The 72,089-nt window shown below is 44.7% G+C and overlaps 1 long non-coding RNA gene across 1 annotated transcript; it reads left to right on the top strand.

The window, feature by feature from the left end:
- The first annotated feature begins 26,213 nt into the window (after positions 1-26,213).
- On the top strand, positions 26,214-60,759 carry LOC116570997. Its single transcript, XR_004277639.1, has 5 exons — positions 26,214-26,387; positions 28,779-28,883; positions 49,997-50,038; positions 60,050-60,112; positions 60,327-60,759. It is a non-coding gene; the product is annotated as an uncharacterized LOC116570997 (long non-coding RNA).
- The last annotated feature ends 11,330 nt before the right edge of the window (positions 60,760-72,089 follow it).

The following is a 72,089-nucleotide window of genomic DNA, read 5'->3' as shown; positions in this document are numbered from 1 at the left end:
CGCATCTCCCCTGATAGACCTAGAGCCCCAAGAGGATGCTCAGTGATGCGCTGGTGACTCAGGGAGGGAGGGAGGGAAGGTGTGTGGATGTAGATGTGAGCGCAGACAGTAGGAACGTCAACCAGTAGGTACGTGTATAGACATTCTTACCCTGTGACTTCGCAGTGTGTGTAGACTTTTGTAATTAATAGTCATCATCAATAATGCCTACGGGTGGACTTACCCTCAGTAAGTGCAGTTGGCATTGACTATGTTTTCTGTGATCCAGGCACCTTGCACATGTCATGTCATTTTTGCCTTCACAACTTGGAGGAGCATGGAGACTCTATGGAGGGGACTGAGAGATGTCAGAGAAGGCGCACAAGGGGACATGGCTGAAGACAGACGGAGCTAGCCCACCAGCAGTCCTGTTAATGAGGATTCTAACTGACCCTAATGCTAGCTGGGCTCCAGACCTGGCTGACTCAGCTGGGAAGGGAAGGGCAGAGAGACGTCTGTTGGCCATGCCGCCATCAAGGCTGGCTAATGGGAGAGGTCTTCGGGTCTCCCCATCATTAATTTCAGGCCGCTCTGTGGCCATTAATGTGGACTAAATCCAGACACAAGCAAGTGACCTGCCTGCAAGGTTGCCAGACAGGGTTTCTCTCTGGCCGCAGCAAGGTCAGACTGAAGATGTTTTGGCTCCAGAAACCTCTCTCTGTGTGGAGACGAAGGGTTCCAAAGGGGCACATGGATTGCTGCCAAGTGAGCGTGTTCAAGGAAGATGGACTTCAACCCAAATTCCTCTGGCTCCCTGTGTTGAGCCGGGGCATAAGCTCAACGAGCACTCACAGCCACTGGCCCTGAGGAGCTCCGAGTAGCAAGATAGTGTGGGGCCGAGAGGGGTCCCCACAGACAGTGAAACCCCTGAGGGGGATAATGCAGGATGTAGGGCCACAGGTCAGGAATGGAGGGGAGAGGCTGAGCTGTGTGGAATGGAGGGTGGGGACTGGAAAGGGGGGCCTTTGTGCTCCATGTTGCATGGTCTCGGGGAGTCTCACATTTCTCGTCTTAACCCCGGTGGTAGTAAGGGTAGAGGGCCTGGGTTCCACACCGTCAGGACGCCAGGTTTTGCACAAAAGGGCAATGTTGGGCTTGAAGCAGGCATCTAACAGTTAGGACAGGGCATTGGAGAAGGGCTTCAGGCTGCAGGGCCCAGGCAGGGATCAGGGCTGACCCGGGGGGCAAGGCTCCTTCTGTCCTGCTGGTGAGGTGAGTGGTCTGGGCCAAGGCTGCTGGGGAGCGTCAGGAAGGGCCCGAGGCAGGCTGGGGAGGCAGTGTTCACCCTGCCCTCTCCCTGATGGCAGCAGGGCCACCAGCAAAGATGGGGTTTCCAGCATGACTGGGAGGGAGAGATCAGTAAGAGCAGCGGGAACTCAAGAGTGACTGCTTCATGGGTTTGGGTTTGGGGCTTTATTTTGGAGTGATGAAAATGTTCGGCAGCTAGATACAGTTCGTGGTTGGTGGTTGAAGAACACTGTGGATGTACTAAACGCCACTAAATCATACACTTTTCAGTGGTGAATTTTATGTTATGTAGATTTCAGTTAGAGAAAGGAACTGAGAGAGAGAGAGAGAGAGAGAGAGAGAGATGGGCACTTAGCTCTATACTCCTGCTCTTGAATCCCAGCTCTGTCACTCACCAGCCAGGTGACCTTGGAAATGTGTTTATAACCTCTGAGTTTCACCGTCTTCATCTGTAAAATGGGATAATATTAGTACTTACCTAATTTATTATTCTGGATAAAATGACAAGATGGATTTGAGTGCCTAGAATATAGCAGGAACTCTGACGGTTTGTAAAATAAGCCAAAGTACTTTCTAGATGTGCCTTTAAGTCTCCTATCATCCCAAGTCAGACAAAAAAGGAGAGGGAATTTCAGTAGTGCTTGGGACCAGGGCTCTTATTCAAAAATCTGCCAGCCCAGGGGCAAGATTTTCAGTAGCCAGTCCAGGAACCCCCTCCCACCCCTGCATTATTCTCTCACATCCAAATTAAGACCTCTCTGAAGAGCTGCTTGTGCCACCCCCAGCGGATTGAGGAGCTTGAGGAAACAGAACCAGGAGAGGAGGGGTGCATCTTGGGAATTATAGTTGTTCATTGATTGTTTCCTACCAGGAAATAACTACAGAGCATTCAGTGTCCAGGAATATTGTGTTCCTTATAACCTGGCAGTTCCACTAGGACATTCCTTATCAAGTCACCACATCCATGCTAGATGATCAAACTGAGAAACAGATGCCTCAGAACGATGCCTGAGGCCTGTTCATAGGGAACAGCCTTCCTGGGTGAGGTAGGAGCAGAAGCAAAGAGGAGCCTCCAGCATGTTCTGTGGTAAAGAGTAAAGACGAGTAACCGGGGAAGGTGGGGGCAGCATTGGTTGTAAAAAGACTCTGTGAAATGTACACTGTCTGGGAAGAACAAATATTTAGAGAAATTTTGCCGCAGGAAACCAAAGTAAATTTTAGAAAGTATTTGCTTTGTTCTCTCAATAAAAGTCAGGAAAGCAAGAGCATTAGAAAAACAGAATATGATAAGACCAAGGATAAAGTTGAAAAGCGATTGAGGTTAGCAGAAATAAAAACAAGAGTGGCATCTGATCTAGAACTATAAACAGAAGTAAAAATAAAATCACATAGTTAAAAATCAACATTCTTAGAAACAATGATTTTAAAATCCTCACTGCAGAAAACCGAATCTGTCTTGTAGAAGAAAACTTGACAAGCTCTTTTGAAAGCCAAGGGGAGGAAAAGAGATTTTTCAAAATGATTGATAGAAATGACAAAGAAGAGGGAGACCCAATTAATTAATAATCAATAAGTATTTAATAAATATTGCTACATTAATATCCTTGAATAAGAAAAGAAAATGAACCAGATATATAATTAAAGATATAGGGGAAGAATACTTCAAAAATGAAGAAATTAGTAAACTCACAGATTAAAATGTACAAATTAGTTTTAAGAGATATATGCATAGACATGTTTAATTATAAGAATAAAGCCACATAGAGATATAGGCAGACGAAAAAGTTGTCTCTGAAGAAGCAAAATTTGACTTGCCCAGACTTGTCTAAACCAGTGAGTACTAGACAACAATGAGGCAAGTTATGAAGGAAAGATTTTGTGACTTAAGCATTTTATGCCTTTGTTGTCTGGCGTGAAAGCAGTTGATATCAGGCTATACCCCTAGGCTCATCCTGCAAAAAAAAACACTTTAAGAAATTTTCCAGCTCAGTTCTTACTAACCTTTTTTGTGTGATGGCACAAAAATAGTTTGTCACATACACTGGTTTAAGAAAGTCTGCTCTCAGGGGCATCTGGGTGGCTCAGTTGGTTAAGCACCTGCCTTTGGCTTGGGTCATGATTCCAGGGTCCTGGGATCGAGCCCCGCATCAGGCTCCCTGCTCTGAGGAGCATCTGCTTCTCTCTCTCCCTCTTCCTGTTGCTCTGCTTACTTGTGTTCTCTCTCTGTCTCTCTGTCAAATTAATAAATAAAACCTTAAAAAAAGGAAAGTCTGCTCTCACAGGATCTGTGAGGATGAGATTTGGACTTCGGGAGGATCATCCTGGAGGTTTAAAGGAGGATGGATTGACGGAGCTAGGTGGGAACAAGAGCAGTTGCGAGGATGTTCAGTAAAAAAGGTGAACGGCTGTGAGGCAGAGGAAAACCAGGAGCGTGCGCTATTCTGGAAGCCAAGAGAAGGAAGTGTTTCCAGGAGGCTGAGCTACTGTGACAAATGCTGCTGGGATGCCAGGAAAAGTGGGGGACCAAGAGCTGACCCCCAGAATTAGCAGCATGGAAGTAGCTGATGGGTTGGATGCCAGTGGCTTCCAAGGGATGGTAGGTTTAGGGGAACGTAAGGAAGAAAAGTCGAGAAAATTGATATAAATGATAACATTTTTGAGGATTTTGCTGCAAAAGGGAGTTGAGAAATAGGGCCGTAGTTGAAAGGCAGATGGAATCCAAAGTTGTTTTTTGTAAGGGAGAAATGTGAGCACGTTCAAAGTTCCTTCCCATTGGGAGAGAACTTTGGTGACAGAGGAGAGAGGGGGAGAATTACTGGGCAGTGCCCTTGTGTGACAAGAAAGGCAGAACCTCATGCTCAAGTGGAGGGTTGAAGTGATGGTCTAGAGTGACAGGAAGGAAGCCAGAGAGTACATGGGTCCATGTGCTGGTGGGTAGAGGTGTGCAGTGATGGATTCCTGTGGAGAGGATGGCAGGTGAGGTGCCAGAGGGAAAAGCCAAGCAGAGAAGATTTTGCAAGGGTCTACAGGGTGGGAGAAGGAATGCATGGGGGAAATGCAGAACAGTTGCTGGGCCACATCAAGGCCATGGAGACTCCTGGTCATAATTTTAAAGTGAGAGCAGTCGTATGCTTTTCTCCATGTCTCACGGTTGCATGCTTTTCTCCAGTTCCATTGAGCTGATTGGAAGCAGGGAAGAAATTGGATTGAACTTGGCAGTGGTTTTGCCACATGTGTATCCCAATGTGAGAGAGGAATAAGATGAGGGTGAAGACAAGAAAGAATTTAATGACTGGCTGTGAACTTGAAGCTGAGTAAGGAGGAGAGCAGGTAGGAACAGTGAAAAGGGGATACCAGTGCTTGTAAATCTCTTCGGGGGCAAAGGATAGTTGAGAATGAGGCACTAGAGAAGGCGTGGGCTGGAGAGAGAGGTGATGTTTGGAGAGTAGGGTGGAAATTATGGCGGTGATCGGGGGTAGGCTGCTGGTAACACAGAAGTCTGGAGTGTGATCATAGGGTACAGTGCCTGAGGTAGAGCGGAAGGGGTCTTAGGAGGAAAAGAATTTGGACACTGAGAGCCCAGAAGGTTAGAAGGATCATCTGGGAGGATATTGAAACCATCAAAGATGAGAATGGGAAGTGGCATGGTATCTGTAGATTGCAGTAACAGTCTGGGGCAGAGAGTAGATTCGTGGGATGACTTGAGATTCAAAACAGGGATTTTTTAGGGATGAGACAGTGAGGGAGATCGATTGTAGCCCCAGTTTTTCCACCTTCCTGTATCTACATCCTCTGTGACAATTGTGGCAATTTAAAAAGAAAGACCCTTTCTTTTCCTTGAACTCTCCTGGTCCCCCCTTCCCCCTGATGCATGACTTTGCAGAAACTCCTATCAAGAGGGCAAGTCTGTTTGTCACCCTTGAATGTGGGCTGGGCTTTTGACTTGCTTTAGCCAACAGAAGGCAGCAGAAACAGTGGTGTGCTGGTTGCTCAAGAGGCCTGGCAGCTCCTGCTCTGTCTCAGAACCGAGTCCAGCGGTTGTAGGAACAAATGTGCTGGCCTCCTGGAGGCTGAAAGAGGCCATGATGTGAAACCTGGTTATCTCAGCTTGGGCCATCCGACATGGGTCTACAAACTGCCGACCCCAAAGCTTAGAAGAGAGCCCAGCTCGGGTCTGCAGAGCTGCCTCCCCAACCCACAGCTGGCTAGGGACCACTGAGTGAGCCCAGCTAAAACTGGAAGAACCATCCAGCAGACCTGAATACGGATGAACCAAACAAATGCTTATGGCTGTAAGCTGTCTTGCTTTCCTATTGCCGTGTAACCCGTCACCACGGACTTAGTTGCTTACAACATTGCCCGTGTGTTTGCTCACAGTTCCTTCGGTGAGACATCTGGGTGGATCCAGTTGGGTTCTCTGCTCAAGTTCTCGCAGTCAGGTTTGGCCCTCGCTGCAGAGCCAGGGAGTGTACTATGTATACTTGTATTTCCTTTCTCAGGCAACTGGCAGGAGATAGCTGCTGAGCTGCTTTTTGTTTTTGTTTTTGTTTTTATTTGCTTAGAGTTTTATGTCATTGTCACTATTCAAAAGATCTGAGACCTGTTGGACATTCTTTTTCACATGGGTGGACACAGCAGGTGTTCTGCCAGCTCTTTGTGTTGGAATTCCTGTGTTTGGGGGCCCACTCTTCAGCTGGAGTTCCTTGGCCTCTCTGTTCTCAGACCCTGGGACTCCCTCCTTCCCTACTGCATTTCAGTAGGCAGGGGACCAGGAGAGTTCAAGGAAAAGAAAGGGTCTCGAGGAGCAGAAAGTGACCAGTTGGCCTGAAAGTGACCAGAAAGTGACCCACAGGCCTCCCTCAGGAACTCCCTGAAAATGATGTACGAGAAGACTGCCCCCTTCTGAATGTGCTCCATCCCTCTCACAGTTACTCTCTCTTTGGGCTGCATCTTGACTTCCGGATTAAAAATCTTCTTCTCTCAGAACTATGACCACATTGACTCCATTGTCTTCCGGTTTCACTGTTACTGTTGAGAACTTTGGCGCCATTCTTTGTGTGTGACTGGTTTCTTTCCCTTTTTGGAAGTTTGGATTGATTTTCTGGGGCCTCATGCTCTGAAATGTTGCAGTGTTGGGGGTGGGGCTTTTTCAGTCACTGCCCCGCATCCTCAGGGGGTCTTTCAGTTTGGGAACTCACATCCTGAATTCCAAGAACTTGTCTTCTGTTGTTTCTTTGATAATTTCCTCCCCACTGTGTGCTCTGTTTTCCTTTCTTAGAGCTCCTGTTAGTGAGATGTTGAATTTCCTCAACAGATCCTCAAGTTTTGAATCTTTTTTCCCTTCTTTTTTTTACGCTCTGCCTCTTAGGGGAGAGGAGTGCCTACCTGGGACATTTCTTCAATGTTTTCTTTGAATTCTTCTATTTAATTTTTACATTTGTTATCGTGTTTTCAATTCTGCATGTGGCAGAGCTTTGTCTTTTCCTTTATTTCTCTTGCAGGTATATAATTCATGGCTGCAATATCTTCTCTCATCCATCTGAGGAGTTTAATGATTGTTTTTCTAAGTTTCCTTCTACTTCCTGCATTGCCTTGATTCCTCTGTTTCTATTATTTTGGGCCTCTGTGTTTCAAGGACTGTCTACCGTATTAAGTACCAGAAGGTGATGTTTGGTGCCTTTTAATCTTTCATATTTAAGAGTAGGGCTTTGGGGTGCCTGGGTGGCTCAGTGGGTTGGGCCTCTGCCTTCGGCTTGGGTCGTGATCTCAGGGTCCTGGGATTAAGTCCCGCATTGGGCTCTCTGCTCAGCGGGGAGCCTGCTTCCTCCTCTCTCTCTGCCTGCTTGTGATCTCTCTCTCTCTCTCTCTCTCTGTCAAATAAATAAATAAAATCTTAAAAAAAAAAAAAAAGTAGGGCTTTAAAAAGCAGTTGAGAAGGCCTGTGTGCATAGATGTAATCTGTCAACTGGTCAGTTTCACCAGGCGGTGGCCAGATGGGGCTTTGGCCATTTAACTGACCCCACTCCCAAATGTCAGTATCCATAAATCTTTTCTTTAAGACCTTACCACTTTGGGGCACCTAAGTGGCTCAGCACTTAAGCATTTACCTTCGGCTCAGGTCATGATCCCAGGGTCCTGGGATCGAGCCCCACATTGGGCTCTCTGCTCAGCGGGGAGCCTGCTCTCCCTCTCCCACTCCCCCTGCTTTGTTCCTGCTCTCGCTGTCTGTCAAATAAATAAGTAAAATGTTAAAAAAAAAAAAAAAAGACCTTACCAATTCTCAGAAGCAAAAAAAAAAGGTAAACCAAAACCAAACCCAAACAAACTAAAAAAAAATGTTCCGCTCTTCCTTTTGGGTTGGACTCTGGCTGTTAGAGCTCTTGGAGGTAAGCGGCGGAAGGAGCTGAATGGGTGCAGGCCCTCACACCTGTTGCACAAGCTTTGGTTTTACCTGACTGCAGCCTGGGCCCTCTCTCTCACCCACCTCTAGGCTAGCGCATACTGGCAGTGTGGCCAGCTAAACTGAGATGTATTTTTTTTTTTAAGATTTTATTTATTTATTTGCCAGAGACAGAGGGAGAGAGCGAGCGAGCACAGGCAGACAAAGAGGCAGGCAGAGGCAGAGGAAGAAGCAGGCTCCCTGCTGAGCAAGGAGCCCGATGTGGGACTCGATCCCAGGACCCTGGGATCATGACCTGAGCCGAAGGCAGCTGCTTAACCAACTGAGCCACCCAGGCGTCCCTAAACTGAGATGTATTTTAAAGGTAAAATATACAACAGATTTCAAAGACTCCATTTGAAAAAGAATACAAAATATCTCATTTAGTAATTTGTATATTGATTATATGTGGAAGTGATAATATTTTCTATCTATTGCTTAGATAAAAATCTATTAAGAAAATTAATCTCACCCGTTTCTTTCTCCTTTTTTACTTGTGGCTACTAAGAAGTTTAAAATTACGTCTGTAGCTTTGCATTCTGCCCGTATTGGGCAGGGCTGGTCTGAATGCGTGCTCTAGTTGCTCTCCCTTGAACTCGCTTTCATATGGCCTCCACCTCGGCCTTTCCCCTGAAATGACTCTCTTCAAGTTCACTGACAACCACCACGTGGCTAACCCTCCGTTCGCAGACCTGCTGTCATGGGACGTTTCAGCAGCCACAGTTGCCACAATTGGTCGCTTTCTGCTCCCTGAGACCCTTTCTTTTCCTTGAACTCTCCTGGTCCCCTTTCTGGTCCCCCCCCTTCCCCCTGATGCCCCTTCCCAGTCCCCTTTGCTGGTCCCTCCTTCTCTGCCCCACCTCTGACCAGTGCCGCACTTCAGAGCTGAGGCCTGGGACTTGCCTGATACTGGTGCTCCGGCCCTTATATCCTTCTGGAATGCTGTGCTCTGCTGGTTCTGTGCTCATGAGGCTCATCCTTTCCAGCTTTTCTCAACTCCTCATCCTCTTCCACTTCCCAGAAACGTACTGATGCCTCTCATCTCCTCCCATGTTCACTTGGTCCTCGTGGGTCTGTGTCATTTTCATTCCTTCTAGTAGCGTGGCAGGAGGAAGCGGAAATAAAAACGTTTCCTCAACCTACCACATTTAGCCAGAAGTCCCAACATAAATACTTCAGGAACACCTTTTTACTCTTGATTGTATAAGGGGTGTGTGTGTGTGTGTGTGTGTGTTTTCATTATAATTGGCTGCATGGGATTTTGCTTTGTAGATAGACCATAACTTATTACAGTAATTCCCAATGCTGGACTATTAAAGTTGTTTCTAATTTTTTGTTATGATAAAACACTACAGTTCACATTGTTATATCTTCTTCTATCTCTGTGATTATTTAAATTCTAAGGAATGGATTTTCAGAGGGCAAAGGCATGCATATTTCTAAGCCTTCTGGTACATATTGCTCAATTACCCTTCCAGAAAGGGTTCCAATTTACACTCCTGCCAGCAAGAATTGTTGGAGAGAGCCTGTTTCTACATGCAGACACTAGCAGTGGGTATTATTCCTTGAAATCTTTAACAGTGTGATGGGTGAAAATTTATCTCTTCTTTTTTGTATCTTCCTTAATTTGTATCTTCCTTAATTACTATGAGGTTGAGCATCTTTTCTTATTTATTAGCCTTTTATATTTCTTCATCTGTTCATGACATATTGTAAAAGATAAAAGCAGGTTACAAAACATTATGTATAATACAATCCTGAGTTTGGAAAATTAAAGTTTATCTCTGCATCAAAAAAGAAGACTGGCAGGAAATCAGACAAATAAGGACCGTGCTTACATCTGGGCAGCAAGATAATGAATGAGCTCTTCTTTTTTCAAACTTTTGCCTATCTTTCAAATTTTATACAATGAACGTGCAATGTTTTTTGTTACCAAAAATATGATTTTAAAAGCAGCTGTTATAATACTAAAATAGCCCAAAGTTTTAAGAACAGAGTAGCTGCCACAGCCCACGGGATCTTAAAAGAAAAGCCCACTCCAACCAAAGCCCCAAGGACATCAAAGACCAGCTTCCTAACAACTGCACAAAACCCACATGTGATATATTCTGCCTCTGGAAAGGGCAAAGGTGGGCTCCTGGGGGCGGGGCAGCAGACCCGGGATGTGGCCAGCGGGTACCAGGCACTCACAGGCATCAGTGGGTAATTACATCTCCTTTTAACGCATGCAAATTGTATCAGTATTATTTATATATTCAAAGCCACGGATGAATAATATATGCATTTATGCAGAGGTAATTGCCTTAGCCAGGTTCTTCCTGGGATTTTTATTGTCTCCCCAGATACTGAATATTCAGCTCCCCTCTCCGATGTGGGATGTGGAGCCGGGGGTGCGGGGACAGTGTCTTGCAGCCTGGACCTCTTTCATGGGAGGGAAAGAGCCGGGGAAGGAGGCCGATGCGGCCGATGCGGTATGTGTGGGGGGGGGGGGGGCGATGCTTGGGGGCCAGGGCCTTGGGACTTACAGCTCCAGCTGATTCCTCCATGGCACATTTTGGAATGGGGACTCTGGGGCTCAGGGACAAGTCTTGGTTCTGAATCCTTGAGCCTGGCCCAGGGGTGACACTCAGCTTCTTCCTTGGGTGCAGATGGACGTTCCTGCGTGTGTCTCAGTTAAAGCCGGACGTTCAGCCCCATCCGTGCCGCTGGCACCTTGTAAAAGGCCTCTACCTCCTTTGTCTCACGACAGCCTTCTTTCTGAACCTCTCACCTTGACCAGTGCCTTTTTTCAGTCTACAGCAGCTAGACCCAGCCAGGTTTCGGCTGTGACTCTGTGACCGTGGTGGGCTTCTGGTCTCTGTGGGGGCATCCTGGGTAGACACCCGCCCTGTCTTGTCCAGCAGTGTGTCCCTCCATTTCTGGCCATTTCTGGAAGGGGTTCAAAGGAGGGAGCAAGGAGGGATCCGAAATCAAAGTCAGATTGCAGAAGGCGAAGGACCCAGCAGAGTGCCAGGACCCACGATTGAGGGAGCAGATCCCTAAGTCGGACATCACCCTTTGGCACTTTTTCTAAGCCTGTCCTACCTGTCAAAGTGCCACTTGGTGAGAATGTGCTCAGAGGCAGTGCCCGCACCCCCGGCCTCCCTCCCCCGCCTGCTCCTGACCAGGTGGTAAGCCCATGAGGGTATCAGATGTAGGCTATTTTAAGAAAACTGGCAGAAAAAGGAAATTGAGAGCTTTGATGGAAAGAAAAATATGCTCAAGGGAAAATTTTTGAAGATGGTACAGACTTCAGCCTACTGTTTAATGATGGGGTATGCCAGTGAGTGGGGGAGGGGGAGGGGACACCAGGAAAGGAGGTTTGTCGGCAGAGGGGGGCCTCTGGGGAGCCGAGTTGGAATAGGGTCTGGATGGAGGCACCACCTGGGCAGGACAGAGCTGTGTCTTTTGCGGTCTTGAGAGGGGACCAAGCGCGGAGGATGTGAGTACAAGTGACGGGGTGTGTTTGGGAGAGGGAAGCTTCTTTCCATTAATTGCGAGACCACATGGATACCCAAGAGCAAGGGGAGGGATGAGGAGGAAGGAGTGTGGGACGGCGGTAAACAGCTGGAATGAGTGAGGGGGTCATGGGGGGAGGAGCCCGACATCCTCTCTCACGCCCCCTCTTACCAGGCTCTCACTCCACCATGTCCCCAGAGCAGCTGTGCCCTCTGTGTTGCCCAGTCCAGGGTCAGTTCTCAATGCCCTCAGATGCTTTCCTCCTTAAAACACTGTCTTCTTGTGGCTTCCAAGGTGTGCTTGGCTCTTCTACCTCCCTGACTGCTCGTCCTTAGCTTCTTTTGCTGATTCCTCTTCTTCTCATCCTAAAACATTTGTATGCTTAGGGCTTGGGCCTAGGACATCTTCTCTAGGGACACTCACTCCTCAACACGTGACCTCTTCTGGTCTTACAGCCTTAAATCCCATCATTCCGTGGGTTCCCTGAAACGTCTCCAGCCCTGAGCGCTCCCGGCACTGTGTTGCAACAGCTCCATGTGGTTGCAGGTCTGGCCCCATCAACCAGACATACCCACAATCACAGCCCTCTGTAGCTTCCTTGAACCCGCTTCCCCCGGGCCCCTCCATGGACTGGGTTACTCAGGCTGAAACCCGTGGAGTCATTCTTAACACCTGCTTTTCTTCTCCAACGCACCTCCAATCCATAAGGAAACTTGTCAACAATGCTTTCAAAAGCTCTCGGGGACTGGACTACTTTTGACCACTTCACCACCACCAGAGACATCATCTCTGACTGCCCTCTCCCTGCTTGCTCTGCCCAGCCATCCTGCCTGTCCCTGCTCTGGGCTGGCCTGGGGCCCTGCTTTGGGTTGTGGGTGGCAGCTGTTGTAGTTCAATCATCTTAAAACTCATTTGAGGTGATGTGGAAACCCACCTGCCAACACCACACCACGAGATGTCTGGATACAGCCAACTGCACAGCCAGGTCATGCTCCCACCAGGTCAGCGTCTGCTCTGTGATGCACAGGCCACAGGGGATGGGGGCAGCCACTGGGGACGCTGCAGATGGTGTAGGGGCTGTCATTAGCCAGAGAGCAGCAGGGCCCAGGGCCCTGGTGTGGGGAAGATGATGGAGGAGGGTGTTTGCCTCACTGGAGAGGGTGAATTTTTAAAATTTTTATCCTAAAAAATTGCAAACAAAACATTCAAAATCACAAAGTCTGGTGAACACTCTGTACCTATCACCCGGTTTCAATAAGTATCAACTCATGACCCATTTTGATTTCCTCTCTATGACCATTCACTCACCCTCAATCATTTTTGAAGCAATTCTCATACTTAATAATATCTTAACCTTAAATACCTTAACCTTAAATATCTTACATATGAGGTTTGCATTTTCATCCAGAGCTGCCTCCATGGGCTGGGGCTGGACTCTTATTCCTTTACTCTCAGAACCAGATGAGCTCTAAGCTCCAGATTCCGGGCTCTGAGTCCAGGCTCCAGACTGGGCTTGGGGTTCTGAGACTTTGGACACTGTAGTCTTCACCCTGTGGACTGGGTTTCCTGTGAAGGACAGTGTCTTGAGCGGAGTGCTGATCTTTCAGTATACGATTTTAGTGGAGAGCGGCTGCTCAGTGGCAGAGACTTTCAGAGTTCCATGTCTGTTCCCTGGGCCAAACTGGCAGGGTAGGGCACAGAAGTCAGGGAGCCTCCCAAGACCCTTCCCAGAGTGACTTAACAGAAAAACTCAGATCCCAGTGCCATTCCCAACAGGCTTTTTCTAGTAGATATTGACAAGTGGATTCTAAAATATTTATTGCAAAGTAAAGAACCTACAATAGCCAGAACAATCTTATAAAAGGAAAATAAAGTTGGAGGTTTATTCTACCTGGTTTCTAAACTTACTGTAAAAGTATAGTTATCAAGACAGGGAGATCTGGCATAAGAGATCAAATGGATCAACAAATCAGTTAGAAACAGACCTACAAATACAGAGTCCATTGATTTTGTTGTTGTTTGACAAAGGCAGCAAAGATATTCAATGTGAATAGGAAAAATATTTTCAACAAATAGTGATGGAACAACTGGAGAAATGTATGGGGGTAAAAACCCCTCAACCCCTACCTCACACCACATAGATTTAATCCAAAATAGATTTAAAAAGCTATAGCTACAAAGAAAATATGGGGAAAACACATTGATGACTTTAGGATAGGCAAAGATTTATTAGAGGACACAAAAAGCATGAAAAAGTTGACAAATTAGACATCAGAATTTAAAATGATCAAATCAATAGGTAAAGCAGATTGGAAGACAATATAAATAATACATATATCTAGCAGAGGACATGTAGTCCTAATACATGAATATTCTATAAATTAAAAACCGAAAGGCAAACAACCTAAATGGAACTGAGCAAAATACTTAAACCCTTCACAAAGGAAAATACATAAATGGCCAATAATCACTTGAAAAGGTGACCAATAGCATTAGTCACAAGGAAATGCATATTAAAATGAGATACTACTCCACTGCACAGAATGGTGAGAATTAAGACTGACAATACTGGGAAGTCTGGGTGGCTCAGTCAGTTAAGTGTCCCACTCAGTCTTGGCTCAGGTCTTGATAGGGTCATGAGTTCGAGCCCCGCATTGGGCTCCATGCTGGGCATGGGGCCTACTTAAAATAAAAAGATGACTGTTAATATCAAATATTGACAAGGATGTGGAGCAACGAGAAATCTCTAACTTTGCTGGAGGGGTGTAAAATGGTATCACTTTTTGGAAGACAATTTGAAAGTTTACCTAAAAAGGTAAACGTACAGGGTGCCTGGCTGGCTTAGGTGAGGAGTGTGCAACTCTTGATCTTAGGGTTGTAGGTTCAAGCCCCAAGTTGAGTGTAGAGATTACTTAAAAAATGAATTCTGTGAACATACACATATTCTGCTTAGCAGTTTGACTCCTAAGTATTAAGAGACATTTTTACATGTCTATAATTTGTATTTCTGCAAAAAGATTTGTAGATAAATGTTGAAAGAAGCTATTATTCATAAGAGTCAGATATTGGAAACAATGCAAATGATCATCAACAGGGGGCTGAGCCAAAAAACCATGGCATAGTCATATGGTATTTGAGTATTTGCTATAAAAAGGCAGGAACTACTGACACAGATCCCAAGAGTGTGTACTATATGATCTTGTTGATACAAAGTTCAAGAACAAACATAACTCACTTATGGCAAAAGACATAAAACACTGGTTACCTTTAGGAGTAGGGGAGGGAGTGGACTGCAAAGGGGTAAGAAAAAATTTTAGGTGGTAATGGAGCTGTTCTGTATCTCGGGGTGGTGATTTCATTGGTATATTACATTTATCAATATTTAAGGATTGGATACTGAAAGATGTGTGCATTGCATTGTATGTAATCTCTTCTCCCTAACCCCCCAAAATATCTGGGAAATATTTGGGTCATTCACTCCAACCTTTAGTTTTAGAGGGATTCCTGAGGCCCAGAGAAGGCAAGGGATCTAATTAAGGTCACACAGCAAGTTGGGACCGGACTGGAGTAAGGAATGGAGTTCTCCCCCAGTCTTTCCAACGGTTCTACCTTCGGAAGTCCCCGACCTGGGAAAGAGAAGAGGGACGGAAGCCGAGAGAATGGATGGAATAAAAGAGGGAACCCTAGGCCCACTCGTGTGGCTGTCCACAAAGCTGTAGAACACTCTCTGCGCGCAGGACTGGGCAGCTCGGGCCTTCCCCTAGCTTTAAAGAGAGTCACATGTTACCACGGTCCAGTGGGGCCCCGAGGGCGTTGGGTCGCAGCCCTCCCCACCGAAGCACGCACCAGGCTGGAGAATGTGCCTGCGCAGTGCTGATGGGGACGGAGGGGGAGAGCGGGAGGGAGAGAGGGGGCACTGGGTGGGAGTGTGGAAGTGGGGGGCGGGAGAGGGGGAAGGCGGCAGAGCTGGAGCCTCCGCGGACCTGCTTGCCCCTAAATCACGAGGCCGCATGAATAATAAATAAGGACCGCTCGGATCCTTAATAGTAGTCGCATGTCTTATTAAACTAATATTTCACAAACTTTTATTCTCCCTGTGGTTGGAGGTCGGGGACAAAGCCCCCCTTCTCACCCCAGCCTGCAGGCGGGAACGGGCCTGGGGGGGGGGTGGACTCCGGGTAGGAGCTCAGCCCACCCCCTCCAAAAGGGCCTGGAGGGGGACTGCTCCATCGGTCCATCACTTTTGCTCATGCATTTAGCACAGGTTGACAGGTTCCTTCTCTGTGCCAGGCCCTGTATACTGGGACCGGAGCTGAGTGGGACTCCGTTCTGGCCCCAAGGGGCCCCTGGGCACAGAAAAGGAAGACAGACCCTAAACAAACCACTGTCCTTGGGAGTGACTAGTGCAGGGACAAAGTAATGCACAAAGGGCTGAACTGCTAGGAGGAGGGGACGAGGACGTTGACTGGGCAGGAAGGCTTCACGGCAGGGGAGACCTCATCTCCCCGGGATGAGCAAGAAACCCTTCCAGGTAGAAAGAACTGCAGACGTAGGGAAGCCGCAGGGTGATTCAGCTGGGGTAAACCCTGCCTCTGCCACCAGCCACGTGACCTTGATGCGGTCTCTGCATCCAGGGAGGATGAGGGACAAGCCCTGAGAGTAGTTCCCACACTTGCTGTGCAAGAAACCCGGAGCAGGGCTCCTTTAGGAGCGGAAGGGGGGGACCCTGCTGAACCAGAGGCCCAGGGTAGGGGTCTAACTGTGTCCATGCTTTTTTCTCACCCAGGGATTTGTTTTTATCAAGGCTCTGGGTTCAAAGTCTGACCCCACCACTGATCTTTACAAGCAGAGTGGAGGGTGTCCACAGGTCTCCAGCAACTTGTAGGGCTGTTAAGGGAACGATCTGAGATCAAGACACACAGTGGGTGCCTGCCTGATCATTATCCATTCCCATCACTTCCCCTTGGAGCCACAGCCTTCTCCGCAGCCCTGCCACTCCTCTACAGGCTCCAGTAGGTGGCCTCTGGGAACAAAATCCCACCCCCATTGCACGGCGGGCACCGCTGTCGCTCCTCCTCAGCTCCATTGCTGCATCCTCCTAACGTCCCCAGGGGCTGACCCCACCTGGTGCTGGGTTCTGTGCTGAGCACCAGGGCTCTGGTCTGGGTGGAGACCAGGATCGCTGCCCTGAGGAGCCCCCAGTCTCCCTAGTCTGGTGGAGGAGGCAGCCACAAAGGCCCAGCTTCACCTTGCAGGGGACACAGGCAGAGCTGGGCAGGCACCTGCCCGGCCAGCATCCAATTCCCTCCAGCAGCTCCAACTACCAGCCCTGTGCTGCCAGACCTGGCTCTTTTCAGCCCAGACCACTCTCCTGAGCATCAGACCCTACCTCCATCTGACATCTCCCAGGCCCTTCTGAATCTATGGGGTCCACGCTGAATACCCCACATGCCCCTCGGTGTTCACTCTTGGCCAGATTGCTTTCTCCTTATGAAAGGAAGCATCACCCCTCCATTGATGAGGTCAGGTGTGTGACTTCCGTTCTCCCACCCCCCAACTCCATCCAGTCAGCTGAAATTCAGCCAGTCCTGCCTCTGAGCTGGTCTTCAAACCTTTCCTCTCCTCTGCCTGCTCCTACCGCCTTGGCATGGGCATCTCCTCTCTGTCACTTGGCCTGTTTCCTACACAGGTCTCCCTGCTTCTCCCCCCGCCCCAACCCCATTCATCTCTCATCCGCTATTGGATTATTCGGGCAGGCACTCAGGTATAACCTCAGATGGCTCCCATGGCTCATCACTGCCCACAGAATGAAATTCAGGCTCAGAAGCTGACATTCAATGCCTTCTCCACCTAACAGCTGGTTCTGACACATTATTCTAAACATAGTTTCCTCTACAGCCCCCAACACCCCCCCCCCAACCCACATACGCTGGCCCAGTCACCCATCTTCAGCTCTGTCCCTTGGTTATTACTGTTTTAAGGCCGAAGAAGGGAGATTTCAAAGAACACAGACCATCAAGTTGCATTTCTGGGAGTGAGCAATATAACCTTTCTGAGCTTCCTCAACTATAAAATGGGAAAACAAAAAAAAAATTAATTAGCTGCTATTATCAGTAACAGTAGTACAGTATGAGTTTCAGTATCTCAGTGAAGATTCTAGAAAGGAATATAAAGGGATGATTGATGAGCCTCTAACAAGAGGAAGTGTGTAAACCCCAGAGAGGGATAGATTTGCCAAGAAAAGATGAGATCCAACTGTCCCATGTTCTTGTCTATAGGGTGGCTGGACCCGTAGGTCAGAGCAGTGAGGCTGAGAGAAGTCCTTTAGATTCCTAGAAGGTGGGCAGTAAGATCTCTTGGAACATGTTTGTAGGGGAGATGGGGGGGAAGGAATAGACAAAGAGCCAAGTGAATATCAATATGGCAGCCTATGCCCACATTGAGGGGAGTCTCGTGGAGTGCCGCAGAGCTCAGAGCTGTTTGGCTCTGGTCTCAGCCCCTCGTGCATGTAGGTAGAGGTAGTTTTGCTGGGTTTTGGAGGCTGGGGGAAGCTGTGCTGTCTGCATAACCGGACAAGGAAAGAGAAGCTCAGTCATGACACGACACACGTCCCAGGGACACATAGATGCTCTTATATTTGGAAATGACTTAAAGGAGAGGGTCCTAGGCTACCCAGTGTGTGGTGGGAAGGGGTGGGAGGGGGGAAGGAGGCATGATAATGATAGCAGTGACCACTGGAAAGGCTTTCCTCTGGCATTAAGCCCCTCACACACAAACTCTATTACACTGGAGGGAGCTGGGGCTCCAGCTGGTCAGAGGACCTGTACAAGGTCGCCTGGTCATTGGGTGGCAAAGCCAGGACATCAACGTAGGACACACTGCGTTAGGGCCTACTGCCGGAAGCTGCTTCCTATTGGGGTGGTAGCCTCAACAGCCTGTAGACTAGGGTCTTTTTACTCTTTATTATGCAGAACTAATGACAAAGGAGACGAAAGGGGGAGGGGTTGCCCCCTCAACTCTAGGGCAGACCTAGTACATCTCTAAGAAACCTCAGGGCTCTGGTGTCAAAGGGAGTAGTCCACCCTGCTTAGCACATAGCAGGTCCTCGGCTCTGCCCCTGGAGGCTCACCCCACTGGAGCTGCCCAGGAGAGCAGCCAGGCCAGGCAGGGACTAGCCAGCCAGCCCAGCAGGAATGTTTGGAGCACTTGAGAGTGGTTGCACCTGATGATCAGAAAGTGGGGTGGCGAGGGTCTCCTGAGTGGCTCAGTCCATTGAATGTGGGACTTTGGTTTCAGCTCAGGTGGTGATCTCATGGATTGCGGGATCGTACCCCACATTGGGCTCCGTGCTCAGCGGGGAGTCTGCTTGGACTCTCTCCCTCTTCCCTCTTTCTCTCCCTCTCCCCCTACTCCCCACTTGCGCACACACTCTCTCTTTCTTGTTTTCTCTCTTTCTCAAAATGAATAATAAAGTAAATCTTTCCCCCCCAAAAAAGTGGGGCGCAGTGCACCCCCACTGGGCTGGGCAAGGGGTGGGGGATCTGACGGCAGCATGTGAAGCCTGATTTTGAGGAAGGGCCTTCTCAGAGTCAGTTTCCCAAGAATGGTAATGAGTTCTCCATCCCTGGAGGTGACCAAGTCAAAGCTGGGTGGTGCTGGCCAGAGCTACTGTAGGGAGAGTCCAGGCATTAGAGATGCACTAGGCTTTCAAAGGTCCTTCCAGCCTTGAAATCTGTGATGCTTTTGCATAAATTGTGACTGCCTTCTGGAATGTCTTTCCTTCTAATTCTACTTCAAGGCTCATATCAACCCCTCCTTCTTGCAGGGAGTCTCCCCAAAGCTGCCCAATCAGACCACATCTCATTTTTCTTGATTTGTTTGTTGTACACTAGACACTCTCTCAAATGGAAGAGGATTAAATCAAATGGAATTGTATGAAATTGTCTAGAGCGAGGATAAACCTGCTTTTAGAGCATCCACTGGTGCCAGGCACTGGTCCCCAGGCACAGATGCCCATTTGTTTAATCCTCTTCACTGCCATTGGCATAGGTATGTTGGCTCCACATTCCAGAGGGGGGGCCCTGGGCCCCGGGAGTGAAGCGACCTGCCCAAGGTCATGCACTTGGAGCCAGAGGTGGAGCTGGGATTTGAACCCAGGCAGGCTGGTTCTGGAGGGCCACGCTCTGGGCTGCCAGGATGAGGAAATAAGGACACAGCGGAGAGCCAGCATGTAGTAGGCCCTCGGCACAGCTGGCCTTCCGTAGCACGGCCTCACCTCTCTCTGTCTTTGTCCCCGCATCTCCCCATCACTATGCCCGCCCTATCCAGCTCTGTTGCTCTTCATTTCTCAGGCTCCCCGGCTTTGTCGGTCTTTCCCCCTCTCTCCCTGTCCTGTCTGTTTCTCCTCACATCTGCCTTCTCCATCCTCTGCCCCGCCTCTCGCTCCGTGTCCCTGTCCTTGTCTGTCATTCCGTCTGCCTCTCTGTGAAATCCGGCCCCTTTCCCAGCAGTCCCCGCATGGCCCCCTGGGCTGTGTGTTTCTGCTTTCCCTGTCTTCCCGGTGCCTCTCACCACCACCGGTCCTTTGTCTTTATGGCCAGCCCGGGTCTCTCTTCCTCTCTCCCTCCATTTATGAGCTTGTGTGCTAGTGGACAGGGCAGCGGGCTGGAGGCCACTCACTAGTGACCTGTCTCTGCGATCACCTCATTATTTATCACCGGGGACGCCAGTGTTTCCATAAATTACCCCGACCCAGAGCCGCCTGCGCCAGAATCAATAGTCGCCTCCCGCCTAATACCCAGTTATTAATAACCATGGGGGAAGGGTGGCCGGATGTGGCCAGATGTGGCCCTCTGGGCCCTCGCCTGGTGGGGGGAGGGGAGGACTGGGAGGGAGCCGGCACTCCTGCTGCGAAGTGTCTGTTCAGGGCCAGAGCTGGGGCCTGGAGAAGGAACCAGGAGACCCACACTCTCTCCAGGCCTGGATGATAGAATCAGAGATGTGGTTCCCCTCTGAGGTCAGAGGGGAGAGGCGGAGTCCCATCTCTAGGCGCCTCCGGTCTGAGGATGGAGACATGCTGTGCTCTGAAGTCTGCTCCTTCAGGAACCACTTGGGACCCTCGATATGCGGAGAAGCGTCCCCAGGGCAGGAGGCGGTGGCAGGACCTCCTCCCCCCAGGCCGCAGGCGGACTCCACACTGTCAGAGGCAGGGTGTTGGGGAGGGAGTTTGGTTCCGTCAGGGGGACGGGGTCGGGAGGACCCTTGAACCCTGGGACTACCTCTGGATGAGGATCTGAGCCTGCGGGAGCTGGTGTGGGCAGAGGAGGCCCCGGAGAGAAAGCTGAATGAAGGGCAAGGAGAGGGGCAGAGCCCTTCGGGAGGGAGGGGGCCCAAGTGGTGAAGCCGGCGGCTGGGGCTCTGGGGTCAGAATCAGAGCATCTGTCTGTGCAGGTGATGGGGGGATAAGGGCCAGAGGAGAGGGAGGCTGAGTTCCAGAAGTCTCTGACCTTGATGTCCTAGTACCCAGACACACTCATCCCTCAGCTACTGGCTCTCTCCTCACAGAGAGGCCCAGAGGCCCCATCACACACACACACACACACACACACACACACACACACACACATCCAACAGATCAACACAATCACAAAGACAGACATGCTAAGAAACAGAAATGCATGGAGGCAGAAAGTGACTATACACAGTCAGACACACACTCTGTTAGTCACAAAGATGTAGGTGCACACACACACACACACACACACACACACACACAGGGACATCTATACACAGCCAGAGACACAAAGACACACTCATAAACACAGGTGCAGGAGGGCACACAAACACACCCACCGACAGTGCTCCTAATGCATGTTTGTACCTGTGCACGCAGACCCCTCCCTACGTTCCCCCTGCCCACACGAGCCTCGCACACTCGTGGCCCATCCTGTACAAGCGCCCTTTGTGCACACAGTGTGCGCTCCCTGCCCGCGCAGCCTCTAAGGGCATCTTGCAGGAGCCAGGCTGAGGCTTCCGTTCCTCTGGAGCCCAGTTGGTGCCAACACTGCCACCGTGTGGCTGCAGGGGCGCGGCACCACGCATGCTGCAAGGCTGGAATGCCCGCCCGCGTGCGTTAAGGACAGGGGAGGGACGGCCCTGAAGTCTCACCCCCAGACTTGGGCCTCTTTATCTAGATGAGCCGTTTTGGCCACTTCCCAGTGAAACCAGACACGGGCCTGGGGAGACGGGGTCAGATTGCGTGGCAGCTGGAGCCACTGTGGACCAGTGCCGTCCACCCAGCCGGGCCTGGGCCGCTTCCCTTGGCCTCTGTCTCTGCAACCTGTGGCTGGTGCCAAGTGGTAGGCGGGCAGCCCCCATGACAGTGTAGACTGGATGCCAGGTTGCTTAAACTTCCCCAGAGAGACTGGGGTTCAACCTGCAACTTCGTTATTTATTCTTTCACCAAAATGTGTTGAGGTTCTGTTTTGTGTCCAGGTATGATGGGTGGGGTGATAGAATGATGAACATTGTATCAATGGTGAGCATTCAGTAAATGTCAGGGGGACCTGACATTGAAGAAATAACACTGTAAATATTAGATTGAACCATAGGAAATTGCCAAAATTTGATAGAGGTCCAAAATGGTCAACTATTGTCAACTTCCTGTGTTCTACCCTAATGATGTTAAAAATCTCAGTGTTACAAAATAGAGCAAAATAGAGTTCAACCTGGGGAGGTAAAATGTCATGGAAGGCTTTCTTGAGAAGATGAATCTAAGCTGAACTCAGATGAGGAGAGATTAAGTGGCTAATGGTGTTAGAAGGGCTATGCAAAGGCCCTGAGGCAGGAGGGAGCTGGCATTTTGTGGAAGCCAGGAGATTAAAGTCAGAGAACCAGGAGGAGAGGGGTGGAAGTGAAGTTTCCAGGAACCAGGCTTTCCATGCAAGACCCCAATCATGTCATGTTTAGGACTTTGGACTTTTCCCCAAGGGCCCCGGGAATACCTTTACTGAACAAGGTCACTAACAGAGGAATGTCACAAGTACTCATTGTTTTGGAAAGCTCACTCTGGCCGCTGAGTGGAGAAGGACTGGGCAGTGGGACAGAGAGTGAAGGGGTGAGATGGTGATGGGAGAGGGGGCAGAGAGGATTCCTTGGTCCAGTCACTTTCTGAGCCCAAGTTTTGTCCTCAGTCATCTGGAATGTAATTTCCTCTTTGCAAGAAGGATGAAACTAGGAAATGAATAGCAAATATACTTAGTAGTTGCTTGGCACATAATGAACAGTCAGAAAATGACATTTTCTTGAGATGCCTGGGTGGCTCAGTCTGTTAAGCATCCAACTCTTGATGATAGCTCAGGTCTGGATCTCAGAGTTGTGAGTTCAAGCCCTGGGTTGGGCATGGAGCCTACTTAAAATCTATATCTATATATCTCTAACTCTATCTCTATCTCTATCTCTATCTCTATCTCTATCTCTATCTCTATCCATCCATCTTCTTCTTCTTTGGAACCCAAAGGAACCCCCTCAACTCCTGCAATTTACCATGATCTGTATCAAGAGGGCAAGCTCACTGATAGAGCCCGGAGCCCAGAGCCCACTGAAGCACATATGTTCTTGCTCTGGTGTCAGAGGTCATGGAGCTCTCTGATGTGCTCTAGATCTCTTCAGAGGTGGGCTCCCCTGGGAGGACCCACCCTGGGAGGACAGGCTTCATATCCTCTTGGATATGCAGAGCCAGGACAGACCCCTGGCCATATAAGCTTGCCAAAGAGTTGCAATGATCTCCGTTATACAGATGGGAGACACTGAGGTCCTGGGAGAGTAAGTCACACACTGAGCTACACTGGCTCTGAAGCCACCGCTGACCCCCATAACTATGCTTTTTATTTTTTTTCAATCTCAGGTGCAGAAAGTTGAGTTTATCCTACATCTCAGTTTCAGGTGGGGTATTCCTGGGAGGTCTGTCTCCTGACTTGTTATTTTTAAGAAATTAGTATGTGCCAACTCTTTTCAGTGCCTCATCCTGTACCAGGCTCATGTCAGAGGACCCACAGGTGGTTCAGGGACAGTTCCTGTCCTTGGGGGGCACGTGAGTGGGTGGCAGCCACCTGCTGGACAAAGAGTGTCTATTGTCCTGCCCTGCCATGCTGATTGGAGGAATTTATCTTAAGGAAAATAAGATCAAAGGTCTATAAATGTATTTGTATCAGAAGGATAATAAAAACATTCATGCCTTTCAGTGGGGAATAAATGCATTATCGTACATCAATTTAATGGAATACTATGCAGCCATTAAAATCGATGGTGTGGGTATTTATTTATTGATGCGGAAAGATGGCCAAGCTTTGGAGTTCAGATTTTTTTTTTTAAGTAGGCCGTAAAATAATATTTATAGAGATTCCCATTTTGAAAAACAGATATGGCTTATATCATATTTTCTTGCTGCTAAGATGTACATGTTTTCACATTTTTGCATTTCTGAAATCAGGGTATGCTTAATGCAGTAGTTCTTTTCTCCCTAAAAGCTGTGTAATTAAATCAGTGATGCGTTCTATAATCAGTGTTGTCCTGGAATCAAGAAATACACACACGCAGACACACACACATATGGAAAACTCCAGAAGAATATAAACCAAAGTGTTAGAAGTCGTTAATTCGAGGTGATTTTCACTTTCTTTTTAAGCCTGTCTGTACTGTCCGAATTTTTATAAACTGACCTTACCTTATTTCTATTCTCTATTTCTATATTCAAAAACAAAACAAAGGCGTGGTTCCAAAAAGCAAAGCTTCTCATACCTTGGAGACCAGAATCATGGCTAATCAGAGCCCCCAACACAAGCTGTAGGGACTCAGAGGAAGGAGAGAGGAGTCAGGAAAGTCCCATGGAGGTGATGTTGAAGGACCCGGGCCTCCTAAGACAGGAAGGATTTGGGTAGATGGAAAACAGGTTTGGGCACCTAAGTAGGCTCAAGAGACCACCTCAGAGGAGGCGTGGGGATCTGGAGCTGTCCCCAGGCCTGCAGGCGGATGGTGTGACTTGAGGCCGCAGAGATGACCATGGTGGTGGTAAGTGGTGGTAGTTAGAAAACAACACAGCCATCATTTACTGAGTGTTGACTTTGTGCCAGGTGCTGTTCTAAGTTTGTCACAGGTTCTTACTCATTGTTATGGGCTGAATGGTATTTCCTCAGCTTCATATGTTGATATCCTAGACCTCTGTACCCAGGGTATGACTGGGTATGACTGTATTTGGAGACAGGGCCTTTGTTTTCTTCTAGATTTATTGAGATATAATTGACATAAGAGATAGGGCCTTTAGAGAGATAATTAAGTTAGAGAGAGGTCAGGGTGGGCCCTAAGCCAGTGTGACTGGTGTCCTTAGGAGAAGGGGAGATTATGACGCAGACATAGAGAGGGAAGACCACGGGAAGATACAGGGAGAAGGCATTCATCTGCATGCCAAGAAGAGAGGTCTAGGAAGAACCCAACCCTACCGACATCTTGATCTCACACTTCCAGCCTTCAGAATTGTGAGAATACATTTCTGTTGTTTAAGGTCACCCAGCCTGTGGTGTTTTGTGAAGGTGGCCTTAAGCAAACGAATACACTCGTTTACCCTACAGTGGCAACCCTCGGGGTAGGCATTTTGGTCCTGCTTTGCTATGTGACAGGCTGCCCTAAAACAGTGGCTTAGAAAAACAATTATCATTTATTTTGCTCTAGGGCTTGGCAGGGTCAGCTCCTCTAAGCTCCACGTGGCATGGGTTGGGGCAGATGGCTTTTGGGATGGCTCACACTCATGGCTGGCCAGTCGGTGCCCACCGCCAACCAGAACCTACAACAGCCTCTCCACCGGGCTGCTTAGCTTCTTTGCAGCACAGCAGCCAGATGCCAAGAGTGAACCTCCCAGAACAGCGCAGTGTACCTGGTGTTTTCATGACCTCAGGAGTCACATGACATCCCTTTTGCCCTATCTGTTAAGGCAGTGGGAAAGGTCCACCCAAGTTCAAGGGGAGGGAACACCGTTCCCACCATCCCCTGGAAAGAGTCACGTTTCTTAGGAGAACAGAGCTTGTGGAAGGGGATCTACCTTGTGGCTGACATCTTTGAAAAATGCTGGCTGCTCTAGTATGTACTAGGATTACCCCCCTTTACAGCAGAGGAAATCCATGTAGAGAAAGAATTTCAGTGACTGGCTAAAACCAAGCGTGTGGGTGGTGGCATTGGGTAGGTTGGTGCTGGGAACTAAAAGGCCTTGAATGCCCAGTGCAGGGTTTTGGTTTAAAGTAGGTAGGCAGTGGGGAACCCCTGAGGTTTCTGAAGCAGGAGGCCAAATCAATAGATCAGTGTTTAAGGACAATCAGGCCGCAGAATGGAAAGAGGCGAGGAGACGTGGAAAAGGAAAGCACGAAAGCCATTAGGTGGCTGCGGCCACAGTCCTGCGGAGAGTGGATGCAAGCCCAAGCCGGGGCAGCGCTTGGGGGTTGGAGGGAAGGGCCCGGCCATCGCTGCTCCCCAACACAAGGGCCTAGGGGTTGGGGGGCGGGGGGCAGTGCCCGCCGCACCCTTCCAGGACCAGCGGAACTCCGTGCGCCCTTGGTTCCTCCAACAGGGGCCTCGAGGTAGCGTGCAGGGGCCTCGGCCAGCCCTTCCCCGCCGGCCCCTCGCGCTGGCTTTCACCGAGGGCAGCTTCGATCTCACTGCGCAGAATGAGTCCTCAGTGTTTGCTGAATGAATGAAGGGGTGGGAGACAAGACACAAAAGACAACATCCTAATAAACGAGGGAGAAAAAAGGCAACTAGACCCTAAACGTAACAACTGCACAGAAACGCAGATGTGGGGCTCCTAACCGGAAAACCCCGCGGGAATGGGGAGCCAGGCGTTTGTAAGTGGGCGGAGTAGGAAAACCAGAGCCGGGGCGGGGCTGGGTTCTGATTGGATGCAGTGCCTGTCAGTCGCGGCCGCTGGTCGGCGAGCCTATCTGCGGGCGGCAGTCACGGGATTAAGACGCCAGAAGCCTCGCGGGTTCGAATCTCTCCCTGCGAGATCTCGAGCACCTCCCTGCGTCTGCGGACTCAGTTTGCTCAGCTGCAAAGTGGGGGTGAGGAAGGCGCTTCCCGCCTGGCGAGGCGCAGCGGGTCCAACCGAAGTCGGGGCTCGGTAAGTGAAGACCCATCACCTGGGGCTTTCGGCCTGAGACCCGCGCCGGCAGAGGCCCCTGGCGGCGGCGACGTGTGTTTGGAGTAACGTCTGCTCACATCCAACCCCCTACCCTCTTTATCCCCTCCTCCCAGGGCAGGCACTGTGTCCCAGGGCTCAGCCAGGGCCTGGAGGAGGGGGTGGGCAAGGGCTGGGGAGTTAGTGGCTTCAAACAGATTCCCTCTGGGGCTGTTGACTATGGGTGGACGGCGGAGTGCCGAGGACAGAAGAGCAGCCCCCGGCGGATGAGGTCGGCTGCCTCACCTGCGGACACCCTGGATGCCAGCCAGGAAGCCCAGGCCCAGGGGAGACAGGTCAGGGGGTAGTGGGACTCCTAGCAGCCAGCAACCAGAGAGAGAAGGCAGGGTGGGGCACATCTGGGTTGACAGAACGTGCCAGGAGCCATGGCAAGACCTTCCAAGGGGAACGTCCACTCATTGTCCCTATTTTACAGTTGGGAAAACAGAGACTTAAAAATAATATCATGGCAAGTTAGTGCTTTGGGCCCAGGCTTGCTGGATTCTCAGGCTGAGCTCTTTATCCTACATCATGCGGCCTCTGGAGATAGTTTGAGGAGGGAGAGATATCTACACATTAGCAAGGTGGACTCTGGCAGTGATATCTGGGTGTCAGAGAAAGGTGGGCGCCCTTACATAGGTTCCTGGGCCCAGGTACCTCTGCTTGGGCTCTTCTTGGATTGGTTTTGTGTTGCCCCAAAACCTCTGGGGCGCATTCCTCCTAGATTCACCAATCAGACCGGCGGGGGGGGGGGGGGGTGGGCAAAGACAAAGTAGATTTCACTCTTGTGTGCTGGAGAGGCTGAGACAGCTGAGCATCCTTGGCCCAGGCAAGAGTCGTGGGAAGTCAGTGGGAAGCGGGTACCCGGGAGGATGGCGTCAGTGGAGAGACCCTTGCAAAGCAAACACAAGGGAGGAAGGACCACAGGACGGACTGGGGGTCCCCAGACTCCCTACTTTCTCCCTAGGGCCAGATTCGCTCTCAGATTCCAGGGCCCTCCCCTCTGAGGCTCAGCACTGCCCTGAATGAAGTTTCATATTCCCAAGAGTTCCCTGGGCTCTGGGCTAGACTTGGGGCTTCACGCTGTGATCTTCACCCACCTGGCACCCCTCCTGGTCACATCACGGCCCCTCAGCCATCCTGATTGGGGCAGGAAGCTCATCTGGTGCCAGCAGTGGGTACCAGAATTGGCCACACTGCTCTAAGGCCATCAGCAGCCCCGCAGGGCCCCAGCCTTGCCCATACCCTCTCCAGCTGGCTCAGCTCAAGGCCAAGCTCTTACAGCCCTTTGGACACTAGTTCGAACAGCTCCCTGTCCAGCGGGCTGGCCTACAGCCAGGCCAGATCCTGAAATATGCCCCCTTGACTCCCCCAACCCAGCATATCCAAAGCCCCTGTGACCCAGCTTCTCCTAAAGCCTGCCCCCCCCCCATTTCTGTTGGATTTGACGTTCGCCCTGTGGCCCAGACTCCCAGGACCACCCCCCCACCAGCCTTGCCTGGGGACCCTGCCCAGGTTCCAGCTGGCTGGCAAGCCCAGCCAAGCATCACGGCTCCCGAGACATCCCTGAGTGACAGGAAACAACTCGCTCCTTCCAAGAGGCGAAGCTCTGACAAACACTCACTAGGAAATAATAAAGTGGCAAAATAATTCTGCATCGGACACACTTACCAGAGCAGAAAGCGTCTGTGGAGGAGACAACATCTTGTACCATCTATCTTCCTTAAATCCCCACGCTGTGACAAAGTGGAGGGCAAAATCATGATGAATGATCGGACACATTTAGCCAGTACCTGTGCTCTGTAACGAGCGTGGCCCGGGAAAAGGGGCTTTAATGAAGATCTGTGCCCCCGCCCCAAACTGGGCCTCGTCGGAAACAAGTCTTTATTACAAAATTGGCGCCTGGTTTTCATACCACGAAGGATGGAGGCGCGAGGTGTGACATGAATTAACGCCGGCACCTGCAGGGTCAGTCCAACCCTTGCTGGCGGTACAGAGACAAACGGGTTCGGCTCCCGCCACCACCCTGCGTCTGGTTGACAAGGTGCCAGTCGCCTTCCGATTGTGCGGGAACACGCCTAGGTTTTGTTCCTACCCGGCCCGCCATCATTTATTCTGCTGCCTCATTTGAATATGATGAATACTGTAGTCCTTTATTTGTTCACAACAACCAAATAATTGTAGATCCGTGGGCTTCGGGGCAATTAATCACATTTTTCCCTCCACCAATCCACCATAAACATGACATTGAACAATAAAGGACATTAACCTCTGCTTTGCACAAAACTTTGCTTATTTAAACACTGCAAGGTTATTTGTTTTCCTTCTTGCCAGGCCCCAGCCACGAGGAGAGGGTGATGAGGAGAGAAGGCGCACCCCATAACCAGCCGAGGCTCTCCGGCCCATCCTGGCCCCCTGCACGGGGCAAGGAGCAAGCAGGTGTGGCTACAGTTACGGGGGTGGACACCGCCAGGGCAGGGCCCGTGACCATGAGCATGTGTACATAGGCATGTGAGTGCACACATGTGTATCTGGATGTGACTGTGGGTGTATTTGTGTGACTGGGTCCATATTACATGCGTGTTCAACCACATATATATTTTTCAAAGTTTGTTCTCAAAGCAGAGGCTCTGAGGACAAGACCTAAGACTGTATGCATGGTAATGTCTGTGTATAGGTGTGTATTGTGTGTATGTGTGTGCATAGGGGTGTGTGTGTGTGTATATGTATGTAATCGTCCCTATATGTGCACATGTGTGGCGATTTTAATATAGGGTCACATTTCTTCAAATTTCTCCCATCAAGAGGTGGGGGGTCTCTGTCCTCTGCCACCTGAATCTGGGAAGGCCTGTGACTGCTTCAACTACATGAACGTGGCAGAGGGGACATGGTGTGATTTCCAAGGCGAAGTCATACAAGGCCTTGCAGCGCCTACCTTGCCCCTAAGAACAGTCACTCTTGGAGTCCTGAGCTGCCATCTCAGAAACCACTGGCTCCTGGACCCCCATGCTAGAGAGGCCTCATAGAGAGACCCGGAGACCTCAGGAGGGAGAGAGATGGCCCAGGACACCAGCCATGGGGGTCATCTCAGGCCAGGGGCCAGACATGGGAGTGAAGGTGTCTTCAACCTTTTGATTCTTTCCAAAAGAAAGAAGCAGGGACAAGCCACCCCCACAGAGGCCGGGAGCATGGTCAGCTGTCATTGCTTCATGCCACCAGGTTTGGGGTAGTTTTCTAGGCAGCAGTAGGTGGCTGGAACAGCATGTATTTTCTGTATGTGCTCGATGCCCATGTGAATGTGTGTGTGTGTACACACGTGGGTGTACTGAATGTCTGCCTATGTATCCGGGGGTCTCAGAATATACGTGGTTCCCAGGTCAGGGCCTGAGAGTCTGAGCACGTGTGTTTGGCAGCGTGCACACGTGGGCGTGTGTTTGTGGGGACGGTGTGTGTGAGTATATCCGCATGACGCGTTCGTTCTCATTCAGCAGATATGGACCAAGCACCTGTCGTGCTACTCTCTCTTTGTCCTTCAGGGAACAAAATACAGGTGGTATCTTCATGCAGCTTCCATTCTAACAGAGACAGACAATAGATGATAGACCTAAACAGTTCTTGAAAATTATGTATTACATCACATGGGCCAGGGAAGGGGGTCAGCCAGTGTAAGGGCCCTACAGTGGGAACGCAGGGCCAAGTTCAAGGATGAGCAAAGAGGTGGAGTGAGTAGGAGAGTTATAAGGGACTCTCTGCGAGTCAGGCGATGGGGGTCAGTTCACAGAATCCTTGGCTCTCTCCTAGGGACTTGGCTTTTAGTTGTGGGTGAAATGTGGGGTCTTTTCAGGGTTCTGAGTGTGGTGTTTTCTAACCAGCTTTTTTTTTTTTTTTAAAGATTTTTTTTTAAAGATTTTATTTATTTATTTGACAGAGAGAGATCACAAGTGGGCAGAGAGGCAGGCAGAGAGAGAGAGGAGGAAGCAGGCTCCCTGCTGAGCAGAGAGCCCGATGCGGGACTCGATCCCAGGACCCTGAGATCATGACCTGAGCTGAAGGCAGCGGCTTAACCCACTGAGCCACCCAGGCGCCCTCTAACCAGCTTTTTAAAAGGATCACGGTGGTGCTTTCAGAGTAGTCTCTGGGGCAAAGGCAGAGTAGGGAAGCCAGTTAGGAGCCTAGCCCAGGTAGTCCAGGGGTCCATGGTAAGGCTGGAAGGTGGTGAGAAGTGGTTTATTATGGATATTTGGGGAAAGTCCTAGAAACCAGATGTCCTGACGGATTGGGATGTATGGTTAGAGAGTGTAGTCGGGGATGACTCCCGAGATTTCTGGCTTGAGAAACCAGGAGAGAATCACCCTTAGCCAGGATGGGGAAGGTTCTGGGAATAGTGGGTTTGGGGTGGGGGTGGATTGGGATATCTGTGTACCCGTGTGTCATCATATACATGTATGTATTATGTGAGTGTGTGTACATCTGTGCAAGTGTCTGTTTGTATATTTGGGTGGTCTCTGGGTTCACAATGGTTTGTGTGCTCTGGTGTGTCTGTGGATAAACATTTGTGTCTTTAAGAAGTGCTGAGTGGGTATTTGCACTGTGTGTGTGTGTCTGTATGAGTGTGTAGTGACTTTCTGGGTTTACGGATTGGCTGGATATGCACAGCCATGCAGGGACAGTGCTGGGGAGCCCCAACCCCCACCCCGCTGCCAGGCTTGTCTTGGGTGGGCGAGGTGGAGGTGGGGTTCGCACAGACAGAGCTGTATTGGAGAAGCTCCCAAAAGAGGACCCCAGAGCAGGGAGAGCCAGGCTTCCATGGAGCAGACGTGCTGAAAGCCATTGGCCCCCCGTGGATGGGGCTGATGCCCTTTGCCCCAGGGGGTGCCCACCAGCCAACAGCAGGGGATTGGCCAAATGAATTGCACATTTCCAGAGGATGGAATATGGCATGGCCTTCGAAAATGGCATCTTTAAGGAACAAAGATTTGGGAAAATTCTCCCCCAAATAATGATATGTGTAAAAGGCAGTTCTTCACAAATAAAAGAGAAGCCATTAGGTGCACACCCCGTCAGCGGGCAGCCCCGGACTTGCCTGGCCTGTGCTGTCTTCCCGCCTAAAGGCTTGAACAGAGGGGCTGCCCCTGCTCGTCATGGAGGCCTCCCCTCTTGCCCGAAAAAGCGTTGTTGCACTTTTCATTCACCACGGTGCGGACGGCAGCTACCCTCTTGGGTGTGGTATCGTGCCTGAAGCAGATTCATTCCTAGATCCTCAGATACCTAGGGTGCAGCCACTGATTTGGGGAACACATTCTTTTCTGTTCCGATCAGAAAAGATGGTCTAAAACAGGACAGCCGTAGTTGTTTGTAGTTTCGTTGTTTTGTCCCAAGGCTATCTTATCTCCCATCCTCTGCCATAAAATAGTCCGAGCTGATCTGGATTGCTTCCACATTATACAAAAGATCCCATTAGGTCAATGTATAATAAGAGATCATCACATCAGTGACTTTGTACTGATATGGATGGACAAGACAAATGTGGCTTGTCTGCTGCAGGTTTTAGAAAGACACATGCACACTGGGGGAGGGGCGTGTATGTATTTACAGTTTATGTAAGTTGTATGTATTGTGTAATACTGTTTTTAAGATCTATCCATGTCACTATGTGTCCTTACGATCCTTTGCTTCATAATAACAGTGAGGGCCAACCCAGAGGACCGCTGTCCCTCCCACAAACCTGCAGCAAGCATCCTTGTAGATTTCTCATTGTGTACATATGTTAGAATTCCCGTGGATCCTGGAGTGTGTGTGTGCTTAATTTGCATAAGTACTATGGGACGACTCTCCAAAGAGGCTTTACCAATTTACACTCCCATTGGCCATGTGTGAGGGATCCTATCTTCCTCATTTCTGCCATTAATTGGTATTACCCAGCTTTCTAGTTTTTGCCAGTCTAAAGGTGTAAAGTGCTATCTTGTTTTAATTTGCATTTCTTTGACTGCTAATGAGTTTGAGCATCACTTCATGTGCTTATTAGCTTTGGGGGTTTCTTTTTCTGTAAATTGCCTGTCATATCATTTGCCCATTTTTCTATTGGACTTGATGCCCTCTTAGTATTGCTTTACAGAGTTCCTTGTATATTCTAGATGTTAATCCCTTGTCAGTTTTAGACTTTGAAAAAAATCTCAATCCTATCATCTGACTCTTAATTGGCCCATGTTATTTTTTTTTATTAAACACTACTTCTTAATTTTGATGTAATCAAATCCAGCAAATTTGTGCATGATGGTTTGTGCTTTTCAAGGGTTGATAAGTAAGCCTCCTTGCTTTTCCCTGAGCCCAGAGAGATCCTCCCCCATTTGTTTCTGTTAGCCCTATGATTTTTAGCTTCCACATTTAGATCTTTAGTTTACTTAAAGCACGCCCTCCCCTCATGCATGAGCATGAACAGGGATTTGGTTATAATTTGCTTAGTAGAGAGAGCCATTTTTCACTAGTCTGAAATCATCCATCCTCTTCCCATCTCTTTTACCTCTGTTAAGTTCGCATGCTTATGTAGGTAAATCTTGGAGTTCTCTGTGTTTTTGCATTGATATGTTTTCTGTTCTTGTGCCAGCTCTGCAGGAGCCTTTTTTAAAGTACTGTTTGGTAGGGAAAGTCATCCCCTCTTTGCTGTTTTGTTTTGTTTTTGAAAGTTGACTTTGTTCTGCATGTATCTTCCATTAGTCCACATAATTTTCAGTGTAGATTTACCAAGTTTCCTTTTCAAAGAACATACACATATACTTCCACTTATACGTAGAATCGTACTTATGAAAGGGATTGCAGTGAATTTCTTCATTAGTCTGGGGAGAGTTGACTTGGTTTTTTTTTTTTTTTAAAGATTTTATTTATTTATTTGACATAGAGAGATCACAGTAGGCAGAGAGGCAGGCAGAGAGAGAGAGGAGGAAGCAGGCTCCCTGCTGAGCAGAGAGCCCGATGCGGGACTCGATCCCAGGACCCTGAGATCATGACCTGAGCCGAAGGCAGCGGCTTAACCCACTGAGCCACCCAGGCGCCCCGACTTGGTTTTAATATTAAGTCATCCTGTCCAAAGTTTATCAGTTGATTCAAGTTTTAAAGTTCAGTTCATGGAGGTCCTTATAAGCTCTTGGTTTAATTCTCTGATAAGTAATTTTTATTGCAATTGTGATGTGATTTTTTAATTGTACTTTGTTCTATTTATGATTTCTTTTATTACATACTGTATTTATTACATCTTGGTATTTCATTTTCTTATTACATTTTCTAGTTGGCTGTCGCTGGTGTAGGAAAATATTGATTTTTGTAAGTGAATCTCATGTCTGAGCAATTTTAGCTGAATTTTCTTGTTCTAATAATTGGCCTGTTAATTCTGTTGGTGCCTATCTAGATAAGTTAGTCATATCTATAAATAATGACAGTTTTAGGTCTTCCCTTCCAAACTTCACAATCTTATTTCCTTATAGTGTTAATTAGAATTTCTAATACTTTGTTAAACAGTATGAGATATTATTAGGGCCATCTTGTTTTTGTCCAGGATATGAAGATATATATGCCTAAAATTTTTCTGTTGTGTATATTACTTTTTTGGGGATGTAGAGAGTTTATCAAATTAAATAAATTTTTTGCCACTTCAAGTTTTGAGCAATTTTTTTAATCATAAAAATGTTCTGATTCTTATAAAATGACCAATTTAGATTATCATACATTATTTCTCTCCCTCTGTTAACTTTGAATTAAATGGAAGGGTTTTCTGATGCTGAACTATCCATGAATTCCTTGAATATTATGTATTATTTCTAATACATTTTTAATACTTTGGATTCAGGTAGCGATTTTATTTATTTATTTATTTATTGAGAGAGTGAGTGAGAGCGGTGTGGGGGAAGGACAGAGGGAGAGAAAGAATCTTAAGTAGGTTCCAGGCCCAACACAGAGCCGGATGCCGGGCTGGATCTCACAACCCTGAGCCGAAATCAAGAGTTGGACGCTTAACTGACAGAGCCACCCAGGCTCCCCCAGTTAGCAATGTTTTGTTTAGGATTTTTGCATCTGCTTGTAAGTAATATAGGCCTACAGTTTTCCTTTTTGCCTAGTTCCTATCTGGTTTTAGAAGCAGGATTATATTAGCCCCAGCGGATTAGCTGGGCAGAGTTTGCTATTTCTCTGTTTTCTGGAACAACTTGAATAAAATGGAAAATAACTGTCCCTTAGAAATTTCGTGGGATTCATATGTGGCACTTGTATAAAACCATCTGCACTCTCTCAAAAAACCATATGGGCCTTGGATTATTGTGGGGTGGGGTGGGGTGGAGAAAGAGATACCTGATGACCAGTTTTATTTTTCTTAGTATTTATTTGTTCGAGTCTATTTACATATCTATTCAAGCTCGTTGTCTCTTGCACAAATTTCAGCATTTTATATATTTTTTTTTTTAAGATTTTATTTATTTATCAGAGAGAGAGAAGAGCAAGCACAGGCAGACAGAATGGCAGACAGAGGCAGAGGGAGAAGCAGGCTCCCTGATGAGCAAGGAGCCCGATGTGGGACTCGATCCCAGGACGCTGGGATCATGACCTGAGCCGAAGGCAGCTGCTTAACCAACTGAGCCACCCAGGCGTCCCATCATTTTATATTTTCTTATATGTTCAAGTATCTCATATAGGTTATTGAATTTGTCAGAACAGAGTCACAATACTTTTTTTTTAAAAAAGATTTTATTTATTTATTTGATGGACAGAGATCACAAGTAGGCAGAGAGGCAGGCAGAGAGAGGAGGAAGCAGGCTCCCTGCTGAGCAGAGGGCCTGATGTGGGGCTCGATCCCAGGACCCTGGGATCATGACCTGAACCAAAGGCAGAGGCTTAACCCACTGAGCCACCCAGGTGCCCCACTCTTTTATTCTTATTAGGTAGATAGAACTATCTTGCTATTTAATGTTGTGTTTTTTTTTTTTTTTTTTTCAAGAAAAACGTTTGCTTTGGTTCATCCCTGCTTTTTTTCTTCACTCTTTCATTGATGAGTATCTTTATATTAATTCTTTCCATATTCAGTTTGTGCTGTTTTGTTCCTTTCCATTTTCCTGTTTCTTGATACTGATGCCATAAAGTCCCATTAACTGTTTCTTAGCTGTGTCCATAGTTTTGACAAGTATGTTTTTATTAGCATCTGTTTCTAAATACTTCTTTGATCTCTTAAGTACCATGGTAAAGTCTAGGAGCCCTAGAGCCTGTCTGCCTGGGTTTGAATCCTTGCTGAGCTATTCACTAGCTGTTTGACCTTGGGCATGTCACTTAAGCCCTATGTTCCTCACTTTTTTCACTTCTATAACTGGCAGTCAACATTGAAATGAATATCAGCTCATGTAAAGACCACCATAGAACATGGCTATATAAAGGAAGTGCTATGTAAATGTTAGCTATTACAGTTTCCAAGCATATGGGATACCTTAACTCTCTTTTAATTGCTTTGAAGTGTTAATTTCTAGTGAGATAGTAATCTTAGGGGAAGATTCCCTGTGTCCTCTGGAAAGGCAGAAGGGAGAGACTGTGAGCCTATATGAATTTGGAGACCTTGATTTATTAGTCACCAGTCTTTGTGACTATGACATTCTTTCCTGGAGGCTTCCATGCTAGGTGTGAGTGAGGAGAATGGGTTGCTTCCAGGAGAGACAGCTGCAAGGTAGATGAAAAGGAAGGACAAATGGGCAAGAATGTCAAGGGCATAGACATGAAAATGTTCAAGAGATGATTCCTGAAAGGCAGCATAGATTAAATGTGGGGCTTGATAAATGTGGGGCTTGAGGGAGAAGAAGGGTCAAGTAGGACCTCAGGGTTTCTACAACCAGATAGAAGTGTTGGTTCCTGAGCTGGGGAAACTGGAGAAGGAGTAATCTGGGAGGTAAAGTGCAGAACTGGGATTCAGTTCTGGATATGTGATGCTGGATTTGGTTTGAGCAGGCCCTGGAGTGTGGCTGTGGGGCAGGAGAGCAAGGGAGGAGAGGAGAAAAGGGGGCAGGTCCACTTTGAAGGAATATTACCACGAAGGCAAAGAGAGCAGTGGGAAGGGGTGTGATGAGCAGGAGCTGGACATGAATTCTGTCTTATAAATACCACTGGCTCTGGTATAGAGAAAGGTTGTAGGAAGAAAACAGAGGAGGGAGACAAGTTGGAAGGGATCTGGCTTACTGGACACTACGTGTCACCCAGAGATGGATTCATGAGTGTGTAACCTGTACAGTCACACAGGGTTCTGCTTTATGCTCTGCTTTTGCTGTTTTGAGATTCTGTTAATAATTTTATCTCTGTTTTGTGAGTCAAGTCCAATGAGCAGGGGATCACATATATGGGAAGAGGAGAAATACACAATATACATCTGCCAGTTCCTTGCTGCCGCATTTGAGTACAGCATTTGTGATGCCCTGTGAGCACAGAATTCAAGTGGACCCACAGTGCATGGATTTTGCGTGTTCATAACTATTTGGTAGCCTTTACATTTGAAGAAAAGCTTGCTTGGATATAAAATCTGTGTCCCTTTTGTCTCCCTTAAATATTTATAAAATATTGCTCCATTTTGAAAACATAAAATGTTACTGTATCAAATCTTGATGCTATCCTTTTCTTTTGCATAGAAGTCACTTGGACTTTTTAGGTGGGTGCCTAAAGGTTTTTATTTCATCCTTAAGGAACAATAATATCACTAAGCTAACTGTCAGTATTGACCATTCTAGATAATTTTCATGGGACTGTGTGTGTGTGTGCGCGCATGCTTTAAATTTTTAGATTCAAATCTAATTCTAGTCCAAAATATATATTTTTAATTCAGTTTCTAAGTGAGTACTTTCTCTGTTAATTGTTTAGGCTTTATTCTTTAGAGCTTTCAATTATACATATGTTGGATCTCCTTTGCCTGACTTCTAGACCACTTTCTCTCAGATCCCTTTTATCTCTTTCTTTGTTTCTGTTTGATTTTCTTCACTAGTCTATTTTATGTCATCTGTCTCCTTAACTGTACCTGTCTCAGTGTTTATTCTCCCTTGTAGTCCTTCCAATTTATTCTTCCTGTATCTCTCTCTTTTAAAGTAGGGTTCACGTCCAATGTGGAGCCCAACACAGGACTCAATCTTACAACCCTGAGATCATGACCTGAGTTAAGATCAGGAGTTGGACACTTAATCAACTAAACCATCCAAGGGCCCCTTTGTTCCTTCTAATTTAATCCTCATTTCAGAATTGTGATTTTCTTGTCTTTGTTCTCCAGTTGCACCAGATTTTTGATAATCTCCCTGTTGTCTGGCCATCCTGTATCTGAGCTCTTCTATTTCTGGCCCATGCTGCTCTTTCAGAGCTAATCCCAAGTTCTTAATTGCTCTCAATCCATTTAACTTTGTGTCCACATGTCTTCTCTTTGTCTACAAGATAGTATTTCATTTATTTCTGTCTTTTTTCCCCCTGTAAAAGCCTCTGTTTGGAGTTATATTTCTCTTTTGTTTCTTAAATGAAAAAAAATGTCATTTCCTAGATTCATAGGAGAAGATTTCTGTAGAATGGAGCACAGATGGGCCATGTGGCTTTCCCTACATTTTTAGTTGTTACCATGAAAGGCTTACATAGCAGTCTGTCTGTGTAACTGGTTTTTTGTTTTGTTTTGTTTTGTTTTTTCATTTCAGAATGAAGCCTTTGTCAGAAAGGCTTTCTGCCTCTATCGCTGAGTTTCCTAGAGCTCTGTGGGTCTTGCTCTTTAAGATAATTCTCTAATCTAATCTGCTTGTCCAGAGCCCACTAAGGGTGAGGTATTCTTCCTTGGGGTATGCAAATGTTCTAGAGATCTGGGGGCTCTGGGTCCATCAATAGTCTGATATATATGTATCAGATATATATACATGTATACACAAACACACATGAAATCAGCCACATAAAAAGATGAATATACAAAGATGAGACATTTATAATGTCAAATTCTACAACTCATAATGAAAACAGTTACACATATCTATGTACCTAGCACCAAGGAGATGCAAGAAGAAACAGAGACAAATTGGTAATAAGCTTTAATTCACTTCTCTGAGTTCATGACATATACATAAAAAGTAATAATATAAAACACCTAAAAATGTAACTATTGAGATAAGTCTGATATGTAATTACACTGACTAACCATTAAAAACAGTGATTGTGCATTACTTTCAGGTGCTTCTGTTGACTCACGAAGTTGGCTGTGTGTTAATTCAAAAAGAAAACAAAGGTAGGAATAGTGAGATAACATTCTCTGATCAGAATGCAGCAAAACTAAAAATTACAATATGCACATGCAAATTTTCTTCTGCCTATGAAATTTAGGCAGAACTTGCAAACAATTCTTAGGTCTAGAAGAAATCAAACCTCAAACTTCAAAGTGTTCAGAAAATAGGGATAGTGAAAATCCTATCTGTCAGGTCTATGAGAGGTAAAACAGTGCCCAGAGGAATATTGATAGCTTTTGAATATGTATATTAGTGATAAAGAAAGAATGAACAAAAGTGCATCATGTTTAGCTCAAGAAATTAAAAAGTTAAACCTTAAAAAGTCAGGAGGAAGAAATCGAAAAGAAAAAAGGGGACATCAAGGAATTAGAAAAGAGGGGAAAAAATAGCGTTGCTAAATCCAGGTCCTCGTCCTTTGGGAAAAAACCAAGAATGTATCTGTGGTTTGATAACTGAGAGAAAATAAAACTACACAGAACAATCATGACAGTTGGGAAGTAAATACAAATAGAATATTGTAAGACATACTTTGTTCAACTTAATGCAAATAAGCTTGGAGACTAGAAGAAATGATATTTTTCTTAGAAAAAACATGATTGGTCAAAATTGACTCCAGAGGAGAAAGAAATAATAAACCCACAAATTTCCATAAAAGAAACAGAAAATGCCACCAAAGATTTACACACCTTCTTGGAAAAATAAACTGTCCCAGAGAGTTTTCCAGGGGAATTCTACCAATTTTTTTTAAGTGCCGGATAATTCCAATGCCATTTAAAGTGTCCCGGGGCCTGAAATTTTTTTTGAATGTCCAGATGTTTTGTGAAGCACCAGAGACACACAGATGCCCATACGTATCACATATGCATACATTTGTGAATATTGATACAAAAGTCCAAATTAAAATAATAGCAAACAAAATACAACCATGCTTAAAAACAAAACAAAACTAATAAACTATGACCACCTGTTTAATACAGCATACCAGAATGGTTCAATATTGTAAGTTCTAATAGAATTAGTTAAAATTGGTGAAAATCAATATTGTAAAACATCTATTTGTGCAATGAAGCAAAAACAGTAAAGTTAATGGTAGAATGTAGGGAGTAGACAACATGCTTGTTCAGTGCAACATTCTCGCAAATTTGCTGTAGGTTTGAAAAATTTCATAATAAAATGTTGGTAAAATATCTGTTAATAGAATTTATCATATTAATAGGTCTAAGGAGAAAGATCACGAGATCATCTCCATAAACACTGAAAGGCATTTGACAAAGTTCAATTCTATTCTTGATTATAAAGCATTTAATAAAATAGGAAGAGATAGCTACTTGTTTAACATAAAATAGATTCATCTCAACCCATAAGCCAGCGTTTTGCTTAATGGGGAAAACACTAAAAGCATTCCCATTAAAGTCAGGGTAAAACAGAAATGTCCAATATAATATTTATATATATGTAAATATTACATATAATATAATAATATAGGATTATTATTTAGCATTGTTGTGTCAGAAATAACCAGTGTAATTAAAGAAAGATATTAGAGGTATGAAAATAAGAAACTGAGATATTAAATTATCTTTACTTGCAGATGATATGGTGGGATGATGTGATTGTATAGCTATAACCCAAGAGACTCAGTTGAAAAACTTATAAAATAAGATAGTTCAATAATATTGTTGGGTACAAAATTAAAAGAAGAATCAAGAGCATTTATATACCACTTTCTTGATACTTAAAATATTGAGTATTTTATCATAATGAGAAATATGTGATATATATGTGACTAAAACTTTGAAATACAGAGGCTCACAAATGATGACTTTAAACATGGAAAGTTATCTCATGTTCTTGGGTAGGAAGACTCAAAGATGACTGTTCTTTTAAAATTAATTTACAGTGTAATGGGTTCCCACTAAAATGCCAACAGTATTACTTAATGAAACCAGCTGATTCTAAAATTCACATAAAAATGAACAAAATAGGAAGCCAATTTTTTAAATGTCAAGAAATTAGGGAGAAATAGGGCACCAGATATTGGAACAGTATAGGAAGGTTACTTATTTGTATAGACAGATCCACTGATAGAAGTTCATAAGTTCCATACAGATAGAAGTTCAGAATTTTCCCAAATATGCACTGTAGCTTAGTGTATGATAGAGGTGGCATTTCAGATCAGTGGGAGGAAGACTGGTAATTCAGTAATATGTCTTGAGATAACTGAATAGTCATCTGGGGGGAAAAGCTGGATCCCTGGTTTGTGCCTTACACAATAATTTCAGGTAGATCAGAGGTTTAAACAGAAAGCAAAACCATAAACCATAGGAGAATGTTTTTTATAATCTGGGCAAATAATTGATCTTGGAATGGCAAACGCCTTTCTAGAAGCCATAAAATGATTGATAAATTCAACTACATTTTTAAAAAAATCTGTAAGACAAAAATCATCAGAAGCTAAATTCTTAGAAACTACAGATTGGAGGAAATGATTTGGAACTCACCACAAAGAGTCAGGTTCTCCAACATATGAAGCATTCCTAAAAAATGAAAAGAATAGAAAGACAGCCCCATAGAGGAAAAATGTGCACAGGCTCTAAAACACACATTCTCAATATATGTCCTATGGTCCTCAAGAGAGCAAAAAATTGTTTCTTGGGGAGCAGAGTATCTCAGCTATTACAATGGTTTGTGACCATTCAGAGCTCATCTCTGAGGAATTAGTCTTATTCCTTAGTATTTAATTCCTGTTGATAGGAAGAAATGAAATTAAATTTTTAATTGGTTGATTAAACAAACTCATTAATTGTAATAATCTAAACTATAAGAAAATAATTGTAGTAATTAATGAAAGCAAAATTTTCAACCTTTCAGGGTTGATACTGAGAAAGTGTTGAGAAATACAAATCTAAAAAAATGGTTGACAGAAAACATACACATGGCCACTGATCATACGAAAATAATGCTCCTATAAAAGCTTTACGGAAATATGCAAGGCAGCATTATTCATAGTAGCCAAATGGTGGGAACAGCCCAAGTGCCCATCAACTGATGAATGAATAAAAAAAATGTGATAGATCCAGGCAATGGAATGTTACTGGGCTCTAAGTTAGGGAAGTGTTGTCACCTGCTCCTTGGATGAATTTGGACAGCACCATGGTAAGTGAAAGAAGCCAGTCACAATAGAGCACACATTGTGTGATTTTATTTATATGAAATGTCTAGAAAAGGCAAATCTGCAGAGAAGGTGGTTGGTTGCTTAGGGTTGGGGGTGATGGGGTATTTGGAAGAGTGGTTGCAAAGGGTCCAGTTGAAATGTTCTAGAATTGATTGTGGTGGTGGTCACACAACTCTGAATATACTAAAAGGCACCAAAGTGTACACATTGTGGGTGAATTGTTTGATAGTGTGAATTACATCCACTAAAGCGGTTACCAAAAAAATAACCAGTAGTAGTAGCTCTTGGATTTCTTTGGAATAGACTACTTTAGTATCTCTCAAAAGCTGTAAATACTCTTCAGAAGGATTCGTACATGCAGAGAAGTTTGCATTTAATTCAGTGAGTTTAGGGATCCCCAGATTCCCTAGGAGGCCATGCGGTTGAGCCCAAGAACTTCTGCAAAATATTTAGAACATTTCTGGAACATGTTCCATTTCTGGAACATTTCTCACTTATTCTTGTACGTTTGTCATTCACATCTTCCTTTATGTCAGGTTGTGTGGTTCTCTTCATGTATCTGTACTTCTTTTTTTTACTATTTAATAATTTGTGTTGCTCCCTTGAATTGTATTTTTATTCCAATATTACTTCAAATTTTTATTGCTGCTGCATGTATTTTACTAATGGCCGCCTTCCCAAATGCTCGTTTTCTGACATTTTGCCCTTCCATCTTATTTAATTTTGAAAATGCAACAATCATTATTGTTTCTGAATATAAAAGTCATATATGTTCATCATTTTAAAATTCAAACCATTTAAAAGATTAGAAAGTGAAAGTATGTCGATTATTCTGCCCCTAGAGATAGCCACTGTTTCTTATTAGTTGTAAGTATTTTTCAGTTAATTAGCTGGGGCTTCCCAGATAGAAAAATTGTATCATCTTTAATTAATGTGCGACAAGGATAATGTTTGGAGGATATTAAGCCAATGCATTTTCTTTAAGAAAGAATCTTAATTATGAAATATCTTAAACCTACAGAAAGGTCCAGAAAAGGATGTAATGTATTCATTTTACCGTTGTCAGAGTTTGGGAGTCCTCCTCTCCATCTCTTCCTTCTCCTTCTCCCCCCAAGGACACCACCCATCCACATATGTTCACGACATAAACATATATCCACAAACAATACACAGAAGTATTCTGTGTGTTCTTCAGTGTACATGAACCGTAGCATACCATCTATAACTTTTTAAAAGATTTTGCAGTTTACTCAGGTTGATACACATAGGTGAGTTTTCATTTTATCTGCTTACTAGTATTCCATTGTATGCCTTTTTTGCCTGTTTCCCTTCCAAGGTGCAGTTGTTTCCATTTTTAAACAATAACATATAGCACAGGATAAACATTCATATCCATGCCTTCTTAGGTACACCAGGGAAGATTTATCTAGGTTAGATATTTGGTTGTGGAAATGGCACTTTCCACCATACTAGGTCCAGTATTATCAAAAGCTCTCCAGTGTGATCATACCAGTATACTTTCCCACCAGCAGCGTGTTCTGTAAAAGTGATGGTTTCCTTGCACCCTCCATCATTAGGTACCATCTGATTTTTAAATTTTGCCAGTGGATGGATATGAAACCTATCTTGTCGCTTTAGTCGATTTTCTTGATTACCTGTGAGGGTGCAGAGCTTTTCATTTATTTATTTACTATTGAGGTTTTCTCTTCAGAGTCCCTGTACATAGCCTTTGTCCCCTTTCCCCCCTCATTGATTTGTAGAAGTTCATTATATATTGTGGACACTAATATTTTGTTGCAGATAATTTCTCCCAGCCTATGCTCTGTTTTCACTTTGTTTATAGTATCACTTATTGTGTGCAAATACTTTATTTTTATGTACTCAAGTTTATTCATGTTTGCCTTTATGGTTTGAACTTTTTCTGTCTTGCTTAAGAAATCCTTTCCACTCTCGTGTCATATACACATGTTCCTGTATTTACTTCTAAAAGTTTCAAGATAGTTTCAATTTATAATTTGTCTTTAATACACCTGGAATTAATTTTTTATATGATGTATAATTTGTATATGGAATTATTAGGAATTTTACTTTGTCTTTTCCTCATATGGACAGTAGTAATTCCAGCATTATTTTCCCCTTTTTGAACTCTTACTTGAAAAAATTTCAAACATATACAGAAAACAGGATAATAAACCTCATATCCTTAATCATCCATGAATGCTCATTGCATTGCCAGTCTTGTTTCATCCATAGCACCAATCATTCCCTCTCACGAATTATTTTAAAGCAAAGTCAGACATCATATAATTTCATCTGTAAATATTTCAGCATGAATCTTTAAAAGATCAGGTCTTTTTTGAGCCATAATAACATTATTATGTCTAAAAAACATTAATTCCTTAATACCAATAAACAGATTTCTACAAACCATAATTTTCTTTTTGCAATTGGTTTGAGTCAGAATCCAAATAAATTCCATATATTGCAGTTGATTGAATTTTCTTAAGTCTATTTCAATACATGGATATCTCCTTCCTCTTCCCCCCCCCACACCTTGAAATTTATTTGTTGAAGAAACTAGACTGTTGGTTCTGTACAGACTCCCACATTCTAAGTTTTCCTAAGTGTATATTTGTGGTGGTACCATTCAGCATGTTCCTCTGTCTCGATGTTTCCTATAAACAGTTAGTTTAGAAACCTGGTGACATTCAGGTATGACATTTGGCAAGAATACCTCGTCCAAGATTCTGTGCATTTCCGTTAGCAGGTATATAATGTCTAACATCACATATTTGGGACATTAACAACCATTGATGTGCCTAGATCCATTGCTTCATCAGATCTTGGAAAATGGCAATATTCTAATTCCATCATTCCATTATCCTGTATTTTGGCATCATTTATTTTTTTTTAAAGATTTTATTTATTTATTTGACAGAGAGAGATCACAAGTAGGCAGAGAGGCAGGCAGAGAGAGAGAGGAGGAAGCAGGCTCCCTGCTGAGCAGAGAGCCCGATGCGGGACTCGATCCCAGGACCCTGAGATCATGACCCGAGCCGAAGGCAGCAGCTTAACCCACTGAGCCACCCAGGCGCCCCTTTGGCATCATTTATTGAACAGTCCATTCTTTTGTCACTCATTTGTGCTGGTTCCATATACATGTGGCTCAGTTTCCAGGCTCTCTCTACTGTTCTTTTGAGCTATTTGTCTGTCTTGGCACTAATGCCATGTTATTTTAGTTACTCTAGCTTCTTAGTAAGTCTTCATATCCGGCAGAAGAATACATCGCAGATTACACACACACTGGGAAAAAAAGCTCTTTTTGACCCTATATAATTCCATAAATACTTTGGGATCTGCTTATCAAGTTCCATGGAGAATTCCCTTGATGTTTTGGAATGACATTGTGTCAAATCTGTCCTTCAGTTTAGACACAGTTGCCATCTTTGTGATATCAAGTCTTTGCATCCACTAACATGAATTAGTTATCCCTGCATTCAGCCCCTTTATGCCCTTCAGGGAAGTTTTATGATTTTCAAAGTTCTTACGCATCTTCCGGATGTTGTCATGGCGAATGGTGTCTTCTTTTTGAATTACACTTTTTAACTGTTCCTACTGGATAGGAATGCAGTCAATTTTTATATATATGATTTGTATTTAGCAGGCTTGAGGAACTCTATTCTTCTGATAGTGTGTTGGTAGATTTTCCTGGAATTTTTTCAAACATACGCAATGATTTTTAAATCTGGGAATAATGACAGTTCTGTCATTTCTAATCCATATATCTTTCGTCTTTGGTCTCCTCAATTGTGTTTGTCTAATATTGAATACAGGTGGTGATGGTCTTTTTTTGCTTCTTTCTGAATTTCACAGAAATGCTTTTCACTCTTCAGTACTATCATGTATGTTGAAACTTTTCTTTTTTTTTTTACCTTATTTTTTTCCAGCTTTATTTAGATATGATTGACATATATATCATGCAAGTTTAAGTTGTACCATGTGATGAATTACGGTATGTATATATTACAAAATGATTATCATAACAAGGTTAGTTAGTACCTCCTCACCTCCCCTCACATAATTACCAGTTTTGTTGTGATGGTGGTGGTCATTGTGAGAATGGTTAAGATTTATGCTCTTAGCAACTTATATATGTACAATACAATTATTCAGTCACCATGCTGTACCTGCCCCAGAACTTACTCATCTTACAGCTGGAAGTTTATGCCCTTTGACCAGTACATACCCTTTATGAAAACCAGATAAGCTCCTTTCTATTTCCTAGGTAACTTTTCATAAATAAGTATTCAATTTTATCATGTGCTTTTCCCCACATATATTGAGATGATAATGGTTTTGTTTGTTTGTTTGTTTGCTTGTTTTAGTATTACTGGGCTATGGAGCTTCTGGTTGGCTCAGTCAGTGGAGCATGCAACACTTGGTCTTGGAGTCGTAGGTTTGAGCCCCACATTGGGTATAGAGATTACTTTAAAAAGTAAATAAAATTTAAAAATATGTATATATTACTGGGCTAATTACATTAATATTTTAAGTTCTAAACTATCTATGCTTTCCTCAAATAATCTCTGCTTGTTATAATGTCTTGCTCTATTTTTCACTCATTGCTCATTTTGTTTAATATTTAGATTTTTATGTCTATGTTCACATGTCTTACAACAGGCAGTCCTTGTAGCTTCCTTGCCTGTTTTGGTATTAATGTTGTCCCTTCTTCATAAAATGTGTTAAGGAGCTTTCCCATTTTTTTCCCCCATTCACTAAAACATGTTGTAAAGAATAAGGATTTTCTATTCCTTGAAGTTTTGGCAAGTCACCTATAGAATCATCAGTGCTGGATGATTTTGTTTTGTTTTGCTTTTGTGGATGAATTCTAAAATATGGATACCATTTTATTAGTGATTAAAACTCCATTCAGGTTGTTTCTTCTTTCTTGTATCGCTTTTATAAATTACACTTATCTATGAAATTGTTCACATTTTTAATTCATTGTTATAAACTTTTTGCTGTGTCCTCCTACGATTTATTATGTCTGAAGTTCTGTCCCCCTGCTGTTCATTCTTAATATTGTTTATTTGTGCCTTCTCTCTCTTTTTTCTTGATAAATCATGGTAGAGGTTCGTATATTTTATTAGTCTTTGCAAAGAACTGATTGAGGGACTTAAAAAATCTTCTCTACTATTAATTTTTTTAAAGATTTATTTATTTATTAGAGAGAAAGACCACACAGAGGGAGAGGCAGAAGGAGAAGCAGAGAAACAGGCTCCCCACAGAGCAGGGAGTCCGATGTGGGGCTCGATCTCAGGACCCTGGAATCAGGGTCTGATCTGAAGGTAGATGCTTAACCGACTGAGCCACTCAGGTGTCCCTCCTGTCTCCTGTTAATTTAATTGATAGATAATTGATCTCTGTTTTCTTTGTTCTCATTTTTATCATTGTCCATTCAGTTTACTTAGTTACTTTTTTGCTAACTACTAGATTGGATGCTTAACGTGGTGATTTTCCATCTTTTTGAAGCACTTTCTTCTTTCAGTATTGCTTTCCATATTTTTAAAATATAGTACTTTTATTTTTGTTAAATTTTCTAAATGGGGTGTGTTAGCCATCTATTTGTAATTTATTTCTAATTTTATTTGTTGTCAGAGTATATGATCTGCATGTCTTGGAGTTTTCAAAGACTAGTCTGGTCTAGCTTTTGGTTATTTTTATAACTGTTCCATAGATGCTTGAAAAGATTAATTTAGGGGCTCCTGGGTGGCTCAATGGGTTAAGCCTCTGCCTTCAACTCAGATTATGATCTCAGGATCCTGGGATTGAGTCCCGCATCTGGCTCTCTGCTCAGCAGGGAGCCTGCTTCCCCCTCTCTGCCTACGTGTGATCTCTGTCAAATAAATAAATAAAATATTTTTAAAAAAAGATTGATTTATCTCTAAATTTTAAGTACAGGGTTCTAAACAGATTTACACATTCAGGCTCGTTAACTGTATTGTTCAAGTTTTCCTTATCTTTACTAATTTTATTTTTCATCTGCTTGACATGTATATGAGGGAGAGTTTATTAAACATCTCCCTTTGTGATTGTGGATGTGTCTGCTTTTCCTTATAATTCCAGCCATGTTTGGCTGTATAAAATTTTGAGGTTGTTGTTAGGTGCATACAAATTTAAGATTCTTAAATGTTTTTGGTTTTTTGGGGGGGCAAGGAGAGAGAGGGAGAGAGAGAACTTTAAGCAGGCTCCATACGCAGCATAAGCCCAACATGTGGCTTGCTATCACGACCCTGAGAGCATAACTCAAGCCAAAATCAAGAGTCGGAGACTTAACTGACTGAGCCACCCAGGTGCCCTAAGATTCTTACATCTTTTCCCTTAATTGTTTTGTATCATTATGTAACATCACTGTTTATCTCTACTTTTGCCTCAAAATCTGTTTTGCCGGATGTTAATATAGCTACACCACTTTCTAAGTTATTTTTTAATTAAATTTCTCTGATTTAACATTTTCTGTTTTTTTATATTCAGTCTTCCTGAGACGTAATCTTACACTGCTTATAGCTGTTCGCTTTTTTCTTCCCCAGTCTAAGCATCTTTGTCTTTGAATTGGCAGAGTTGGTCCACTTGTATTTATTTTTAGTGCTAACTTGTATTCTGACCATCTTGTGCTGTTTCCTATGCTTTCTACTTATTCTCTCCCTGCTCCTATTTTCTGCCTTGTCGGTGATGGATCAGATTCCTTTATTCCCTCCCTTCCTTTGTTCTCCTCCAGTGGTTTGGAAGTTCTAGCATCTATTTCTCTGCTTTCAGATGATAAGCTTAAATTCTTATAACTCATTCTTGAGTTACCAAAGTCCAGGTTAGTCCGTATTCACTCCCTTCTCCTAACCTGTCCAGGGATCGGATGACCACTCCCTCCCACACTATGCATGTTATTTTGTCTAGAAATATAATTCTGCATTGTTTTAAGACTTATCCAAATTAATTATCTATTTAAGGTCTGGTCTCTCACCTCAGGGCTAGTGAACTTTAGTTTGCACATCTACAGCTCTGGTTTTTAAAAACATCCTTCTTGATTTCTCATATCTGAACATTTTCATTTATGTGTATTTATATATGTGTGTGTGTGTGTGTGTGTGTGTGCGTGAGAGACAGAAAGAGAGATTGAATAGGTCTGTGTTTTGAAAATTTTGTGGAATATTTTATATAGGATTTCTAGGAAGATTCTAGATGAGAGCAGAAAGGGGCACCGCATTATTTCACTTTGCCATATTGAGTGGCGTTCCAATTTTTTGGCATTTATGTATATGCACTTAGAGAAAGTAGTTTTGCTGTGGATTTTTTTTTAACATATAGAGTATCCTATTGTATATGCTCTTCTGTATCTTTCTTTTTCTATCAGTAATAGCATCTTTCCTGTCAGTATCTATGCATCAAACTGATTTTCACCATTGGAGTTTATTGCATAGTATGGATTTAATATAGTTTATTCAACCACATTTCGCTTGGACGCTAAGATTATTTCCAGATTTTGCTATTAAAGGGAATGTTGCAGTCAAAATCACGTACTAGCTGCCTTAGGAATGCATGCCAGGGTTTCTGTAAGAAGCAAAGTTGTGGTGTTATATAGAATATTCATTTTTTCATTTTGATGCTGCCTAAATGCCCTTCAAAGTGGGAATGCCATTCTATGTACATTTTCATTTACATTTTATATTCCTCTCATACTGTATAAATCTTTTACCCCCATCCTGTCAACACTTGTTATACTCGATCTTGAAAAAAATTTGCTGAACTCGTGGTTGTAAATTGTTCCTTTATTTTACTTTGCATTTCGTCCCGATTACTAGTAAAATGAAACATCTTTTATGATGTGATTACTGCCCATTTGCATTTCCTTTTCTGTGAATTGCCTGTTCATAGTCTTTGTCCATTTCCTATTCTAGTTTGTCTTTTTCTTAATGATTTGCAAGACTTATGGCTTATAGAGTAGTCAACTTTTACTAAACGTTGCATTTATGGCTTTTGGGTTTCGTGCATTATTTAAGAAGCTTCCCAGGTTGATCATATAATCTCCTATATTTCTCCTCACACAATTGTTTTGTGTTTTGCTTTAGGACTTTCATCCCCTGGAAAATTTTCCTTATGGATAGTGTGAGGTAAGGATTTACTTTTATTTTTTCATATGTCAAGGGGTATATAACTTCCTCGCCTATTTGATATGGCATCTTATTTAGATTAATAAATCAATGGATAGGATATATGTGAACTCGACTCAGTTCTCTTACCTGTTGATTTCTCCTGTACCAATGTCACACCATTTTAATTTCTCACCATTTTAATTTGCAAAGTTATGAATCTTATAGATGAACACAAACATTATGTTTAATGTTTATTCAGTAAATGTGTGTGCATTTGCTCTTCCATATTAATTTTAGAATCAGCTTGTAAAATTCCACGAAAAGTTCTCTAGAGTTGCAGTCAATATATTGACTTTAAAGATTATTTGAGGAAGAGTTTCTTTTGTATTCCAAATGCTTTGATCTTTTGAGTTGCTCAAACTTTCCTCCTCAACTTCTTATTTTATTGCATTTAGGTTTGAAAATATAGCCTTCTTTCTATAATAAATATTTCTTGAGCGCTGACATTATGTCGGCCACAGTGTTAGGCACTGAGAATCAGTGGTGACAAGACTGTCATGTTCTCTGCCCTCACGTGGCTTACATTTCCTTTGCGGGCTAGGAAAGGGTTTCATTTTTTTTTTAAAAATGCTAGGTGCAATGTGTAAGATTATGTATTCTATGTCTGTACATTATAGATTTTGAAATGTATCTAGTAAATAACCTTATTAATGAAGTTATTCATAGCTTCCGTATTTTTATTTCTTTTTGCTACTTGATTTGACAAAGCGATGCAATAATATTAAGGTATCCTATTAAGATTGTGATTTTGCTAAATTCATCTTGGTATTCCTAATAGCTTTTGCTTTGTAGATTGCTTTTTTTAAAATGCTACCGTTTATTAGGTTTTTTAATAAAGAAAATGTTAAAAAATATCCCATAATCTCACAATCCAGATAATCCTCACCGAGTCCCCAAACACACACACACACACACACACACACACACACACACACTCTTCCACCCATGATTTAGGAAGTGTAGATTGCACAGAAAACAAAAATTCAAGTTTCCTGCTTCACTACCCCTCCTGAGGAAGGCAGCCACTGTCGACAACTTGGCAGATTTTGCTCGAGATCACCTTCTTTCCCTCCAGCATTGTTCCACAGAGCCTCATGTTTCTGGAATGCCAGTGATGAACAGAGAACTCTCTCTAATGATATAGCCTCCATGTGTCTTGGAGTAGGTGTTTTTGGGGCTGCGCCCAGCGCCTGTCGCCAGTGCATCTTGCTTTGGAATCGCTTAGGCCTTCCAGAGCAGTGCTTCTGAGACATTTATGTGCACACAGATCCCTGGAGACATTGATCAAAAGCAGATTCTGATTCAGTGGTTCTAGGATAAGATCCGAGATTCTATGTTTCTAACAAGCTCTCAGGCAATAGCCCGGGCTGCTGGTTCATCAGCCACGCTTTGAATAGCAAGGTCCTGTCCTTAAACTTGTCTGCCCTTTGGCATCCCCTGGGGAGTTTTATAAACTCTGAGTGCCTGAGTGCCACCCCCAGAAATTCTGATTTAATTGCGAAGGGTCGTAGCTTACACAGGGCAGATTAAAAACTCTCCAGGTAATTCCAGTGTGCAGCAAAGTGTGAGAACCACTGTTCTAAAGAAGCCTGCGTCCTCATCCTCGTACTTCGCTTTTGCTGTAAAACCGCTCTTGGCAGATGCCTGCGCTGAAGCTTCAATCGAAACTCATTGTGACCTGTTTTCCTGGGGTCCTGGCGAGGACCAAGATCCCCAAGGGGGCAGACTTGCTTTGTTCCGTGCCTCAAGGAGATTTTCTCAGCAGTTTCTTGTCCTCCTGTGTTTCACCTTTTGGGAAGGCACTGTCTTAGGAGGTCCCCCAGAGTGAGAGGGAATGAAATCAGAAGGTCTGGCCATTCAGAAAGCATCCACTGAACAAACAAATATTGCCCAGTGCTGCTTCCTAAATGGGATAATCTTGCCCCGGAGATCTAACCTCGGCCCGCCTCCATCTCTCATTGTCCTGCTCGGCCCCCATTTCGTTTGTCCTCCCTTTACAGTGCCTTTCCTTAGAAAATGCGGTTCTCAACGTGGGGTCCCTGGGCAGCGGCCTGAGTGTCACCTGGGAATGGGTTAGAAAGTCAGAATTCTCAGGCTCCTCCCCGGTGTTACTGATCAGAAACTTGGGGTTGGAGCCCAGAAATCAGTGTTTTATCAGACCCTTCAGGGGATTCTTATGCCTACTCGAGTTTGAGAATGCTTGCCCACGATGCTGACTGATTTATTTGATCTGGGATGGTGCTCAAGCATCACTGTGTTGAAAAGGTTCCCCAGGTGATTCTCATGTGCAGCGGGAGCTACGAACCACTGCCTTAGAGAATTCTAATGCCTTAGATTTATCAGCCCATTCTCCTAGGGGCCAAGTAATAACTTGATCTCCAGCTATAACGGTTCCATCACCTTGAAACTCCCTTTGTAACGCTTCTACTATTTTGTGCCACTCTTCTTCCTCTTTCCTCTCAAATTTGTCCAGATTTTCTGTAACTCCTTGGTTTAGATGCCCTGGGGTCTTAAGTCGAGAGTTCCCGGTTGCTCCCAGTGATACGATACACTGTGTGTACGTGTGTGTTTGTGTGCACATGTGCGTGCCTGTGTGCACCCGTGTGTGCATATGCACATATATGTGTGCATATCTGTGTGTGCATGTGAGTGCTTGTGTGTATGTGTGCATGTACATGCACATGCATTTGTGTGTTTATACATGTGTGTGCGCATGTGTCTGTGTGAAAGGAGCCGTTTCACACGGGCTCTCTGGGTGTGGTTCCCTTGGGGAGAATCATTCTGCTCTTTGGCACGTTTCCTTGCGCACCGTTTCTGGCGTAGTGACAGCTAAGATGGGGCCCCTTCTCTAATTCTCCATCTAACTTTTCCTTTCTGTTAGTCTCTTCTGCTTCAAGGTCCCATTTGACATTTCATAGCCATCCAATCTGCTCCAAAGTTCTCAGTGTTTCTCTTCCACCACTCATTGTTTTCTTTTTTCCACTGCTCCCGCTCTTATAGTCTGAAGTATACTTTTTTGTGTAAACCTCAACTTTCTGGACGACTTAATTCTTAGAGGCAGAATCCTCCACGGACATCATTTCTTAACCTCTCTGTAGTTTGTGGGTTTAAAGTCATTTTATTGAGGTATTTCGCTATGAACCTAAGAAGACAGCACATCTCTTTGTAACAGATTCCCTCTTCCTTTTTATTGGTACATTAATAAAATATGCTGTTCTCCTGAGCGTGGATTCTGAGTTTGGATCTCTAAAATCCAAGGCTATGATTATTCCAGAGCCAACTTTAGACCACATGGTAGGGAGTATGACCCATACAGCCTATGGGCAAGTCATATAAATGCAGAGTTTCCCTTGGCCCTGAGTGTACCACAAGACAACATAGAAGGGCCTGGAATGGTGACTGCCTACCTGTGCTGTCTACCTGACTCTCATACTAAGAGTATACAGGTGGAGGCTCACACATGTACGTTGTGTAACATATATGGAAGTTGAGCACAGTATAAATGTTACAAAAATAACCGTAAAAAGGAAAAGTAGTTGTTCCTCCCCTTAATGTCAAAAAGGTTAACATTGTAGGTGCTTAATGGCCTCCCAAGATGTGCATATTTTTGTCTCTAGAACCCGTGATTATGTCACCTGACATGGTAAAAGGGACAGGCTGGTGTATTAAGTAAAGGATCTTGAAATGGGGGCATCAGACTGGATTATCCCGGTGAGGTCTAACTGTAATCCCTAGAGTCCCTGTAAGAAGCAGGCAGGAAGTTCACGGTGAAGAAAAGTTGATAAAACAATAGAAGCAGAGGGAGAGGGTTGGAAGATGCTATGAAAGAAGATTGCTATGGAAGAAGCTGGCTTTGAAGATGGAGGAGGGGTCATGAGCCCAGGAGTGCAAAGTGTTCTGCTGCATCTTCATTTTCCCCTCCCATGAGACAGCAACTTTCAGCTTTTAGTGATCTCTTCTGCTATTTGCCTTTGTACTTCAAGGCAACGGTTTATGCTGCTAGTTCCACATTCTGGAAAAAATATCTGTTGACTTTCTAGTGAGAATCAGATGAAGATTTAATTCTTTTTTTTTTTTTTTTTAAGATTTTATTTATTTATTTGACAGAGAGAGGGAGACAGTGAGAGCAGGAGCAGAAGCAGGGGGAGTGGGAAAGGGAAAGCAGGCTTCCGCCAAGCAGGGAGCCTGACATGGGGCTCGATCCCAGGACCCTGGGATTATGACCCAAGCTGAAGGCAGATGCCAAGTGAGTGAGCCAGCCAGGTGCCCCAAAGATTTAGTTCTTTCACATCACATCATACACTTCCCTTCTTCTCATTCTTCCAACATGATTATATCACAACTTTTATTAATCAAATACTCAATATTTATATAATTAGTCCTATGCAAAGATTGGTCACAGCTGAGCCACATAGTGTACTATTAATACATTTCTTTTCCTGTACAACTTTTGTTTTTCCCAGCGTTAACAATTTGTTTCTTTTTTATATTTGCCTGGTTTTCTCATTCTTGACCACTTGTGCTTCAGACTTGCCAATGAACTAAAATACCCCTCCAGATATGATGATCAAACTCACCAGATAATCTATCATATATTTTTTTTTCTCCACTGGACATAGCTCTTCTGCGGCCTTCCATATTCCTGTGATGCTCCAGGGTGATTTTTCTCCAGGCTTCCATGGCATACGACTGTCCTCTTTGTACATTTCCTTCCCATCATTCCCTCTGCCTTTCTGTTGGATCTCACGTCCCATATTACATGCTTTTCTCTTTCTTGGTTTTCTCTGTCATTTAGCCATAGCATATCTTCTTAGCACCCTGAAAAGGAATGCAACGGCGCTGATACATATTTTTAAATCTTGCATGTCTAAAAATGTATTTATTCTTCTTTCACAGTTAATTGATAACTAGGTGAGACTCAGAATTCTTGGCTGGAAATAATTTCCCCTTATCATTTGTAAATCTTTGCCCCACATTTTCTAACTTCCAGAGTTGCTTTTTGGAAATTCCATACCATTCTGGTTCCCAGTTCCTTGTGTACAACTTTGTTCATTTCTGAAAATTTCTAAGATCTCTCTTATTCTTGGTGTTCTAAGATTTCTAAATAATATCCCTAAATTTTCTCATATTTTGCTTTCTATTTTAAAAAATTATCTCTATCTTTTTATTCTAACTCTTGGATTCTCTAAAGTTTACCTTCCAGCCTTTCCGTATTCTCTCAGTATTCCTTTAAAAAAATACATAGATCGCATTCTAATCTCATTTTATGGCTGCAGGGTCTTATCTTTTAGAGGATATTATTTATAGAGGTTTAGTCAAATGTTTCCCAGCTCCCTATAGTGTCTCTCTTTCCTCCTACCTGCCTTTTCCTATGTACCTAAATCTCTGGTCTCTGTCTTTCATTCTAGAGACTTCTACAAGTATCTGGAGATAATTGTCTGTCATTCATATTTCAGAGTATTGTGTACGGACCTGACTGGAAGCTCTGTGTACGTGGGTGGGGCTCATCCCAGGGTGATCGGAGACCCACTGGCGGTTTCACTGGAGGGCCTCTGGTGGTCTCTGTAGACCTCTTCCCTTGTCCCAGGCAGTTTTCCCAGAAAAGAAACTTTCCAGTTGCCTGAAACGTGGAGGGAGGAGGCACAGAGACAGCGCTTAGCCATCGGCCCGCATCCTGAGCACCAGGAGAGGACAGGGCTGCTAGTTTAAGTGTGGGCCTCACCCTGTGCTTAGCTAATGTTGCAAGTCAGGAGCCTCCAGCCAATCTCCCAGAGCGTAAACTTCGTGTCTCTAGCTGTGGTGGGAAGTGTGGTTGGTCCCCTGGCCGACTGAGGCTTGAACCTTACTTCTCATGTTACTCCCTCCCAGCCCCCTTCGGAAGTACCTAGCCTCCATCCCTGAGCCTTTTTCAGGTCTCTGGGGCCAGTTGGCTTCCCTTCCTGCAGGCTCAGATTTCAGCTTTCCCTACTCTGCAAGTCAGTGGCCATCATCCGTTTTCCTAGGTTCCAAAATTTAGTTAATAACTCCATCTGCTTTTGTTTCCTCCCCTGTTCTCTGTACCCTGTGGGTTTATACATCTTGAAATTCCATTAGAGCCCATTTGGGTAAGATCTCAGGAGTGAGTAGAAACAAGCACATCTGCGGTCATCCATTTTATCTCAAGTTTCCTTTCGCCATTGTTTTCTTTGCTTGAGCCATATCTATTCTCTCTCTGATTCTTCTTCTTCTTTTTTTTTTTAGATGTATAGTTTTTGTTTCTGTTTTTGTTTTTTTTAAGATTTATTTATTTTAGAGAGAGCAAGTGAGAGTGAAAGCATGCATGAGCAGATGGAGGCAGGGGCAGAGGGAGAAAGAGAGAATCCTCAAGCTGACTTCCTGCTAAGTGTGGAGCCAATGCAGTACTTGATCCCAGGACCCTGAGATCATGACCTGAGCCAAAACCAAGAGTCAGACATTTAAATGACTGAGCCACCTAGGCGTCCCTCTGTCTGATTCTTGAACATGTTAAGTTCCTTCCTGCCACTGGGCCTTTGCACATGCTCTTTCCCCTCTTCTGGAACATTCTCTCCTTTCACTTGCTCTTCACTTGGCTGTGGCTTATCGTACATATCTCAACTTAGAAGTCACCTCCTCGGAGAGACCCCCCCCCCATACCCCCAATCCTGAGACTTCTCTCATCGAAAGCAACTCTAGTAGCTCTCTCTGCACAGGCCAGAATTGCTTGCTCTGGACCGTCTGTGGCCCCCTTCCTCCTTCATAGGTGCCGGAGGTTTTCAGAAAGAGGGAGAGAAGGAAGGAAAGGCAGTTTCCTCTGAGAGCCTTGAGGACCCTGCTGGAAGCCCCCAGGCCTGGCGGTTGCCTCACCTACCTTCTGGCCATATGTCAGCAGCCTTAAGAGCCGAGCTGGGGCCTGAGCTTCCTCCCAGCAGCAGGCCAGGATTGAAAGGTCAGCAGGAAGACGCCTGCCCTTTGTCCTCTCAGCCTCCTTGCTCATCTGGGACTTTTTACTCACACTCTGTTGATGGCTGCCTCTGTCACACTCGTCTCAGCCATTCCTCCGTGTCTCTCTTTTTGTCCCGATCGGAGTGTCTCTCTCTGGGCCCCTGTTCTCTCCGCACTCATGTCTCCGGCTCCGCCCCTCCCTCCTGCTCGGCTCCCATTCGCCCTTCGCCTCCACCCACATCGTTTTCCCTTTGTCTTTCTCCGCGTTCCTCCTGCCCCCTCGCTGGCTTTGAGAACGCCTCTCTCTGCCTGGCACCCCCCACCCCGCAACACAGACAGACACACACACACACACACACACACACACACAGAGCACCTCTGAGCCCTTCCCCGGCCTCCGCTCAGGTGCACGGTCGGTGGGGGCCTTCGTGCGGTGGGGCCCCAGGTGTGGTGTGGCCTGGTGGCCGGCCGGACCGCCTGGTGTCTAACACTCTTGTAAGGTTACTATTTATCTAGTGCAACCGAAGTTGGCACACACATCTGGCGCCTGGTACTTAGTGCAATTATTTATGATTTCCACCAAGATTTAAAAGCTCATCGCCGGCCTTGTAATGCAGTAACTGATTGCGCTGCTAATGTAATTAAGAAAAGATTATGATGTCCACGTGGCGTACCAGATGGTGGCATTCATGGTAATCGGCGCGCACAACTGGCAGACAACTGCACAAGGGCAGCCGAGCGGAGGCAGCTGGAGACCAGCGTCTTCCTCCAGCCACTCAGGAAGGAGAGAGGCCGCTGGGAGCGCTGGACAGGGCAGGGTGGGGGGCGGGGTGGACAGAGAGAGGCAAGGACAGCTGGAGAGGGTGGGTCCGTCGCCCCGGACCTGCAGCTCCTAAGCTGCGGCCTCTTTGTTCCTGCTCCCGCACTCCCACACACTCACGCACGCAGAGCACACACACAGGCACCCACGACACACGTGCTCCAACTGCCGTAAGGGACTTTTTCCTTCATTTACTCCAAAGTATTAAATGACTAGTTCAGTTTGCTTTTGCAGCTCGTTGTCCTCAGACCGGAAACCGGATTGATAAATAAAGCATACAAGATCCCGTTCCTTACGGAGTTCGACAGACTAGGGAAGAAATAAGCATTGATCGACTAACCACAGGAATAAGTGTAAAATTGAATTGTGATCAGTGTTACAGATGTGAGGTGGATGGTGTTATGAGGGTTTTCACCGTGTGCTTAACTTGGTCAGGGAGTTCAGAGAAAGCTTCTGTGAGGAGGTGACACCTGAGACGGGCTCTCACCCAGAGATGAGAGGAGGGAAGGGTGTTTCAGCCGAAGGGACACAAGCAAAGGCCCTGGGGTTGGAAAGGGGGCATGGCCAATACAGTGCCCAAGAATAGCCAAGGTTGCCTAGGGCACTGTATTGAAAAGAAACAAAACTGAGGCCAAGAGTTCTTAGATTATTTATTTATTTATTTGACAGACAGAGATCACAAGTAGGCAGAGAGGCAGGCAGAGAGAGAAAGAGGGAAGCAGGCTCCCTGCTGAGCAGAGAGCCCAATGTGGGGCTCCATCCCAGGACCCTGAGATCATGACCTGAGCCAAAGGCAGAGGCTCTAACGCACTGAGCCACCCAGGCACCCCCAAGATTTCTAATAAAGCTATAGTTGTTCAGACATTGTGCCATTGGCACAAGAATAAACAAACTGACCAGTGGAACAGAGGAGAGAATCTGGAAAAAGACCCACACATAGATGATTACCACATTTATGACAAAGGTGACACCATAGTCCAGTGGGAAAGAGGTGGCTTTTTCAATAAATGGTGCTGGGGTAATTGGATATCCACGTGAAAAAAAGTGTCTGTAAACTCCTGCCTCCCATTAGACACAAAAATCAATTCCAGACAATTTGTAGAGCTAAATGTGAAAGGGAAAACAGTAAAGCTTTTAGAGGAAAACATAGGAGACCAGTCGTGTGACCTGGGCGTAAGGCAAATCTGCATTAACAGGACACAAAAAGGCTAACATTTTAAATGAGGAAAAAAATTCATCAATTGAATGTACTAGAATTAAGAAATTCTGTTCCTAAAAAATACCAGCAAGATAGTGAAGATCTTAACTAATGGAGTGGGAGAAGATGTTCACAACTCAAATATTTTACAAAGAACTTGGACTCAGAATATGATTTTTTAAATGGCTACAAATCAGTAGGGGAAAAAAAACGGACAATTCAATTTTTTTCTAAAAAAGGCACCTTACAAAAGAAGATGTTTCCAAAGGCCGGTAAACATATGATGAGATGCTAGACTTTATGAGTCATCAGAGTCATGCAAACGAAAATTACAATGAGATACCACCACTGCCCCCTATCAGAGTAGCTAAAATTAAGAAGATAAAATATCAAACACTGAAGAGGGTGGGAAGAGTGGAAACCCTTGCAAACTACAGGTGGGAATGTACCTTGGGACCTTTTTGGCGCACTGTTTGTCCTTGCCTGCTAAAGCTGAAAATACGGATAGCCAGTGACCTACCCCTAAACGTATTTTAAATGTGTACCAAAGACATGAACTAAAATGCTCCTCGTTTACCACCTATAATAGCCAAGAACTCAAAACTGCCTACGTGCTTGTTAGTAACATGGATGAATTTATCAAAATCGAGCAATTGCTGTATGTTCACACATTGGGATGCTACCCAGAAATGCAAATAAATGATGCTTGTTACATCCCGCATGAATCTCATAGATCCATTTATGAGTGAAAGCAGACAGAGTAAAAGCATAGTCACCATTTCCATCTATATCAAGTACAAAAACAGGCAAAACTAGCCCATGGTGTTGGAAGTCAGAGAATGGTTCTCCCTGGGGAAGGAGAGGCTGAAACAGGACACAAAGTTGGCTTCTGGAGTTTGTGGTTCTCTGTTTTGTGCTCTGGGGACTGGTCGCATGGGTGGCCTGTTCAAGTTCTTGCAGCTGTATACCTCGGACACATGTGTTTTTCTCTGTGTGTGTTATGCTTCAGTAACAAGTATGAAGGCAGAAGAAGCAAGAGGCCAGTGTGGCTGCAGCGGGGGAGCCTGAAGAGGTAAGTGGGGGGAAACCAAGCAGTGCCCACAGGCCCTGTCATGGAACAGTGAAACCATTAAAGGGTTTTAAATGAAAGTTGGGGTGGGAGTGGGGGGTGGGAAGTGGGGGTGATGTGATCTGTTCTGCATTTCATACAGATCAGCCCAGACCTTTGTGTACAGATGACTGACTGACTGATCCGTGTGTGTGTGTATCTCCTTTTTCTCCTCAAGCTTCCAAAAAGCCGTGAAAAAAAATAAAAAGGATATACACTTACAGTGATGAAAAGAACCAGGAGGGGAGATATCACGGCTAGACCTTTCAGCGAATTTCTGGAAGCTAAAAAGTGGATGGGAGAGAGGTGTTGATGGAGCCGCTCAAGGGACCCTGGGCTTCCGCGCAGTCTGAGGGCTCTCTTGACGAAACGATTTGCTCCCACAGAACCCACGAGAGCCTTCATCTCAGAGATGCCACCGTTTGCAAAGAAAGTGGGAGGGACCAGTGGGGCCTAAACCAAGCTGGCAGGAAAGCCACTGACTTCTGTCCCTCCCACACTACGCCTACACACAGACTGCAAAGAACAATCAAATAATAAGAAGGGACTCTGAGGGGTGCCCGGGTGGCTCAGTGGGTTAAGGCCTCTGCCTTCGGCTTGGGTCGTGGTCCCGGGGTCCTGGGATCGAGCCCCGCATTGGGCTTCCTGCTCGGCGGGGAGCCTGCTTTCTCCTCTCTCTCTCTGCCTGCATCTCTGTCTACCTGTGATCTCTGTCTGTCAAATAAATAAAATCTATAAAAAAAAAAAAAAGGAAGGAACTCTGAGAAATTAAACAATGAATTGCTCAAATGAAAAAAGTTTAATAGAACGCAAAGATGAATTTAAGGAGATCTCCCAGAACATAAGAGCCAGGTAAAAGAGGCAGGAAAATACAAGAAGAAAATAGGAATAAAGGATTTATTTAAGGATTTCAATACCTGACTCATGGTCATTCCAGAAAATATTAATTTAAAGGGGGGAGGTGTGGGAGGAAGAATTAACAAAGAAATAATGCAAGAAATTTTCCCAGAGTGGAAGGACATTTGTCTCCAGAGCAGATCCACTGAATGCTCGAGAAATTGAATGCCTAAGAACCCATATGTAGTCACGTTGACATGAAATGTCAGAACCCCAGAAACAGAAGCTGTTAAAATCTTCGAGGAAGAGAAATATGTGTTACCTGGGAAGGATTGCATGCCAAAATGGCATCAAATGTCTTCTGACAAGAGGAGATGCAATGTTTTCAATGTCCTCAAAATTTTGAAGATGATTTTCAGTGAGAGTTTATATGCCCGACCCAACTTGATCGATGTAAGAAGAAAGATCATCTCTGAAAATTTACCTCCAGTGCATCTGTTTTAAAAGAAATTGCTTACAACTGCGCTCCAGCAAAATAACAAAATAAACCAAGGAAAAGGAATACGTGATGTCCCAGAAACAATGGACCAGAAGAGCAGCAGAGAAACTCTAGGAAGGAGACAATGCAGTAGATCGAAGGAGGAACAGTCCACATTGGAGGCGGTGTCTCCTGGGAAGGGACAGTGTCACAGAATACAGAACACAAAGGGGGAGTGGTGGTGGCTGGGGACCATACAAATAGGAAAATGTCAAGTAGCACAGGGCAAAGGGCAGGGGAATGTGATACCCAAGAAGATATAACCCTAATACACTACTTGGCTCTTCAGTGAACAGTATTTAAATAGTGTTTTCTGTGAGCTAAGCCCTTACCTATCCCAGCAATGAATAACGTTTAAGATCTGTATGTCGAGAGACAGAAGTGGAAGCGTGTTATCAGAAAGTATCAGAGGTCCTGTAAATGGAAGCTAAAGGGGCTGGAAGTTGCCTCTGGGGTGAGGGCTAAGGGGACTAGGGTTGATACGGGGTGGAGATCTGTTGTCCTTCACGACTGCATTTAATACTTGGATGTAATTTTTTAAATTGTGATTTCACTCTGGCTGCAGAGTGAAATCTGATTGGAGGAGGTCAAGGCCACAGGGAGACGGGTTAGGAGAAAGCTGCAGCAGGGCAGGCAAGAAACAAGTTTGTCGGACTAGGCTGGTGGCAGCAGAGACGGAGAGAGGATGGATACACACTTGCTTAGGAGGACACGAGCGTGGGACCTGCAGTGGGCGGGGTATAGGGATGCTGAGAAAGACGGAGACCTGCGTGGGACCTGCAGTGGGCGGGGTATAGGGATGCTGAGAAAGACGGAGACCTTGTGTCTTGCTTGTGTGTTTTGAATGGACAGTGGAGGCATCTACTGAGAATCCTGGCTAAGAACTAGGTCATGAGGAGAAAGTAGACTTCAGTCGGACACATGCTGAATCGAGGTGCTTTGGGGACATTGAAGACATGCCAGGTAGACAGTTGTAAACACATCTCTGAACTCAGATCAAATATCCAGGGACAGATAGTGACTAACGTTGCTAACAGATGAGATCCCCACGGAAGATAGTCCAATCCAGGTGCCCTGGAGGGATTGAGTGAACAAGAGAGGGAAGTACCCGATGCGGTAAGATTGACACGAAGTCTCACATGGTTGCAGGTGGCACAGATGTGAACCCATTCACACGGTCACAGTGTCCTTACAAGCACTTTATAACCCAGACGCCCACAGATTACCCCGTACTTTACATTATAGATCATTTAAGCTCACATCCCAAGTGCCATGGAAGGTGTCCCCCACTGTCTGGGTGCCCATATAGACTCCCAGGTCGCCATGATCTGTAGCCGCCCTCACCACTATTCCCAGCCCCTGCCTGTGGCTCTGACCTCCATCTTCGACCGTGTGAACAGACTCTCCTAAAGACTTGAAGCTGTGGGGGACAGTGACAGAACACAGCAGGAAGCAGGTTAAAACTCAGTGTCAGACATCACCATTCCTAGAAGTGTATTGCCTTGGCCGTGACTTTCCATGGAATCCCCGCCTTGTCCCCCGTTGGGTCCTCTTGCTGCTCACTGGCTTTCCCTCCCACCTCCTTTTGTCCTGTTTCTGTGCTCCTCATCCCCTGCCTCCTGGGCTGTCCTCAGAAATTCTGCTGAGAAATCCAGCTCTCCCTTGGTTCCATCCTTTGCCTTCCAGGCCTTGCCAGGCCACTTACAACACTCATGGGGGCCAGCAATGTACTTTTCGAAACAAAGAACCATCTCCCTTGAGATGAATTACATTTGTCCTCTACGGCGGCAAACTGGCTGCCTTCTGTTCATTCTTTAAAAAAAAGCTCTTACGCACATACACTCTTTGCAGACGTGCACCCTCACCTTGACATTCAAATAAACACACTCACGTGTGGGTGTGCGCACACCCAACTGCATGTACACTGTCCACCTGTCTGCGTGTGCTAGTATCTGGGTGTGGTCCCGTTCTCTGCTGCTCCGGCCACTGAGCTGTTCTGTCCTAAGGGAGTGTCCTGTTCCTTTTTTTTTTTTTTTTTTTAAATAATCTCCACACCCAACATGGGGCTCATACTCACATCCCCGAGATCAAGAGTCACATGTTCTACTGACAGCCGGTGGGGCCCCACAGGAGTGTTCTGTTCTTGAACTGGTGCCTGTCCCCTGGGGAAGAGGCATCCATCTAGTTTCAGCCCAGAAACTGGAACTGAGCTGTGATCCTGAGATTATGGGCCATGGCTGTGCCCCCAGAAATGTGATCTGTCACAGTGTCACCAAAGCAGTCCTACCCTGAGCAAACAAGCCAGGAATTGTGGGCTATGGTAGTCAGAATAGTGGTCCCTCTGAGATGTGCGGGTCCCAGTCCCTGAAACCTAAGGGTATGTTACCTCTTGGTAATGCCAAAGGACCATTGCACACGTGATCGGCCAGAGACCTTGAGACGAACAGAGTGGGGCCCCTGTGACCGTGATCATCGTAGGGAAACAGGGAACTGGGAGAGTCAAGAAGGAGATAGGACGACAGAAGCAGAGGGCAGTGATGTGAGGCTGGCTTTGAAGATGGAAGGAGCCTCGAGCCAAGACATGCAGACAACTTGTAGATGCTGGAAAAGGCAAGGGAAGACTTCTCCCTGTGAGCTTCCAGGAAGAATGCAGTCCTATCCACATTCTGATTTTTGCCCAGTGAAATCCATTCCAGACTCTTAGTCCCTAACTGTGAGATAGGAAGTTTGTGTTTAAGCCACCAAACTTGTGGTCATTGGTCATAGCAACATTAGGAAACTAACATGGGAGCTCTGCGATGTTGCCAGTTCTTGGAGGAAGTATGGACGGTAGGGAGGGAACACTAAGATGACACCCAGAGGGGAGGGCCCTCTAGGGGGACTCAAGGCCAGGCCTTCCTCACCTCCCTGTGGTTATCTGAGGGGCTCAACCAAGACTAAGGGAAAATCGTGTGCCAGGGGCCTGGGGAGCAGTCATAGGGCAGAGGACTTCAGGGACTAAAAGGACCACTGCCTCCCTGGGACTGGGTGGTGTGGCAGCAGGAGAAGGTTGGAAGACTAGGGAAGGAGTTGGGGTTCATCACTGAGCAGCCCCTCCCCCAGAGTTCCCTTTCCTGGAAGAAAACTTGCAGACACTGAGTCTCCTAGGAATGGCTGCCCAAGACTCCGTGGGGCTGGGGCTGGGGCTGAGGAAGGGGCAGACACTGCCATCCCACAGGACTTTGAAAGGGACTTCAGGTTCTTTGGCCAATTCATGCCAAATCACTGGCCCCAGAGAGAGACCAGTGAATTCTGACTAGTGTTAGTTTACCAGACTGGGAGCTCCTCAGGTGCAGGTCTGTCTTTGGCCCATTTCTGGACCCCATGGTAGGGCCAGCAGTTCTGCAAATGCCAATGAGCACGTGTAGGGGAGCAGCAAGGGACAGGAGCCCCAGACCGACCTGGGACAGCTCTGAGAAAGGGTGCTCTGGGGCCCATGCAGGGACCCAGCTATGTTTTGGGGCCTCTGGGTTGGAAGATTCCAGAGTACCTCAATCTTAGTTACTCATGCACCTGGATGAGATCCTGAATAGCTCTCTTGACTTTGTGTTCATAATTCCAGGCAAGGGTTCTACTGGACCATCTATGGCAGCACAACATTGAGTATAATCCTAAGAAATGACCTTGGGCAAATGTCTTGATTTCTCTGGTCCTCCATTTCTTTCTTTGTGAAATGGGTCTCGTCGTAGTATCAAACTCAAAGTTCTGTTATAAGGACTAAGTGAAATAATGAATATAAACTTCCTGGGATATATTAAGTATTCGAGAAAAGGTACCTTTCCTAATCAGACTTCCAGCACCCCTGGCCACTTCTCCCATTCCACTGTCCTATTGGTAGAGTTTCTCGAGAACAGGTAGGGAATCCTAGAAATTACTTCTGAGAATTTACCTACAGATGCTGAAGGACAAGAAAGCAAAAGTTCATAGTGGTATTTACAATGGTAGAAAATGGAAAATCTACATCTCCAAGTCTAACAGTAATGGTATTTTTGAAAAACCAAAATGGATTTAAGGAAAATAGTGTGCATCCATCTAAAGAAATATGAGCATGTTCTAGCAATGATGATAATGTGTATATTTGGAAATGGAAAGATGTTCATGATGTATCATGTAAAAAAGCCATTATTAGAAATTATGAGTGTAGAAGCCCATTTAGGCGTATGCGTGTGTGTGTGTGTGTGTGTGTGTGTGTGTGTGTATTAGATACATACACACACCATAGGAGCATATACATACATATCTTGGATATTTGCACACATCATAGGTGCACATACATATACATAACTATAAAAATCACGTATGCCTATATGTGTGTTCATATTTGTATATGGTTTTATGTATATACAAAAAAATTAGGAAAGTAGTCTGAAACTAAGTAGACCCAAAAATTAACAGTGGAAGTGGTTATCACTGGTTAGTGGAATTTTAGATGCCATTTATTTCCTTCTCTATAGTTTTGTGCATTGTCTGGAAGAAATTTTCACTGCATGTGGACTAGCCCTTTTTCATGTTTTTAAATACATTTTTTAGACAGACTAGCAGGATGGATAATTAATGACATATCATGAAACCACCAATCAGCTTCAAACATATACTACTTTTATTAAAAAGAATTATTTGAATTTATTTCAAAAATATGTGCTCACTATTATTCAGACAATACAGAAATATAGAAAATCTCTTGTCAATCTCCCTAACCACTGAATTATGAAAGTTTATTAAAAATTTGAAATAATATGAGAAAAATGGCCAATATTTTTCAATGGAGAATCTTTTTTTTAATTTTTTATTTTTTATAAACTATTCAGTCAAGAATCTTAATATAAAAATGTCCATTCTCCCAACACTGATGTATAAATTTAAGGTAATTCCCATTATATTACCATTTTTGTTTTTATTTATTTTTTAAGAGATTTTTATTTATTTATTTAACAGAGAGCACAAACAGGGGGAGCAGCAGAAAGAGAGAAGCAGGCTCCCCGTAGAGGAAGCCCAGTATGGGACTCAGTCTCAGGACTCTGGGATCATGACTTGAGCCAAAGGTGGACATTTAACCAACTCAGCCACCCAGGTGTGCCATTTTTAACTGAATGGATATCATGCTTATAAAGTCCATTTGGGAGAATTAATGTCTGACAGTGGCCAAAAAATATTTAAGTGGGGAGGTCTTGCGTTATAGATATTAAAATATAAAGTCACCAGAATCCAATAATATTGCATTGACGTAGGATTATTGTATTGGCAGAAAACTATGGAACAGAATAAAAAGCCCATAAATACATCTGAGTATATATGGGAACTCAATATATAATAAATGTTTTGCCTCAGTAAGAACAAAAAAAAAAGGTTAATAAATAATATCGGAAAAATCACCTTAGCTATTTGTAAAAAAGTGAAGTTGGATCCTCACCTCACACCATATAAAAAAATTGAATCCCAATAGATTAATAAGACTTAAATGTAAAAATAAAATACAAAAACCGTAGGAGAAATTTTAGGTGAATAGATGTATAATCCAGAATTATAAAGGATATTTTTATAGGATTTTAAAAGGATTATGACAGGAAATCTAGAGTCTATTAAAAAATGCATATTTAGCATAAAATTTTATCTTATCCAGTTAATTTTTTGATATTGTTATATCTTGGTCCTCAAATCCCCCTTTGCTTATTTTTATCTTTTTTGTGCTGAGGTTTTCTCTTTGATCATTCGTGATTAGCATATTTTTCTTCATGTCCTTGAACACAGTTATAACACTGCTTTAAAAGGTCTTATTTCTCAATTCCAAGATCTGAGGCACCTTGAGATTGGTCTCACGGTTGCCTTTCCTCTTGAATATGGGTTACATTTTCCTTTTTCTTCATATGTCTAGTAATTTTGGATTGTATCCTGGATACTATCAATGGTAAGTTGTAGAGGCTCTGGATTCTATTATGGTCCTCTGGGAGGCTATTGATTTTTTTTATTTCATCAGCAAGTTAACTTGGCTGAGCTCAGACTCCAAACTCATGCCGCTCCCTGCCTGGTAGGCAGCAGCTGGAATCTCTGTTCAGAAGCCCCTTTAGGCTTCTCAGAGTTTTTCCACTGAAGTCTTTGCTCAGAAAACACTCTGATGTTTGGGTGAGGTTTAGAAGCAGACTTGCCCCTCCATGGCTTTCTACTTTCTGGTATCACTTTCCAACCACTGTGGAAGCCCCACATTTCATCCTCTGATTCCTCAACAAGTAAGAATTCAGATTTCTATCCAAGGTTTAGCTGACTCACATGGCACTGCCTGGGGCCTGGCCTGAGGCACAAAGATGTAAACATGAGAAACTCAGTTAATGGTGTTCCCTTCCAAGTGTTAGTCTCTCTAATTTCTGCCTGGTTGTGATCCCATCACTTTCAGTCCTTCAGGAGCCTTCTTTCTGAAGCCTTTTTAAAATTATTTTGTCCAGAATTTCTAGTTGTTAGCTGTCAGGGAGATCGTCTTCTACAAGGCACCTTATTGGAGGTGGCACTCTCTGACTACATAAAATTTAAATTTTTTTTTAGATGGCTAAAGGTTCCCATAAACAGAATGAAAAGATGAACAGTAAGTTGGGAGAACAGATTTGCCAGGGCTCATGGCAAGATAAAGAGTTAATTTCTACCTCTTACAAATTGTTAAGAAAAAGATGAAGTATCCAATAGAAAAATGTTCCCAGGATGTGAATAGGCTCAGAGAAGAATAAACCCAAATGACCAATAAACATATGGAGCAACTTCCTAGTACTCAGGGAAATGCAAATTAAACTAACTCCTTGCCCATCAGATTGGCAAAAATTCAAAAGGATGTTATCACCTACTACGGATGGGGGTGGGAGGGAAAGTATATTTTCATACTTAACTGGTGAGAAGGAGCATTGATGCTGCCTTTTTGGAAAGCCATATAGAAAAAAAAAATCTGTTTAAAAACTTAAACAAAATTTAAAACCCACCTTTTAACTCAACCATCTCACTCATAAGAATTTGTCCCCCTTCCAAAAAAAAAAAAAAAAATTGGTCCCATAGAACTAGACAGTGTCTGAATAGGACAACGTTTAAACCATGACACATTTATGCTATGAAAGAAGACGTAGCCAATAAGAACAGATTCACTTCATAAGGGTTCCCACAATATTATTAATTAAGGAAATATGTGTAATAGTATCATTTTATCAGACAGTGATCTACAAGCCCTTTATGTGTATGACTGCATGGGCACGTAAGGATATGAAAGGATTCATAACATTTTAACATCAGTTTCTGGAATATCAGGAGAGGACCAGGGAGATGGAAAGGGGGGTAAAGTCTTTTCTTTTTTTTTAAGTGTTTGAAGTGTCTGGTGGGAAGAGACCCCTGTATGATATGATACATTCATATAAGGATGTGTGTGGAAGCAGAGTAACAGAAAGGTGCTTGAGGCATGATATCAAAGGTAAATGGTTAGGTTCAGGGGATTACTCTTATACACTTCTATTTTTACAAAAAGTCTTTTAATTAAGTATAAATCACATAATGGAAAACTTACAGCTATTTTTTGTCATGAAAAAGATTTTAGGGGCACCTGGTTGGCTCCGTTGGTGGAGCATGCAACTCTTGATCTCAGGGTTGTGAGTTCGAGCCCCACATCGGGTGTAGAGATTATGTTAAAAATGAAATAGAAGGAAGGAAGGGAGGGAGGGAAAGGAAAGGGAAGGAAGGGAGAAAGAAAGAAAGAGGAAGGAAGGAAGGAAAGAAAGAAAAGAGAAGAGAGAAAGTAAGGGAGGGAACGGAAAGGAAAGAAAAGATTTTAAAACTACAAAAGTTGACTTCCTCCCTAGATGATGTCATCTTGTCCATGGCTTCCTGTATGCTGATGTTTGTCGAATTTTTATCTCTGCTCCTAACCACGGTCAGGAGCTACAGGCTCACGAGTAAGCATTCTGCTCAACAGCTGCACCTTCAGGGCATCTGAAAGGCGACAGAGTCGGTGTGGCACGATGCCGTCCCCTTCGGCGGGCTTTTGCTCATCTTTCCCATCCCACCCCCGTTTAAGCAATTGATCAGGCCCTTCTAGGTCCGATGTTGGAAATTAGTCCTGATTCTTCTTGTCTCTCCGGTTCCATACTCAGTCCTAGGGCAGCCCCTCTCAGGTCCGTGTACACAGTAGGCTCTCCATGCCGCTATGTCTGCGCTAAGTTTAGTTAAGGTGGTGTCTGCCGTATTGTGCCTTTGTAAAGGAAACTTCTATTCAAAAATTGAAAAGTGATCTGTCGAATGACACTTTGACATTGTGGGAATGTTCTGTGTCCCCAGCATTTTATCCAATGATCTCAACACCCATGAGGAAGCTTTATTTGAATCGATTTTTATGTTGGTGATTACAAAATGGTAGTTTCTCTCATTTTCTCATTTCTTGTGTTTTTAATCTATATTGTTCTGTGGAGAACTTTTCTTCCTGTCCTGTCTTTGAGTATTGATGTGGATTTGTGGATTATTTTTTAATTCAATGTGCTGTAATCCATTTTTGTCATCTTTTTTTATGCTCAAATTTTCAAAAGTTGGCCATCTCTGTCAAGCTGTCTTTTGACATGTCCTCATCAGTCTCGCAAGACACCCTTGCTTTCTGGCACAACAGAACTGGGATAATTGGGAACATTGAAATATAACTTTATATTGGATTAAACACGGGCGTGATCATGGTAGTGTGGTTGTGTTGGAGAATGTCCTTGCTCTTAGAAGATGTTCTGAGGTCTCATGGGATGCAATGTTGTGATGTCTGCCACTAACTCTCAAAAGGGGGGAGAGAAGAAGGAACAAATAGCACAAAATTTCAACAATTGGTGAAGCTGGCATAGATTAAAACTATGCCTTCCTTTCAGCCTCTTTGTAGAGTAGTTGAATCTTTTCAAAATAAAAGTCACAGAAAAAACAGGAGCCACTAGACCTGCCCTCCAGAGCCGCCATGTTGATTGTCACCACTGTCGTGCTGTCTGCACACCTCCTTCCTGGTCCCCCTTTCTCCCTTCCCCCTGCACTCCATTCTCAAAGAGCTGCCAAACGAAGTGTTTTAAGACTTAAATCAGAACTAGACATTGCCTTGCCTGAAGCTCTCCTTGCCTCCTGAATAGAAGTGAATTTCTTACCTAGGTCTCTAGCCTTCCGTGGTCTGGCCTCTCCCTGCCTTCCATCCTCACCTCCTGTCCTGCCCTTGCCCATTCGCTTTGCCCAGCCTCAGTGCCTTTACGCAGGCTTTTCCCACCATCTGAACACTTTTGTCCCAGATTTTCACATGGCTTTTTCTCATCATTCACACTTCTACTCAATGCCACCTCCGCCAAGAAGCCCTCTCTGCCCACTTTAACTTAGCTCCCCACCTATTCAGACTCTGACCTTCACCCAACTTAATTTTCTCCTTAGTGCTCATTTGTTGGGATGTAACACACCCCAGAGCAGAAACCGTGTCTATTCAACACTGTAACCTTAGCACAAAGGACACAGCCTCACACATAGTAGGTGAACAGTAAATACTCACTTAATAAAATGATGTAGATGCATCCCTAGATGTGCTTGTGCAGCAATGGCACACCCACATAGAGGAGCAGCCCAAGTGCCCACGAGGTACCTGTAGAGAAGTGGAGTTGTATGGAAACATCCATGAACAAACGTAATGCTTCTGTCATTCCTGCGCTCACTTGTACAGTGCACATGAAGACAGATACACTCACACAATAATGCTTAAACATATATCCAATAGTCTGTAGATTTCAAACATCGACATAGATACAGACGGGCTTACATAGTCTCTCTCTCTCTCTCTCACACACACACACACACACACACACACACACACAAAGAGATGCTCAGGACATAAATGAATACCTCCTCCTCCCATACTCTTGCACATGGTTACCTGCACACACTTTGCCTTTGCCTGGTCTAGGCTTTTACATCCTTGCTAAGCCTGGTTTTGTGGACACTGCTGGGCTGCTCAGCAGCCCTGGGCCAGGAGGGCCCCAAACCTCCTGGTAATGCTCCTCTCCCAGGACAGATGATCTGGGAGGGGGCTGGGGCCACTGGGCAGGTGGCCCTTGATTTACAGCTGCTCCAAGGCCGCTACGTGGAGCAGTAATGTCACAGAGGCCATTAGTTGTCTGGGCCGAGCTGTAAAACACACTGGGCTCGGCCCCCTCTGCTCTGGTCACACTCACTTCTGTAGTCACCCAGCCTCCCCAGGGCAGCCCCTCGGTTCCAAAAGCAGTGACCTCTCAGGGCTACATGGTAAGGAGACAAGGGCCTCAGGGAAAGTCCTCAGGGCTCCCCAGGTGCCTACCTATAGGGCGGGGCTGAGTGTGACCCTATGGGGGGGGCAGGCAGAGAGTAGTGATCCTCAGAAATTTGAGGTAAACTGATGTGTGCTGTGCCCACATACAGCTAGCACAGGCAGCAGCTGAGTCTGGAGCAGGCTCTGGTTCACCAGGACAGGGGCTGAGAGGGTACCTGGCCCCCCAGGTGGGCTTGGCTGGCGCCTTGACCTCCTAAGGC

Source organism: Mustela erminea, chromosome 12 (genome assembly GCF_009829155.1).
Source record: "Mustela erminea isolate mMusErm1 chromosome 12, mMusErm1.Pri, whole genome shotgun sequence".
In the NCBI taxonomy this organism is placed as follows: Eukaryota; Metazoa; Chordata; class Mammalia; order Carnivora; family Mustelidae; genus Mustela; species Mustela erminea.
This window is presented reverse-complemented; position numbering and strand designations above follow the sequence as displayed.